The sequence below is a fragment of the Tenrec ecaudatus genome, chromosome 4 (genome assembly GCF_050624435.1).
Source record: "Tenrec ecaudatus isolate mTenEca1 chromosome 4, mTenEca1.hap1, whole genome shotgun sequence".
Lineage (NCBI taxonomy): Eukaryota > Metazoa > Chordata > Mammalia > Afrosoricida > Tenrecidae > Tenrec > Tenrec ecaudatus.
In genome coordinates, this window is record NC_134533.1 from 117,345,492 (window position 1) to 117,417,405 (window position 71,914).

General features: G+C 46.1%; 2 protein-coding genes across 2 annotated transcripts; both read right to left on the reverse strand.

Annotated features, from left to right (window-relative positions):
- Window positions 1-495: 495 nt before the first annotated feature.
- MPZL3 (myelin protein zero like 3) lies at window positions 496-28,796 on the reverse strand. The gene is made up of 6 exons (XM_075546657.1): window positions 28,669-28,796; window positions 17,758-17,924; window positions 11,603-11,813; window positions 10,029-10,194; window positions 8,173-8,236; window positions 496-3,676 (listed from the first exon to the last, which is right to left on the reverse strand). The coding sequence occupies exons 1-6, from the start codon at window positions 28,739-28,741 to the stop codon at window positions 3,650-3,652; spliced, it is 708 nt and encodes a 235-aa protein (XP_075402772.1). The 5' UTR covers window positions 28,742-28,796; the 3' UTR covers window positions 496-3,649.
- Window positions 28,797-33,850: 5,054 nt separating this feature from the next.
- On the reverse strand, window positions 33,851-46,147 carry MPZL2 (myelin protein zero like 2). Its single transcript, XM_075548780.1, has 6 exons — window positions 46,020-46,147; window positions 44,707-44,873; window positions 44,212-44,422; window positions 39,131-39,278; window positions 37,285-37,361; window positions 33,851-35,499 (listed from the first exon to the last, which is right to left on the reverse strand). Exons 1-5 carry the CDS (start codon window positions 46,078-46,080, stop codon window positions 37,301-37,303), a joined length of 648 nt encoding a protein of 215 aa, XP_075404895.1. The 5' UTR covers window positions 46,081-46,147; the 3' UTR covers window positions 33,851-35,499; window positions 37,285-37,300.
- Window positions 46,148-71,914: the final 25,767 nt, after the last annotated feature.

Consider the following 71,914-nt stretch of genomic DNA (forward strand, 5'->3'; position numbering starts at 1 on the left):
AGTTCCCCTTCTGCCACAGACCGTGTCACACTTGCAGCGTGCACGCTGAGGTGCCTGCGGAAGCACAAACAGGAACCTCCCCGTCTAGTTGTCATTTCAGTCAGCGCCCCCATTACCTCACGTACATTCACACGACCATCCTTAAGCCAACAATTTAACAGCAGATTCATAAAGATTGATAAAATGGGAGCAAACTCATCTGTCTCCCACTGAGCAGCCAGTAGGTGTGAGCCACTAATCTTGAAGTTAGCAGTCCAGTGCTTGCCCAACAGTATCACCAGGGCTTGTACAATAATAAAAAGAAAATTGGTAGCAGCAAGGTCTTGTGGGTATTGTGAACTGGCCCCAGCACATGATTCCATCTATGCAGCTGTTTGCTTGCAAGCAGCTCAGCAGTGACTGGTTGCTCAGTGCTGAAAGCCACAAGGCCCCTTCGTTGACACGACAGCTTTCATTTCTGTATTCCTATGCAGATACACACCAAAACACAACGGGAAAGTGCAAAGAAGTTTATTAACCAAGATGTGGTAAGACACCAGAGTTTCAATATCATTCCGCCTGTCCAACAGTGCATAGTCTCCTACAAAAGGCGACAAAAACCCGGCCGAGATGCAGCCGTGATCACAGTCCAACACGGGAGCCACACGACAGAGGAGGCTCTTCTGAAGCAACGCTGTGGATTGCACAATTAACCGACAGGTCACTCCTTTAGGGTCTTCTTGCAGCTCACCTTTGGAAGCATAACCGGGTGACGCAGTAGAACAGTCCGGTTTCAGATTTGGCCTCCAGACTGAACAGCAACAACAAAATGCAAGGCATTCAACCTCCCCTCTTGCAGCACCAGTGCCTACTCTGGGAGCCTCAGAGAACGAAGGTGTCCCCCAAGAAGTCTGAGGTAACAGGTCGCATGGGAAGCGCAGAGCACTTCATCAGTTCACATTTGGTAACATACTTCGGGGCCTAAGTGAACTTATAACAGAACTCATATGGTAACCGCAAGTAAAGACTTCCACAGCGAAGAAAAACTCTAGCAGCATGTAACCCTTTATGAGCCTTCCAGAACTGAATTCCCTTGCTAGATAAGACTGATCTCATTATGGTGCGACAAGAATTCATGAAGTCGAGAGAGAGAGAGAGAACAGCACCTTAGAAGAGAGTTAACCAGTCGGTTATATGTTTTAAAATAACTGAAAGAGAGAGAGACAGAGAGAGAGAGAGAGAGAGAGAGAGCAGCACCTTAGAAGAGATTTAACCAGTAGGTTATATGCTTTAAAATAACTAAAACTAAACTTTTCACCTTTCTCCCCTCTGTAAAGAAAGTCGGTGTCCAAACACTGCTTTGTGCTTCCTTGAAGAATACGTTGGAGCCCAGACCTCAATGAAAGGGACGGAGAGGGAGCTGACAGCAGCCTTATGACTGGGATGTGACCACAGCCCGTGAAGCCGACTCAGTTATCAACTGACCCCCGCGCCATGAAGGCCTCTATTGTTCGGTCACTTTGAAAGGAAGGGACTGGCCCAAACTGTGATTATGGGTGTCAAATAACACACAGCACCATTTACCTAAGATTACAAACATATCACATTGGATTAACCCCTACAACACACTCATTAGAGCATGATGAGATGACCCAGCCCAAAGCTGGCATGACCCACCGAAAGGCTCCTTCACAACTAGGTCTATGTCCTCACACCCTGTGGAGTTCAAATGATTTGTTCTCATTGCTCAAAAATATTTTCTCCTCTCTGCTGAGGTGTCAGGAACGGCCAAATCCAGATACTGAAGAGAGAAACTCCATTGTCTCTTGTGAGTTTCTTCCTTGACCATAGGTGAATACCTAGGTCTAATGACTAAGCAGATTCTCAAATCTACGAGACAGGTCTAACAATCCATATATATATTTATGTGTGTATATATATTTAAAAAAATAAATCTTGGAGTAAAAGAGAGAGAGAGAGGCATGAGTTTCAACAACATACAAAGTCTAGAATGCTACATATACATTGGAAGCCTCTAGAGCTACTTAGAGGCGCCCTGGTGGTAAAGTGGATTATGGGTTGGGCTACTAACGTCAAGGTCAAGAGTTTGAAAACACCAGCTGAGGCGTTCTTCTCCCACAAAGAGTTACAGCCATGGAAACTCAAAAGGGGTAGTCCTATGGCCCATAGGTTAACTCTGAGTCATGACTGACTCAATGGCGGTGAATTTGGGTTTGGGAGCTCCTTAGTGGAAAACAATGGAAGAAGGACCGTATGACTGAAAAGCAAAAATGGGGATGGGGATCATTGTGTCTCCCACAACTGAAGAACACTCTGCCACCAACAACTACTGAAATAGTCACTGTGAGTCCCCATTGACATGTCATACATATTTCTCAATGACTTATTTTTTAAATCCCATGCAAATTAGAACTTAAAATAAGATGCTGAGAGTGGAAAACGATGTTCTCCAGTACTAAGAGAACAGAGGGAGAAATGTAAGTTATTCACAACCTCAGCTCCTCACCAAACACTGGTGGCATGGCGGTTACATGTTGGTTGTGCTGCTAACTGCAAGGTAGCAGTTTGAAACCACCAACTGCTCCATGGAAGAAAACTGAGACTCTCTTACTCCCAAAAGAGCAAGGTTCTCAGAAACCCACGGGGAGGTTCCACCCTGCACTGGAGGGCTGCTCTGTGTCATAATCCACTTGACGGCAGGGAATATTATGCAAAAACAGCTTGTAAACACCGCTCTACACTCATATTTGCTGCATTTTACAAATCAAAGTTGTTTTGAAAAAACAGTGCAATAAAAGAGGTTTAATTGCAAATAGCAGCTAAGCTAGCTTGTTAAAAGTCCCAACTCAAAGAAACCTTTTGAAGAGCTCTTCTTGGCTCTGACCTAAAAAGTCAAGAAGAAAACCTTAACGCAGCCAGCAGTTGAGACAGTAAAGTCACAATGCCCCCTTGGTCCAAATGGTACCGAGCAAGACAAAAGGAATTCTTCTACGTCAGCACTCCTTTCCTTGATTCAAAACTGGTAACACTTCATGTAGAGCTTTAATACCCAGTCAAAGTAACCCACCGATGGATATTCGGGTATCTGTTCGAAATCACACAATGGTAGTGAGTTCATTAAGGCAGTGAGCATACACCACAGGCTAACTCGTGGCGGAAAATGTCCACAAAGCAAAAAAACAAGGAATACTTCACCTCCACAAACGTTTCTGTCAGGTAGTGTATCAGGAAGCTATCATCTTCATTTCATTAAAAATCATTAGTTTGGCATTAATAGTAGCAGACATTATGAGTCTCCCTCAGATAACTGGAAGGCAGTTATTTGATACATACAACTGGTGATACACTCAAGAGCAAAGGCGAAACAAATTACGTATCTATTTAGGAAAAGGATTCCTTCATTCGATTATAGTATAACTTATTAATAGGGGCTGCTAGGAGTCTCTTCTGAAAGGTTTTTAACAGCTTATAAATACACAAAGAACATCTCTTCAATAAATAAATGGTTGCTAAAGTCTGTAGTGACGGCGTCCAGGATCCTCCATCACTGCTGGTCCAGCCCTACGCCACACAGTCGAAAAGCTGTAGCTACCAGTGGAGCCGGCTGCTTTCTGTTACTGGATGGGTGACTCAGTCATGCAGACCTTCATTAATACGTGTCTTCATAGTCTGAATCCTGGAGGGGAAACCACAGTAGCTGTGATAACTATATGCAGTCTATACAATGTCAAGGTCAGAATGTAGGCAAAGATCACACACTCAGGTTCCCTCTCAGCCCCTCCCCTCAGACAGAACTCATAACCCATCATCAATTCCTTCTGGCTTGGCCTTCAGAATAGAATCAGAATACAATCACTTCTCACCATCTCTGCCACTGCCACCCACACCCAAACCACCTTCACTTTCGCTCCTGTGGATTTTTGCTAACGATACCCCCCCCACCCTCCGCAATTGGTTTCCCCAATTCTGTATCATCTTTTACTGTCCGTTCTCAACTCAGAAGCCAGAGGCCAGAGTGATCCTTTGAAAACACAAATCAGTTCATTGGATTTAGTTTCATTAAGAGTGCAAGATCATCACTTCAGAAATATTCACAATAGCCAAAAGGTGGAAACCATCTAAATGCTCGATAACAAATGAATGGATACACAAAATGTGGTATGTCTAGTGGAACATTATTCACAGAGAAATGAAGCTCCGGGACATGTTACAACATGGATGAACCTTGAACACATTCTCACTGCCATCAAGTTAACCCTGATCCATAGCAGCCTTAAAGGACGGAGCAGAACGGCCCCTGTGGGTTCTGAGGCTGTAAATCTTTATGGGAGCAGAAAGCCTCATCTTTCTCCCAAGGACCAGCTGGTAGATTTGAACTGCCAATCTTGTGGTTGCAGACCAGTGTGTAGCCGACCATCCTACCAGGGCTACTGCTGAAAACATAATGATTAATGAAATAAGTCAGTCGCAAAAGGATAAATATTATATAGTCTCATTTAGATAAAATACCTCGAATAAGCAATTGTCTAGAGACCCAAGTTACCAGGGGTTACTGGGGTCCAGAGGAAAAAGAGGGAGTCACTTTGTAAGCATTAAGTATCTGTTAAGGGGGATGGAAGGAGCCCTGTTGCATAGTGGTTATATGTTGAGATGCTCACCGCAAGGTCAGCAGTTCAAAACCACCAGCTGCTCCTCAGTAGAAAGACAAGGCTTTCTACTCCCATAAAAGGTTAGTCTCAGAAACTTACCGGGGCAGTTCTACCCTGTCCTACAGGTTCCGCCATGAGTCAAACTTGATTCCACGGCAGTAAGTTTGGTTTTGAGTTTTGAAGGATGATGGAAAAATTTCAAATGGATGCGAGTGACCACTGCACAACACGATTACTATAGTGGGTGTACAAATCAGTATACTAAATTGTACACATAAAATGCTGAATTGGCAAATGTTATGTTCACGATATTTTAATCACACACATTACTTTTCAAAGATACAAAAAACATAATACTATGGATTGAATTGTGTGCCCAGAAATACGTGTCCTAAATCCTAGCCCTCCACCTGTGGATGTGGTCCAGGTGGGGATTGGGTTCTCCTTGTTACATAAATGAGGTCATGTCAATGTAGGGGGTGCCTGAGGCTAATTACCTTCAAGATATATATTAAAAAAAAGTGGATTAGGCAAGGAAGCCCAGCGAGGGGAAAATAAAATGCCAAACCACAGGAAGATCACCAAGGAGCCAGGAACAGAAGCTGAAAAGAGACCAGCATCTCCCCGTCATGTCAACAGAGAGAACACCTTCTCTTCAGAGCCAGGGCCCTGACTTCCTTCAGATGCCTCGCCTCCAAAACTGTGGCCCAGATGCATTTCTGTGCGTTAAAGCAAGGCGCTTTAATCTATTTATGTTCTATTATAGCAGTGCTAAGACACTAACCACACGATGGCAAAGCGAAAATAAAGGAATGAAATTTGGGCTCATTACCATCACCTATGAAGCTCTCTAGGCTCTGGCTGCCCCACGAGCTCTCTGGCTTCATTCTGCCCTTGCTTGCTGCCGTCCAGGCCCCCGGTCTCCTTGCGACTCCTAGAAAATGCCACGCCTGCCGCTTCTCATCCTCAGAACCTTTGCACATCGGAATCGTCGCTGTGCCTGGAACGCGGTTTCGCAGCAACAGAAGAATGTGCGGTCTGCTTTTCTTAGGTGTTTTCCCAAATAGGAGCTCAGTGAGAGGGTGTATCACACCGCCACCCAGCAGTCCACAGCTCCCTCTGCTGCTTTATTCTTCCTCTACAGCAGCAAGCACCATCTGATACCCAAGCTAGGGAGCCTGGGTGGCACAGTATCGGGCTGCTAACCACATGGTTGGTGTTCAAACCCACCAGCCACTCCTTGGGGGAAAGAGGAGGCTGTGTGCGCCACAGGGACAGGCCGTCTCGGTAGCCTGTGGAGCCTTTCCACTCTGTCTTAAAGGGCCATGATGAATCAGAATGGATTCCACAGCAGTGAATTCTGTTTGTCTGTTTGTAGTATTTTTACTTGTTTCTTTAAATTTAGTTAGTGCCTGCGCTCCAGTTTAGGGATCGTGACATTCCCTCTGGATCTTGAAGAACCTAAGAGAGTTTGCTCGGCAGAGAATATACAGTCTTTGACGGCAGGAATGGTATCAGGTGCTCATTCCATAAATGTTGAGTTAATTCACTTCAGAACTGTGGATGACACTCCTACGGGCATTAGCCTACTTTTGTGCTACTGACATATTCAAGCTTCCAAACCTTGCCTTCATTTTACCTCGTGCATACATGTACACAAGAACACAGGGAACCCTGGTGGCACAGCAATTAAGCACCCGACTGCCAACCAAAAGGCAGGTTGGTTGAACCCGCAGGAGAAAGATGGGGCTGTTGGCTTCTGCAGAGACTGACAGCCTTAGAGACCCCCGGGGCGGTTCTGTTCTAACAGGGTTGCTGTGGGTCAGAACCAGCTTGAAGGCAGCAGGTTTGGCAGAAGAGAAGACAATGCGCCAGTCATCAGGCTGTGGTCACCGGGCCAAGAGCTGAGCTTGGCAGTAAGTACTAAGAGGGCTCAAGTTTAAACCCTGCAAGGAGAGTTACGACTCCTCTTAGACCACGCTACGGACTTCTTTCTGTCACCGTCACTACATCCAACTCTCTCCTGCTCCTGGGAGCCTGAGCCGGCAGCCACACAAGCTGGCAGTCATGGCAAGTACTCCGAACTCGAAAGGGCTACCCTCTGGGTGGGTATTTCTTATGGATAAAAGGTGTCAAGTCATTTTAAAGGGCCTGTCATTCCAACCACTAGAAAACATTGGGGTTCAAAAGAAAGGTGAAAGCCAGGTTCTAGACCGGCCAGCTGCAGTCCCTTAGTTTGGGCTCAGTAACAGAGGGCACGCCCCTTGCAGAATTTTCTCTTAGTCAGCAGATGTTGCTCTACCCGATCCCCTTCCCTAACCTACGGCTTTGCCCGTGAGACAGAAAACAAAGTAATGGTTAGAAATGGCAGGGGGCCAATAATGAGAGTAGCGACACCAGGAAGGGAAGGGGAAGGTGGCGAGAGAAAGGGGGAACCAATCACAATGATCTACATATAATCCCCTCCCAAGGGGAAGGACAACAGAAAAGTGGGTGAAGGGAGACATCAGTCAGTGTAAGACATGAAAAATAATAATTTTTTTATAAATCATTTTATTGGGGCTCAAACAACTCTTATCACAATCCACACATATATCAATTGAGTAAAGCACTCATACATTCGTTGCCCTCACCATTCTCAAAATTCACCTTCCAATTGGGTTCCTGGAATCAGCTCATTTTCCTTTCCCCCCCTCCCTTCCCATTCCCCCCTCCCTCATGAACCCTTAATAATTTATAAATTATTATTTTATCTTATCTTACACTGCCCGGCATCTCCCTTCATCCACTTTCCTGTTGCCCATCCCCCAGAGAGGAGGTTATATGTAGATCCCCGAGATTGGTTCCCCCTTTCTACACCCCTTTCCCTCCCGGTATCGCCACTCTCACCGTTGGTCCTGAGGGGTTCATCTGTCCTAGATTCTCTGTGTTTCCAGATCCCAACTATACCGCTGTGCATCCTCTGGTCTAACCAGGTTTGCAAGGCAGAATTGGGATCAAGATAACTGGGGGGAGGAAGCGTTTAAGAACTAGAAGAAGGTTGTGAGTTTCATTGTTGCTACACTGAACCCTGAGTGACTCATCTCCCCACTACCCCTCTGCAAGGAATGTCCAGTTGTCTACAGATGGGCAGTGGGTCCCCATCACGTACTCCCATTATTCACGATATGATTGGAAAAAACAATAATTTATAAATTAGCAAGGGTTCATGAGGGAGGCAGGGAAAAACATGAGGAGCTGATCCCAAGGGCTCAAGTAGAAAGAAAATGTTTTGAAAACGATGGCAACAAATATACAAGTGTGTTTGACACAATTGATGTATGTACAGATTGCGATAAGAACTGCACAAGCACCCAATTAAATGATTTTTTTTTTTTTAAGGAAGGAAGCAAAGGTCGGGGTCTCCTGTGACAAAGTGCTTTGTGAAAGACGGGAACAGACCTTACTTAGGAGCTCCGTGTTGCCCGGCAGTCATCAGTGTGTGAAACGCAGCGGTTAAGCAGAAGAAAGGGCATGGACTTACCAGGCACTCAGCACAGCGGACGCAGAGCCGCCCCACACAGTCAGCTCCTTCCTCCTGGTCAGTGCTGTCAAGAGAGGGCAGGTGGAGAATGAATAATCACTAATTAAGAGCCAGGTGTTGAAATCAGACAGGTCTGGTTTCAAATTCCAGGTCTGCCACTTCTTAACTGGGTGACTCTAGACAAGATCCTTATGCTCCCAACGCCTGTTTCTTCATCTATAAAACGCAGGTGTTCCCCACCCACTCTGAAAGGATCGTCGTTAGGAGTAAATTAAAAAATAATAATAATACAGGTGAAGCATGCAGCAGATAGCCTGGAACACAGTAACCGTTCTATAAACAGGAGGTAGTCACAATCATTCATTCAGAAATGAACTGCGCACCCAGCAGGCTCCAGACACTAGGGAGAAACATAAATAAGACACGGCCTTTCAGAGAACTCACAATCTCGTGGGGCGAGAGGCCTATCCAAACTGAACGGTACACTATAATGCAACGGGATAGGTGTTCTTAAGGGAGTCAAGGCCATGCTGCTGGGGCAGCCAAAGGAGGGAGGGGCCGATTCTGCTGGGAGGACTCGGGGAGCACAAAGAGCAGGGACACTTCAGCTGGGTCTGGAAGACGCAAAGGCGTTTGCCAGGCAAACGGGAGGAAGGGCATTCCAGGGTTAGACAGAATGTGGGGCGAAAGGGAGCTTATAAAAGGGGGCTGGGGGTAGGAAGGTGGGGGGATGGAGAAAGAGAGGAAGCTCTCGCTGTATTCGGGAGTGTGGAGGGATTGAGAGGCAGCAGCAAAACAAGAGTGTGCAGGAAGGCGCAGCCTCACGCTGCCCTCTCTGACTTCACGCTGCCCCCGCTGCCTGTGGGACACGCTGCTTGCACACAGACATTAACTTTCACCAACAACTCTTCCCCCTGGGGGACCTTTGATAAGGACACCTTCTCACCCAGTCTAGTACAACAGTTCTCAGCCTGTGGGCTGTGACCCCATTGGGGACTGAACAACCCTTTCACAGGGGTTGCCCGATTCATGACAGTAACAAGATTACAGTGATGAAGTAGTAACAAACAATTGTATGGTGGGGGGTCACCACCACATGAGGAACTGTATGAAAGGGCCTCGGCATGAGGAAGGTTGAGAACCACTGCTCTAGTGGATTGGTTTTTTTTTTTAATGGGGGCAGAGACATGGCCATGCCTCCTTCCTGGCAGAGTGATGTTTGATAGACGCTTTTGATCACCACAGTCCAGTACGCCCGTCAGAGCATCAGCTGAATGAGGCCAGATGTGTCTTGACCAGGAGCCTCTCTCCTGGCTCTGGCAGCATTTCAGGAACAGGGCGAAGGGGGGAATTACGAACTTGTTGGATCATTTGGAGGGCTAGGATGTCGACTTGTGGATTTACACTGAGAACATTATATTCTATATATTCTATGTATGCTATAAAACTCACTACCAGCTTCGAACTACCCTTGTGAGTTTCCGAAAGTGTAACTCTTTTTATGGGAGTAGAAATCCCCGTCTTTCTCCAGAGGAATGGCTGGTGGTTTTGAACTGTGGACCTTGGGGATCGCAGCCCAACATGTAACCACTGTGCCACCAGGGCTCCTTCAAAGTAGGATACTAGGACCTTGATAACAGCTCTTCCATCTCCTTGCAAAGTAACAACCACTAGCTTCATGTTCAACGCCCCTCTGGTGCTCCTCAGCAGCACCCTTCTCTTCCAAAGAAATTTCCCCAGCAGAACTAACTATGCTGGGGACGGAAGGAAGGCCTGGGTGCAATGCTACGGGAACCACCTGCAAAGCAGGGCTCAGGAGGGTGAGGGCTTAACGGGCAAGGCCCGACTGCACTTACTCATCAGAAACCTCAATAGATGACTTCTTATAGCCGGACTTGTTCCTCTTCTTCAGCCCTGAGGACTTCCTCCCCATTCGGACCAGCAGCAGAACCATCACAACTGCGGAGGGAATGAAGACCAGAATGGAGAGAAGGGCCACGGAGGACAGCATCGTGCCGAAACCTGGGGAGGGAAGGAGGGTATGAGAGACGGCACTGCTGCGCTTGTACCCGTGGCTACAAAAGGAACCAACTCATGGCGGAAAAGCGAGAAAGCATACAAAAGCATAAAGAAGATTTTTAAGTCACCCATAAAAGGTACCACTTGGGGATCGACCTCTCAATCTTCCCTCGAGGGATCTGTGGACACTGGTGTGTTTGTGGTGGGGAGGTGCATATGTTTAGAAATATGGGTCCTCTTGCACATACTATTTTTAACCTACTTTTTTACTTGACATACAATAAATCTTTTCCATGTCGTTCCAAATCCTTCCTGGTGTGATTTTTAATCGCTGAACAAGTCGCCTACCATATTGAATCATATGTTTAATCAACCCTCTACTGCAGTGGTTCTCCACCTTCCTAATGCCTCTACCCCTTACTACAGTTCCTCATGTTGTGGTGAGGAGCGGTCTCTCGGTTCCCAAGACCGTCGGCAATATGGTCGTAGGTGACCCGATGTTTGACCCCCATGGGGGTCGTGACCCACAGGTTGAGAACCGCTGCTGTAATGCCAGCTATTCAAGTTGTTTCCATCTTGTTGAATCCACAAATCATTTCACGCTGATGTAACTCTTTATGCTTATCTCCATTTCTGCAAAGTAAAGTGTTTAAATGGAATGACCAGATCACAGGTGTGTTCTTTTCAGGTTTCTGATGCGCACTGCCAAACTGTCCTCCAGAAATACTCTGTTTCTATTTCCGCGACCAGTGTAAGCGTGTGCCTAGGTCTTTGGAGCCTATGAGTATTGTCATCAGGAAAGAAAGAATGCTGGGAGACAGCAGGGAGGAGGAAGGAAGGAAGGAGACCTAAGGGGAAAAGCACTTGAGAAACTGAAAGGCATTAACTGTGACCCATGACATCGTCCTGTTTCTCTAAGTCTTTGTTCAAGTCCAACTAAGAACCAGGATGACCATTCCTTCATTGGTCCCCCAGGAATGATGTGTGCATGGGGGGCGGGGGCCTTCAATCTACTCTCTTCCCGTCTCACATGAAAGGAAAGTCTGTAGCATAAAGAACTGTCTGGTGCACAGGCACAAACATCCGCTCATGACTGGGGTTATGCACCCTTTGGAGGAAGACGGTGACTTTTAGTTTACACAGAGAAAAGCCCTCCACCTAATCGGGAGTTTTCCCTAAATCCCACAAGATCTATTGTTACAACTCTAACAACATCTGAAGAGAAAATCTGGTTTTCAAAAGAAAAGCCCAATTTAAAGGCCTACTAAAAGTCACGTGAGGATGGTAGACAATCTGCTTGGACACGATGCCCCAGGACTCCCCCGGCCTGCACATAGCTCTGCTTCCGTGTGATCTGGCCGCAGCAGTCAGAGACCAACTGCAGAGGAAAGCGTGGTGGCAGCGGACTTACTCCTTTCTGTGACTGTTAGCTCTGTCGTGGGTATGTTGTGGTGCACATCTGGGGGGTTCTTCACAGCACAGCTGAATGTCCCGTTGTCCCTCATGGTGGGGTTGCTTATGCTGATGGACGCGTCCCCTTTGTACACATTTCCAACCCAGGAAATCCGATCCCGAAATCGGCCAGAGGTGGTTGGGTACGTGAAAGACTGATAATGAAAAATCTAAGAAAACAGCACAATAAGGGAAGAAAATGAATAGAAATGTAAAGCCAAGTAAATCTAAGATAATATACAAAATAACACGTTCAACATTGGGCAAAATTTTTATGACATGTTCAGCTCCATCCTATGCATAAACAGCTAGATCAATAAAACTGATCAGAAAAAGGCCTGCTGAGAGAAGGCTGGATCCACGATCGTCAGTCTCTTTTAACTTCTCCCTGACGTTCTTAAATTGTGGTTGCTAGGTGCCCTTGAGTAGCTTCGGACGTACAGGGATCATGTGTCTAACAGAACGCAATACTGCCTGGTCCTTGCCGTCCTCACAGTACTTAGAGTCGACTGCTGCAGTCACGGAGTCAACCCATCTACCTCAACGATGCTCTTCCTCTTTCGCTCTGGCCTTCTATTTTCCCAAGCATGATGTCCTTCTCCTGGGACTGGTACCTCTTCATAACATGCGCAAACTGCATAAGAGGAAGTCACTTCATCGCAGCTCAAAAGGCGCATTCTGGCCACACTTCCTCCAACACAGAATGGTTCATTCAGCTAGCAGTACATCACACTCAAAACTCACTGCCATCAAGCCAAGTCCAGCTCACAGTAACCATATAGAACAAGGTTTCTGAGACTGCAAATACTGACAGGAACAGGAAGTCTCATCTCTCTCCCTTCAAGCAGCTGGAGGGTTTGAACCTCTGACCTTGGGGTTAGCAGCATAGTGTGCAACCAACTCTGCCATGAGGGCTCCTTAGCAGCCCATCGCAGAGTCAAGACTCTGACAGCGCCATAATTCACAAGCATCAGTTCTCTGATCTTCCTTATTCATTATCCGTCTTTCATATGCATAGGAGGCGGCTGAACATATTGTGGGTTGGGTCAGGCACACCTTACTCTTCAAAGTGGCACCTTTGCTTCTTAACACTTGAAAGCCATCTTTGGAAGCATATTTTCCCAATGCAAAATGTCCTTTGATTTCCTGACTACTGCTGCATGACAGTTGGCTGTGGATCCAAGTAGAATGAAATCCTAGATAACGTCAGTCTTTACTCCCTTTTTAGAGATGTTGCTTACTGGTCTAGTATGGAAGATTTTTGTTTTCTGAAGGCTATAATCTTGGATCTTCATCGTTAAGTGCATCAAGTCTTTACTTTCAGCAAGCAAGTGTGTTCCATTGGCAAATCACAGGCTGTTAATGAGCCTTCCTCCAATCCCGAGCTGCCTTCTGCTTCGTGTTGTCCAATCCCTCTGCTCGTGTGCTCAGCAGACAGACGGAATAAGTGTGACAAAAGGACACAGCCCTGACACACACATTTCCTGATTTTAGACCACGCCGTAACCGCTTGTTCTGCTCCAATGACTGCCTCTTGATCTGCGTACGGTTTGCACATGAGTACCTCTGGGTGTTTGAATATTCCCATTCTCTGTATTGCTGTCTACAATGTGCTATGATCTGCACAGTCACATGCCTTTGCATGGTCACTAAAGCCCAAGGGAACATCTCTCTGGTGGTCTTGGCTTTCAGGCAAGACCCATCTGACACCACCAGTGATAAACTTCCTTCCACGGCCTCTTCTGAACCAAGCTGGCGTTTCTGGTAGTTTGTGGTCAATGCACTGTTGCAGCCACTTCTTAAATTATCTTCAGCAAAATTTTACTTGTGTGTGATGGGAATGCGTTTGCCCAATAATTACCATAGTCTGTGCTATGTAAAGCAGTGCTTCTGTGAGAACAATTTTGCCCTGGGAGACTTTTGGCAATATCTGTAGACACTACGGATTATCAGAATTGGGGAGAAGAGGGTTTGCTACTAAGATCTAGTGATTAGATGCCAAAGATATTGCCAAGCCTCTACAATGGGCAGGGCAGCCCTGCACAACAAAGAATTATCCTGTCCAAACTGTCAACAGTGCCAAAGTTGAACACTCTGTTCCAAAGTAACACTGAATGTGTGCATAGCACTTTGTAGTTTGCAAATGACTTCCACATACATCTGTTTACTTGTTCCTAGAATGATGCTGAAACACACCATCCTGTGTGATCAGAAGGTGTTGAAGGGATCAGGTATCAGGCATCAAAGAACAAAAAATCATATCATTGTGAATGAGGGGGAGTGCAGAGTAGAGACCCAAAGCCATCTGTAGGCAACTAGACATCCCCTTACAGAAGGGTCGTAGGGAGGAGATGAGCCAGTCAGGGTACAGTGTAGCAAGGATGAAACATACAACTTTCCTCTGGTTCTTGAATGCATCCTCCTCCCCCACTATCATGATCCCAGTTCTCCTTATAAATCCGGCTAGAAAGGAAGATGTACACTGGTACAGATAGGAGTTGGAAACACAGGGATTTCAGTATACATGATCCCTTCAGGATCAATGGTGAGAGTGGCAATACCGGGAGGGTGAACAGAAGGTGGGGTTGAAAGGGGTAACCAAACACAAGGATCTTCATATAACCCCCTCCCTGAGGGACAGACAACAGAAAAGTGGGTGAAGGGAAACATCGGACAGTGTAAGACATGACAAAATTATAATAATTCATAAATTATCAAGGGTTCATAAAGAAGGGACAGTGGGGAGGGAGGGTAAAAATGAGCTCATACCAAGGGCTCCAGTGGAAAGCAAATGTTTTGAGAATGATAGGGCAACAAATGTGCTTGACACAATAAATGTATGTATAGACTGTGATAAAGGTTGCATGAGCCCCAAATAAAATGATTTTTAAATGATGCTGAAATATATGGGATAGGTATAATTATTCCAAATATATAAAAAGGCAAATAAGGAAAAAGGATGAATAAACCCTGAGTTACTCAAAGCAGACAACTAGCAAGTGACAAAGAGAAGAATTCGGTTCATTCTCAAAATCACCAACCAAAAAACCCCCAAAAAACTCTCTGCCACTGAGTGGATTCCAACTCATAGCAACCCTGTGTGGCAGAGTAGAGCAGCCCCTGTGGGGTCAGAGACTCTCTTTGTCTTTATCTAAGGAGGAGGCTCCCTCTTTCCCCCTCAGAGGAACTGGGGTTTGGGGAAGGCTGACCTTGAGGTTTGTAGCCCAACGAGGGGGTATTAAATAATCCAGCCTCTCTCAAGTTATCAACTCCAGCAAATAATAGAAACTACAGGTCAGATGCACGGTAAATTAACCAAACCAAACCCGCGATCATGCGGCCCCTCTAGGAGAGAGAATTGTGCATTCGGGTTTCCAGGACTTTACAGCCTTAGAAAACAGAAAACCCCATCTTTCTCTCACAGGGAGGATTTGAATTGCTAATCAGCTCATGGTTAGCAGCCCGGCAGCGTTCCACCCACTATGTCTCTGTAACCCATAGTAAGTACTCGATCAATATACATTGAATTAACATGCTGCCCTTCAGACTTGGTACTTAGATACTTCATCCCAAAACCTCCAGTGATATCTGCAACTAGACCAGGCAGGTACTAATCACAAAGCACGACGCCCCTGTCTTACACAAGCTCTGTGGCCTCCCTCTCTCTTTGTTTACTTAGCAACTTCCCACTCGGGATGCACATGTTGACTGACAGCCACCGACTAGTCCAATTTTGAAGAGCCAGTTTCGGGAAGAGATGCTGAATCATTTCGCTGATTGGTCAGCTCCAGCATTCATTCAACAGATATGGACTGCGCACCTTTGCATTTACGGGGGACTGGGGTCAGCACGGAGCCCCGGTGGTGCCAACAGTTCGGCTGTTTGTCAAACATGCAAGGCTGCTAAGCAAAATAGTGAAATTCACATCTTCAAGTTTTAGCTGAGTGCTTCATCTGACAGAATGCTGACTGGCTGCATAACCGTGAGGTCCTTGGAGTCTAACGAGTGTGGTGCGATGGGTTACTCCGTTTGCAGGGCCCTGCTGGCCTCGGGTGTATAGTGCTAACAAGGTGCTTTGCTAGGCCAAAATCTTGTAAAGGGATTGGACAGTTGACCAGGTAAATCAAGTACCTAAAACCGGTTTGGGAATTTGTTGATGACTATGTGCACTCAAGGACTTGGCCCACTTTGGGGACTGGCAGATTTTGCCATCCTGCTAAACTTCAAAGAGCTAATACCACGGGGACTGCAGGGTAAATCACTATTATCAACAGGAAGAGCCTGGAGCAGGGCCCAGCACGGAGAACCTCCTAGTCCCGGAAGTCAGTGTGGAGCTGGCACTGGATGCTGAGAAGCCATAGCTGCTGATGTAGCGGGGGTCCAAAAGGCAGCAACATGAGACCCCGGGAACCAGGAGACCGGCATGGGCAGCTGCAGTGGGCTTGGAAGGGAGAGAACTAAGCACCTCGGGCCAAAGGCATACTGGTAGAGCAGAGTGCCTCCAGGCTCGAGCGGAGCAAGGGCCGACAGAGCTGGGGCCAGCAGCAGAGACCCAAGCACAGTAGCCCCCTCACAGGCTCCCACAGCCAAGAAGGGACAGAGCTGCCTATTTGTCAGCCGTGCTGATTGGTGATCTGTGTCCTGTCTCCTGGGCTGTTCCAGTCACTTTCAAGCTGGCCCTGACCCCAATTCGCAGCTTCCTTAGCAAACCACATAATCAGCTGGTGTCAGAGGTGGCCAGGGAGTTTGGGAATGGAAGGGCCTCTGACCTCCTCCTCCTCCTCCTCCTCTCCTTCCCCTCCTGCTCCCCTTCCTCCTCCCCCTCCTCCTCCTCCTCCTCCTCCACCTAATGATCCACTCTGGGCTGCAGGTGCTGATTTGGATTCTCAGCTCTTCCCCTGAAGCGAGGTGACTGATGCCACCGTGTCCCAGGGCGTGCGTGTCACGCCTTTGAGGCCAGCTGGACAGAGAAACGGCGTTGTACGAGAACTGTTGTTTGCGTTAAGGCGTCTGATCCAGGCGCTCCCCCGTGGCTCGCTCTGCCCTACTTTTGACCAGAAAAGCAAAGCCAAATAAGGGCAGCCAGAGTTTCCGCTGGACACTCCGGGGAACTACTTAAAGTGCACAGAAAACCCAGCTGGGGATACAACCTGGCTTCCTCCCTTGGAGTCGCCGGCCGACCTCCAGAGCACAGCGGCAGTCCATGAAGACGCCCCAAGAAAACACAGAGCCCCGTGCACTAAACTCCCAGAGGCAGCTCTGTCCGCGCAGGCGGCCAGGTACATGGAGAAAGGGTACTTTCACCAAGGGACACGCAGCCAGCACGGTCACGTTCCCATCGCCCGTGTCCTCAGCTGGTGCTGCTGCAAACACAGGGCAGAGGCTGTTGTCCAGCCAGAGGGGTGTCACTGAGATCATCGACAATGGGTTTGAACTGTAAATATGCTTCCTGTGGGTGACTAAAGAGCATTGTGCTTCTTGTGGACCCTCTGTCACCAGCAGCAGTCCGAAGGTGCCACCATTTCCTTCCAAGGGAACTGTCAAATCAGTGCAGATGTTTACACTCTGGAGCCACGGCCGAGGTCAATCCACAGAGCAGACACACCAACAGATACACCCACATGAGGTAACTTGCCCAGGGCCAGAAAGGAGCCACTTTCAGAAAAAGGAAGTCGCCTGTGACTGGGACCAACTTTTCTACCCCACAGACCAGGAGGTGCTGGCCCTTCTCCGGGACCTTCTTAGGTGCCTGAATCTGAAACTGAAGCTACAGAAGCCCCTAAAGAGAAACGGTAAAGGGGAAACCAAGAGAAACCACACTTCCGCTGTGTTGCTGGGAGTTTAGGGTTGGGTTGGGTTGGGTTTTGCTTTGCTTTTTCTTTCCTGTAATTTATTTGTCAGGTTCTTACAGGGAAGGAAGAAAGGGAAGAAAGAAGCCTTTCATGGCCACACAGACACCATAAAGGGAAGGAATTCATCTCCTGCTGTGTAAATAGTGGTACAGCTTATGTTCACCCTGGGGTGAGAAGGTCCATGGAGCATGAGTGGCTGGTGGTTCCCAAGCTGTGGACCACAGAAGACTCAAAATTGGGCAAGTCAAAAGTAAATACTTACTGATTCCATGCGACTGCCGCTGGCCGGCCGATAGGTCCAGTCAATGGTGAGTTTGTCGGTGACATCTGAAGTTGACGTGAAGCTGCATTTCAACCTGATCTTTTCTCCCACATACCCTCGGACATGGGCATCTGCTTTAATCTCCAGCGAAAGGGCTACGTAAAGACCTAATTAAAGCAAGCCCAAACATTTAGAATGTATTCGTGTGGGTCGTACAGACATGAGTGAGCGACATAGGCATGGTCCTAGCTAGCATTTTGCAGAGAATCTCATCAGAAAGCCCAGCCACCAGAAGATTCTCGGGCATACCCACAAGGGACCTGGGGCAGACATCTGCACTAATCAATGATGGTACTTTTATCACTCTGCAGTCTTAAATCATAGGATGCTAATTTGGGTCAGACTCTGGAGCCCCAGGGTGTAGTGGTTAGGCATTGGGCTGCGATCCTCATGGTCGGCAGTTGGAAGCCACTAGCAGCTCCTCAGGAGAAAGACTGGGCTTTCTACTCCCGTAAACACTGACAGTCTCGGAAACCCGCAGGGTGTGCTCTGACTCAGCACTGACGCCATGGCCACACCAGCATCTTCCCAGAGTCTGGCCTCTAGTAAAATTAAGTACAAACATGTTTGTCTGCCTTCACGCATGTAAAAGCCCCCTCCCCTGGTCCCACCCACCCATTCCAGATATATAGCAGCCTTGATGGTCGAAAGGCTTCCCCCAAGAGCAGCGTAAGTGACACCGGAAGCTGCCGTGGCCCCAACTACCAGCAAAATGGGAAATAACCACAGGACCTGATTTTCAGAGAACTGTATATAATTGTTCCAAGAGCCTATCTCGCTCCGACACCCCACCCCCATCTTAAAGCTGGTTAGTGAGTCCCGCATCACTGAAAAGGACAATCTTGAGGAGGAAACAGAACAACTGAATGCATTCTACCATGTGGGAAAGGGCTTGTGCTCAAACCCGAGAGGGGTCCTCCTTCCACAACCATCTCCTGTGAGGGTAAGTGCAAAAGGATTGCTAGGTCACGTGTGCGTGCGTGTAGTCCAAGCAAAGCGTGTTGGAGTGTGTCCCTGCGATCCGTGCGTGGCTGCAGCCAAGTTCTCTCAGTGGTACACCTCACTCAGTCTTCCAACAAAGGTCCAAGCAAAACAGCAATCCCCGCCAGGGCCTGCTGGGCAGTGAAATTCACGGTAGGGGGCTCAACTCTGAAAGGGAGCTGAAGGGTAGTCTTGACATGTTTTCTAGAAAGACACAGGACAACCCTGGGGGTTATTAAGAAAAAACTGTGTTGGTGAGGGCCAAGGGGGAAATGCCCGAGAGCTTCGCTGAGGATCGCCTCCCCCCTCCTCCACCACCAGCACAGTGTACCTGTTCCCCTCTTACAGAGAGCAAGGGCTTTCCTGGGAGGATCCCCCTGGGAAATCTGACCCCGTCCATCCTCAGCACTGCTCTTGTCCCTTCGGACTTCTTTTTCACCCTAAATTCAGAGAGCCTTGGAAAGGAACTCAGCAGGGGTCCCTCCAGGATGCCCAAACTGCTGTTGTGAAGGGGGTCTCATAAAGAGTGTAGAATTCTTTGGGGAAGGGGCTAGAGGGAGGGAAACGTGGGCTTCAGAAGTGTACAGACCTAGATGGAGGATGCGTACAAAACCAATAGCTTCACATTTTGATTGAGAATCCAGACTACTAACCAGAAGGTCTGGGTTCAAATTCCAGCCTTCCCACACTAGCTGGCTCTGTGACTTCAGGAGTTCCTTATTTCTGTCTGGTCTGGTTTTTACACACACACTCACACACACACCCATGGAGACAACAGTAATAGCACTTCCTTCAGAAGGTGCTGTGAGGATTAAATGAATTAAAATATGCACAACCACGAGAGCCTCCCTGGCCCAGACGTAAGTGCTATTTATTAGTTTCTTCATCCCTGCTGCTTCCTCTTCGGTTCTGCCCACACGCACCACCTTCTCTATTGAGCAAGTGGTGAGTCATCAATTCCACTGCCTCGTTCTCTGCCTGCTTGTACTCTCCAGACAATCTGGCTGTTCACATACGTTTCAAAAGGACGACACCAGGACTGAGCTCGCCTCTCTAAAATGTCTGACCCATCCCAACGGTGAGGATGAGTTCTCGTTCTTCCATGGTATCCTCTTTGTCACTTCACGCTTCTGCGCCTTTGCAAATACTGTTGGAAGGGCCATGGTCCCCAAAAGCCCTCGATTAGTGCCATCAACCTGAAGCAATCTTGACTCATCATTCAAGATCCAGACTTGGAAGCTGAGAGGTGAAAATGAGTGAATGATCAACCCTCTCCCACATCCCCTTCCCTTATCAATATGCTGTTATTGTTGCTTGCTGTTATGTCCACTCAGAGTGGACTCATGTATAAGATAAAGTGTTGCCCGTTGCTATACAGTCTTCATGGTCATGATTCAGCCACAGCGTCAGTCCAGCTAACCAGGGCCTTCACTTGTGCCGACCTTCCACTTTACCAACCATGAGGCAACTAACTGGTCTTTCCTGATGGTCTGTCCCAAGCAAGTGAGTCAAAGTCTCACTACCCTCAAAAATAATAATAGCCTTTCCTTGACCCTACAACTCTATTCCAGCTACCAACTACTGCCCTTTTTCCTAAGTCAAACTTTTGTGAAAGAGGCATCTGCAACTGCCCTTCATTTCTAAATCCAATGCGATCTTGATGTCACCATTCCCAGGAAGGGCCACCGTATGTCTTTACCCTGTAGACTCCAATAGATGAAAATCCTAAGAGGCCTGCTCTGTCTTGCCTGTGACTAGTTATTTGCCTCGAGCTTCTCTAGCCAAGGGCTTTCATGACAGTACTCTCAGTCATTCACCCATTCTTCAAACACATGGTGTTTAAGCATCTGTTTGTGTCATCCCCTAGAGTTTGGATTATATGAAAAAGTAATGCAAGCTTGCCTTAGAGCTTAAAACACAGTGGACGCTTCACACAGTAAATAATCATGAAGTGCCCGTGTTGCTACGAGTCCTGATTAGTGCTGTGAAGGGAAGTCAAAGTGCTCACAAGACTTTTACCTGGTGGTGGTGGAGAAGGGGCAGTGTTTAGTAAAAGTTTCCCAGGAAAAAAGAGGGACCTTTGAGCTGGGTTATGAAGAAAAATAACAAGGTGAGATGAGGGAATGCAGTGCAGGTAAAGGAAAGACATCTGCAAAGGCCCTGTGCCCGGAGGAAGCGCAGTCAGTCAAGGAACTGAAAGGAAGGTGATATATGACTGTAACCCAGAGCATGGGAGGGAGAGTAGGTAAGATGTGGCTGGGAGGTAAATAGGAGACGACCATGACGGGCCTTAGCGATGCGGGTACATGCCCCTAAGTAAAGAGATGTCATGGGAGATACTTTACATGTGGCACTGAGTGATAAGAGATGTGATGGAATTTGCGATTTTAAAAGCCCACTGGAGGACACTTAAGTGTAGTCAATAGTTCCTGCAGGAGGATTACCTAGTCAGCTACCATCACAGTCAGTGAGTCGGGGGAGAGACCTAGGCAGACAACAACAGTTGCCAGGCAAAATCAACAAGAATTGGTGATCGTTTGGCTGTGGAAGGTTAGGGGAAAGGAAGTAGCAGGTCACTCCCAGGTTTCTGATTTGGCAATAACACCCACCAAGACAGGGAAGACTAGAGAAGTATCAGGTTTGGCAAGGAAGAACATAAGTTGGATTCTGGATGAGTTTTAAAGTTGCTTTGAAGAAGTCCTGGTGACACAGTGGTTAAAGTGCTCACTGCCAGCCCAAAGGTCAGCGGTTCAAACTTGCCTGTCACTCTGCTGGAGAAAGATAAGTCAGTCTGCCTCCACAAAGATTGACACCCTTGGGAACCTTATCAGAAAGTGCTGCTCTGTCCTTTAGGATTGCCAGCAGTCGGAATTGACCCCACGGTGGTGGGTTTTAGCTCTGGAAGATGCCTTTGCGAAGCCCTTGGAGTAATGTCATATGGGCAATTAGTTGGGGGCAGGGATTGGAAAAATACTGGCCAAACTCCACCCTCAGCATCTTTGTGTAAATAAAGTTTTATTTGACCACACCCACTTACTCACTGCCATTGAGTTGATTCCAACTCATAGTGACGTGGTAGGACAGAGCAGAACTGCCCTCATGGGTTTCCAAGACTGTAACTCTTTACAGGAGTAGAATGTCTCATCTTTCTCCCACTGAGCGGCTGGTGGACTCTAACTGCTGACCTTACAGTTAGCAGTCCAACATGTAACTCACTATGCCACCACGGCTGCTTTATTAGAACACAGTCACATATATTCCTTTATATATTGTCAACAGCTGCTTTTGCTCTGCTTCCACAGAGTTGCGTGGTTGTGGCCGACTGTGTAGCCCACAAAGCCAGACACACTTGCACTCTAGCCTCTTGCGAGAAATGTTGCTGGCCGCTGGCTGAGAGCGAAGAAGAGATTTGGGCTAGAGGTAGAAACCAGTCCCAATAGTCTCCCACCAACCAATCACCTCGCCACAGCATTGGCGAGCACACACATAAACCCCGCATCTGACAGTTCCAAACACCTTAAACCTTGATGTTCCTTAGAGTTCTGCTCTCAGTGGTTCTTATTCAGTATGTCTCCCTTGGACAATCCTATCCATTTTTATAAATTGAATAACCACTAACATGCCATAATCATATCCCTGGTGGCACAGTGGTTAAAATGCTCAGCTGCTAACCAAATGGTCAGTGGTTCGAACTCACCAACCACCCCGTGGGAGAAAGATGTAGCAGTCTGATTCTGCAGGGATTATAACCTTCAAAACCCTATGGGCAGTTCTGCTCTGTCCAACAGGGTTGCTCTACAATGGAACCAACTCAACAGCAACAGGTTTCCCTTACTAATGGCATTGATAACATGCTCCCTGAGCATTCAAAGAAGGTAGAACTGCCCACTGTGGATTTCCAAGGCTGTAACTCTTTGCTAGAAAAGAATTTCATCTTTCTCCCAGGGAGCAGAGGGTGGTTCTCAACTGCTAACCTTTTCATTAGCAGCCCAACACATAACCTACGATGCCACTCCAATCCAAACCAACCCCACTGCCATCAAGTCGATTCTCACTCACAGTGACCCGATAGGACAGGGTAGAACTGGCCCTGTGGGTTTCCAAGGCTATGATTCTTTACAGGAGTAGAAAGCCTCATCTTTCTCCCATGGAGCGGCTGGTGGTTTCAAAGTGCTGACCTTGCAGTTAACAGCCCAATGTGGAGCCACGATGCCATCAGGCCAGTAGGGCTCCCATACCACCATGCTAAGGAAGAGAGTCCTGGATAATAGTCTTTAGGTGAGCAATCCAGGAAGTAGAGAGCAGATAAGGGAAATGACTGGATATGGTAGAAAGATCAAAGGAGAGTCATTAGCAACCGATCCTACTTCTAGCTCTAGGGGTGACCCAATGGGCTTAAACCAATCACTATATCCAGTGGTGTGCTAATAAAGAGCTACTAATAAAATTAACAATAATGAAAGGCTTGACATGTCTGAGGTGTAACTACTCCCCCTGTTGCTAATTTCAAGTCACGAAGATGAAGATGAATGTCCAGTTTGGAAGAGAGGTGCATAATCGGCTCTTAAGAGAGCTGACATAAGCACACACCATCTGGCCCCAACATGTGATCTAAGCTAATCAGTGAATTTCTGATAACTTGCTGGGGAATCTTGTTTAATGCCTCCATTCCTGCTTATGCTAGTCTCCATGTGAATTTTCCTTACCCCCTACTTCTAATTAATGTTTTTCATTCAACATTTTACTGAGTCGGATGAAGGCTTACAGAGCTGATTGGTTTTCCATTCAACAACCCATACACATTTTCTTCCATGTCATTCATTGCAATCCCTACAATGTCATAACACTTACCCGACTTCCTCCCTGTGCTTTCCATTTCCAATCCTCCTTCTTTCCTAACCCTTCTAAACTTTGGCTTTGGATAAAGGCTGCTCCTTTGATCTCAAGTGGGTGACTATTCTAAGGTTTGCATACCTCCCGACTTTGGTCCCCTTATAGACCTGTCTATGGCTAAGCTGAGATTTGAGCGTGGGGAGGAGTTTATTTGCACACCTGAAGGGTGACTAAGGCTCGGGGGTTCCACAGTCTTTTAGCCAGTAAACTTAGTCTGGTTTATGATCTTGAGTTTTGTTCCACAATTTTCTCCCACTCTATCAGGACTTCCTGATGTGATTCCTTTCAGAGCAGTTGGTGGTGGTAATTCTTATTCCACTTTCAAGATTTAACTTTGGCATTCCCTGTGTCTCAATGGCAGATTAAGGGCACTTCCTCTATGTACTCATAATGTCTAGTGCATCTCTTTCTCAATATCAAATTATAAAACCATTTATTGACTTATCTGTCTTCATCAATGGGCCCTGAGTTGATCTAAACCTGCAGTTCTCAACCTGTGGGTCCCGACCTCTTTGGGGGGGCTGTCAAACAACCCTTTCACAGGAGGTCACCCAATTCATAACAATAGCAAAATTACAGTCATGAAATAGCAATGAAAATAATTTTATGGTTGGGGGGTCACCACCACGCGAGGAACTGTATTAAAGGGTCGCAGCATTAGGATGATTGAGAACCACTGATCAACCTAGTATATACCATGAATACTTTGTACTATGTATTGAACTGAATCAAACCAACATCTTTTTCTATTGATAAAATAAGCATTAAAAAGACAAGTTCTGAGTGGTTTTGGTGACTGGATCATAGTTAAGTACATCATTAATGACGCTAACACTCCTTCCTTGTTAATACTGTTGGACTCCAAATTCACAGGTATAATTTTATCAGGAACTATTAATAGCTGGTGTCACTGACTTCATTGATACATAAACACTGGTGGAGTGGATCGTAACTGTGTAAGTATAGGAAAATAAATCCTAGTTCTCATCATGCTGTCCTTCATAAAGAGATCGCTGAAGGGTGATACAGCAGGGTGGCGAAGAAAGCAGATGGTGCTCGACTATCAACTGGGGACTCGAGCGGCTTTACTATCAGACAGTGATCATTGTAAACTTGATTGGGGTGGATCAAACCATGGTATAATAAGATATTTGGTCAGTTTACCTCCCTCTAGACCCAACCTGAATTTGCTCTAGGCTCAAATATTTCTTGCTTCTTCCATGAGAGAAAGTTCTTCTCTGGCTTTTAAAATATTGTTGGTGGTCTTTTCTTTCTTACTCTTTATTTTTATCTTTATATTTTCCTCTCTCTGTTCCATTTTGGTTTGGTTTTGTATTGTTTCTGTGAGGGTTCCCAGTTTATGAAGCACAGAAGGAGTGGACACACAGAGGCTATAACTGATGCTTTAGCAGGGACAGGGAGGGGGAAGGGGGAGGGGGAGTGAGGAGCAAGCAATGAATTAGGAGGGAGCACTAGAATTGATTGTGATGATGTATATGCAACGCTTTTTAAAAGTGATTTAACTATGGAAGTGTATGAAATGTGAATAATACATCAATAAAACTGCTTTTAAAAAAGAAGAAGAAACCAAAGGTTGACCAGTGGTTACCAGGGGGGAAGAAGTAAGAGTTTTTGCTTAGAGGGCATTGGGTTTATGTTAATGGTGATTGGAAAAGTTCTACAACACGGAGAGTATAGTCAATGATCCTAAATTATACTTGTAAAAGTACTTGAACTGAAGAATGTTTTGTGTATATTTTTGTCACAATTTAAAAAATAATAATTACATGAAGGAGGACAAGGAAGAAGAAAATGTCCTAAAATTGATTGTGGGAATGACTGAACTACTGAAGCGCCAATAAAGCTGTTGGAAAAGGAGAAGGCCCTTGCTGAGCTAATCTATACGGCTAGAAGTCGGGATGCAGGTTCCTCTCAGAGTGGAGAGGCCAGGACTGGGAAGTAGCGTCAGAAAAGCTCCAGGGACACCGGTGACAGTCTGTTCTGATTTGGGTACTGGCTGCTTACCCAGGTGTGTTCTTGTTTCTGCAGCTCACTGAGCTGTCTACTTCTGATATACATGCGTGCCTCTTGCTGTATATGCATTACACTGCAATTAAAAGTAGAAACCTCAGTAGTGCCAGTTTGTCTCCTCCACTCACAAAAGAAAGAAAATGGCAACAATAGACTCATTTAGAATTTTTCTTGTTGTCTAGGATCGAGTGTCCATACAGGGATTTGCCGTTTCGTCTAAGTGAAAAAGTGTTCTTCCCAGGAAAAAAAAGGCAAAAACAATACAGCCCATCATAGAAATATTCCTAAAAATTAGCAAAATGATTATTTCATTTAAGAGGAAAATGAAAAAAATCATTTCAGCAAAAGTCATGTATGTATCAAAGGAATCCGAAGGTCAGGTGGAACGTTTGACCCCAGCAGCTGCTGTGTGGAAGAAAGATGTGGCAGTCGCTTCTGTACAGATCAGCACAGTCTTGGACACCCAGTACACTGTCTTGAACACCGGGGGGGGGGACAGTTCTACACTGGGTTGGATACCCTGTGGGCAAGTTCTACATTGTCCTGGGCACCCTGGGGGCAGCTCTACACTGTCTTGGGCACCCGGGGGGGCAGTTCTACACTGGGTTGGCACTGACTCCATGGCACGGAGCTTCCACTGTGTGATTGTGTGATGTGATTTTTCCCATGGAGAAAAGGAAATAAACAGGGTGACCTTCATTTACATGCCCCGCTAGCTGGAAGGTGGAAACGTGTGATCAGCCTAGGGTGCCCTGTCTGTTTACTGCTGGCACGCACTAACACCTGCCAGGGGAGCAGCAGATGTAAGATGGAGAAGTCACACCAGCGAATGACTTAGCATGTCAACCTGTGAAGAGAACGAGCAAACACGCTGTCACGAACCCCAAGTCTGCCCCTCAGTAGACCCCCAGCAAAAGGAAGGCCCAGGAATGGAGGAGCCTTGAGAGCACACTCAGGGAGGGAAGCCAGTCACAAAGGAGCCACTGATGTGTGAGCCAGAATCGGCGTGTCCACGCACACCAAACGTAGATTAGTGGTTGGCAGAGGCTGTCGGAGGATGAGATGAGGCTTGAGTGTTCATGGGTTCTACGTTAGGGTTATGAAAATGTTCTAAAATTCAATGGTAATATTTGAAATACTTGGTGAATATAATTAAAACCAATACATAGTGCAGTATGTGACGTAAATCTCAAAACTATTATTGAAAGTAAAAGACACCTCACTTTAATAAGTGATATCAGAAAATTAACTTCTAATACGAATGATCTGTTTTGCTATATTTGAAATTTGCCCCTCAATATAAAATGGCACCATTTCTAGATTCCCTCTCACCCACCCATCCACCCAGTAGGGCAATATAGGAGCATTTCGTGTGTGTGTATGTGTGTGTGTGTGTGTGTGTGTGTAAGGAGCACTGATGGGATAGTGGATTACATATTAGGCTGCTAACTGAAAGGTCGGCCGTTCTAAACCACCAGCTGCTCCACAGGAGAAAGATGAGGCTTTCTGATCCAGAAAATGATAACCTCAGAAACCCATAGGGGTCGTTTTAATTGTCCTCTAAGGTCACTATGAGTTAGAGTCAGTGTGTGTGTGTGTGTGTGTGTGTGTGTGTGTGCGCGCGCAATGTGTGAGATGCAGAACAAGATTATGCATGTGGACTGATAGGCTAGCCTAAATACCATCGAAATACTCTTGTAAAGCAGTAGATGGAAAACTGCCCATTTGTGATGATGCAGGCTGCTGGGATGGGCCAGGGAGTGTGCTGGCAGCATGTCTATTAGCCGGATAAATAAATAAAAGTTTCCCAGTCCTAGCTGTAAAGACTCAGGGCACCTGAAATTGTTAAAGGTCTCTTTCGGAAATCCCTGTCACCCACAAGAAGCACCAGGAGTTGCTGACTCTAACACTAGCTAGCAGTGTGCTATGTAGTTCTGACCACTATCGCATTGCCCTGGGAGACAACACACAACACCCACAAAACAATCGCTCCCCAAAATGAAGGGAGCACGATTGGGTTTCAATGTCTGAAGTTTGAAAATCCAATGAAAGTAAAAAGTCCAGACATTGAATTTCTGTGCTCAGATTAAAATTTTCACAGGACTGATTTTCACTTATCAAATTTACTTCATTGTTCAAGTTCCCTGGGCAAATCAGCCCCCCGTTTGAAAGTCTGTACATCCAAGCCTTTGCTTAAAGTCACCAGAAACACTAAAGGAGTTGCTTGTTCACCCACAAACTCTGGTCTATTAAAATGAAATCCCACCACGCCTCTCCTCTAGCCCATGATTTCTTTCACTGTTCCATCATCAAAATACCAACAGTCAAGATTCTCTCGTTCAAGATTTCTGAGACCACTTCTTGGGCACTGGCGCGGATCTTTGGAAATTAGGGCCTAAAGCCAAAACCAATCTACAGCCATGGGGTGAACTGGAAGCCACGGCGACCCTGCTACAAAAACCAGACTGGCCGCCCCGCGGGGCCCCTCTGGCTCGCGGGAATCCCAGGGCAGCCCTGCCCCTGTGGCATTGGGGACTGCACCCCGAGAGTGGAGAGCCTCCTCAGCCTCCTGCAGGGCGACCGGCGGCTTCAAACTGTTGGCCTCGGGGTTCGCAGCCCACCGCGTAACCACCAGGCCACCGCGTCTGCTGCGCGCCGTGGGCAAGGCCCGTCGTGGCCGCCTCCCGCACCTGGCCGCCTCCCGCACCTGGCCGCCTCCCGCACCTGGCCGCCCCTCCGCGAGGGCCCGCCGCGAGCCCGGGTCCAGCTCGCCTCCCCGCCCGCCGCTCCCCTCGGCGGGCCCGCGCCCCCGCCTCCCGCCTCCCGCCTTCCCGGACGCGGACCGGGGGCTCGCAGGGACGCCCCCGCCCCCGCCCCCGCGGAACCGGAAAAGCGACCATGTTCCCCGGAGCGCGGCCGGAAGTGGGCCGCCGGCGCCGCACTCACCCTGCAGGAGCAGGGCGCCCAGCAGCGGGCACAGCCCGCAGCCCCGGCGCGCGGCCGCTCGCCTCCCCGGCATCCCGGCGGCTGCCCAGGTGCTCGCACACCTGCCGCACGGCTCCCGGCGACGACACAGGTGACAGCGGAAGTGACGCGGGCCGGGGGCCGGCGATCCGCAGGTGCCGTAGGAACATGGCTCCGTTCCAGAGCCACACCTGGGCCGGTTCGCACACCTGCCATTCTGTCATTTTCGAGGGAGAGGCGGTGGCTGGCTTTGGCCGGACAACGGAGGCGGCTCCAGGCTTCTCGGGAATTTATGCAACAGTCGATAAGGGAGTGCTGAATTTATTATGTTTTAATCGTTTTATTAGGGGCTCATACAACTCTTATCTCACTGCATACATACATCAATCGTGTAAAGCACATTTGTATATTCGTTGCACTCACCATTCTCAAAATATTTGTTCTCAACTTAAGCCCCTGGCATCAGCCCCTCATTTTCACCTCCTCCCCACTCCCGTCCCTCACAAACCCTTGACAATTTATAAATTATTTTGTCACATCTTGCACTGGCCCCCTTCTGTTGTCTATCCCCCAGGGAGGAGGTCACATGTAGATCCTTGTAATCGGTTCCCCCTTTCCAAACCACCCTCCCTCCACCCTCCCGGCATCGCCATTCTCACCTGAAGGGATGTCCTGAAGGGATCATCCGCCCTGGATTCCCTGTGTCTCCCGTTCCTATCTGTACCAGTGTACATCCTCTGGTCTAGCCAGATTTCTAAGGTAGAATGGGATCATGATAGTGGAGGGGGGTGGGGAAGCATTAGGAACGTGCTGAATTTATTTTTATGGATGTATACTGTTCTTGGTCATCTGACTGTATTCCAGAAATTCCTTCACCCTGATAGATATTGGAGTTGGATGCCCTGCAGCTAGTGTTCAGAGAGACATGGGAGATTTTGCAGGATCAATCAAGCCATTCTGTGCCTCCGTCTTTGGGGTTGTAGCTATTTTAGGAGCAACCAGCTCAGGACCTCCCTGCTTGGGTATAAAATTCCTATTACCATGAACATGATGATCAAATTAGTGCAACTAGGATTTGTGTCTCCTTCTGGTTGGGGAAGGATGGGAGTTATCAGAGTGCTTGAAGTGAAGTGCCAGGATGTGCCCCTTCCTTCCAGAAAAGAGCTGGAAAGGCACTCCACACTTAGCATAGTCTCCAGGAATCACCCAATGTTCGAGGAAAGCCAGGAAGAGACAGAGTGTACTTCAAATGCAATGAACGTTCAGTTTCTCGACTCCCATTTCTTTTCTGGAGACCTCAAATCTGGCAGTTGTGTCTTTTACAATGGGGATGCCAGACTACCGACTGGAAGGGTGGCTGACACCCTTCAGAAGGAGTCTTCAAACTAAGTATGCCATTGACCCTGGATCAGCCACCCCTCAGTCCCAACCACAAAGCTGAAAATTCTGTCTAGTTTTTTACTCAAAAAACACTACTAATAGCCATACCAAACTCACTGGCATCAAGTAGATGCTGACTCCTGGTGACCCCCCACCCCCTTGTGGGTTTCCAAGACTGTACAGCAGTAGAAAGGCCCGTCTTTCTCCAGCAGAGAGGCTGGTGGTTTCAAACTCCCGACCATGAGGATCACAGCCCAATGCGTAACCACCCTACCACCAGGGCTCCTATCAAAAGCCTTACTGATAGATAAACAGTTAACATGTTTTTGTATGTCACGTATTACATACTGCACCCACATAAAAGCTGCATTTTCATTGAGATAAAAAGGTATTTCACCAAACGCACAGTTTTCATGTCACCTCAGTGATAACTTTGCAGATGTCCTCTTTTTACCCTGGATTCATTCATCTGGAAATGGTGGGCACCGGCACCTGTGGCCCTCAACCTGTGCAGCCTTTCAAGCAATTCAACTTTTTCTCGCAGCGTCGTGCCTTTTCTTTGCCCCTTGGGCACACTTCCAGCATGGCTCATGAGTCTTGATATGGGTTCTATGGTGTTCTTCAAGGTCTACAGCACTAAGCAAGGTGGAAAACATGCCGGGACACTGACAGATGACTTTTACTGCTCAACACAATTCACTGGAAAGACAAGGAGGGAGATGCATTATTGTCACACTTGCGAGTGGACCCGCATTCAAACTCGCGTTGCTCTTAGGGCAGCTACCGTGTTAATGAGTCCAATTCCCAGCTATCCGGAGCAATATGAAAGTTCGGTGGAAATCCATGTAGATTTATTTTATTTATCCAGTAGACATTGATTCTATCCATTATCGACTTCTAGACAGTCTCGATTAGAAATCTTGTGTAAAAAATTTTTTTAAAGAAATCTTGTGTGAAGATAAAATATAGACCCAGGGGAAAAGCTACAGTATACAAATATTTGTGGGGTGAAGACTGTGTAGTATGGCAGAGACCAGACCAAAACCAGGGATGCACATGGTAGACAATGGTGGAGGAGGGGGGGGAAGGAAAACAAAAGGATGAATATAAAGAAGAAAAGGGGAGTGGGGGCATGGGGCACTAATCCACCCAAGGGGAGGGTATTGTTTATATCTCCACAGGGAAAGTGGGACCAGACTTTAACCCAGTGCCGCAAGGTGTGAATGCAATATCCCGGCGTGGAGTCAGGAACCAGTGGAGAGGTCTGGGAGGCTGGCCCCAGCACCATAAATTAAGTGGATTCCTGCCCCTCCCCCGAAAAGAATTTGTTCCAAAGGACGACATTGACTCTGCAGCTCCAGGAGATGGACATATCTGATCAGAGCACACGGGAGCAGATGAAGGGGCAGGAGGACAGAGGAACACAGACTGGCCCACCAGGCCGTGAGGATGATGCTCCTGAGTAGAGCAGCCAGTCCAGAGAGAACAACATGGCTGGCCCCACTATGAGAAATGATGCCAATCAGTGACTAAGGGCAATAAAGGAGACTGCACCAGAGACACAGTGTGGGAATTGCACCTGACCTGATCCCACCACACCGAGGCAAATCACTGGGGGAGTGCAGCGGAACAGCAAGGGAATGGAGTGGCAAGGTCCCCAGGGAATGCTGAAAGTGGACTTTGGGGCCAGGGCGTGGTGCCCCAACAGACTGGACTGGAAAACGCTCCTAAGGGCCAGCAAACAATCCCTGAACTAACTACAAGCTTTTCTCTTATGAACTGTTTTGTCCTGTTCTTTGTCAGTGGTTTGTTTTTGTTGTTTTTTTGTCTGGTTGTATACTGTTGCTTTGTTTTCCTCTGTCTTGTTTTCGTGCATGTTAGTGTCTCCACAGGTCTGTCTGAATAGGACAGGCTGGATGAACTATCTGGAGGAAAAACAACGGGACCGACAGTTCCGGGGGGACGTGGGGTGGGGGGGTGGGGGGATAAGGAAGTGGTGTTAACAAACACAGGGATAAGGGAACAACATGGGACCCCAAATGGTAGAGAGGGGGGAGTGGCAGGCCTGGTGGGGAATGATCAAGGGTAAGGTTGCTTAGAGAAGAGGTATACTCTAGCCCAGGTTGTGACGGAGCATGGTAGTGGGGCAGGAGGAAAGTCAAGGGAGATGGAGGAAAGAGCTAGGAGTCAAAGGGCATTTATGGAGGTCTAGACAAAGACATGTACATGCAAATATATATATGAGGATGGGGAAATAGATCTATGTGTATATATTTATAGGTCAAGTATTAAGGTGGCGGAAGGACCTTGGGCCTCTACTCAAACACTCCCTCAATGCATGAATACTTTATTTTATTAAATTGGAACTCTATGATGCTCACTCTCCCGACACAACTGCTGAAGCCAAAGTGGGTGAACAAGTAAATGTGGTGAAGAAAGCTGATGGTGCCCGGCCATCAAAAGAGATAGTGACTGGGGTCTTAAAGGCTTGAAGATAAACAAGCGGCCATCTAGCTCAGAAGCAACAAAGTTCACATGGAAGAACACACCAGCCTGTGTGATCGAGTGGTCCCGAAGAGATCAGTTATCAGGCATCAAAGAACAAAAAATCATATCATTGGCTGCACACCTCCATGATAGGATCGCTGAAGACAAATGGGTACATAAGCAAATGTGGTGAAGAAAGCTGATGGTGCCCGGCTATCAAAAAAGATAGTGTCTGGCGTCTTAAAGGCTTGAAGGTGAACAAGCGGCCATCTAGCTCAGAAGCAAAAAAGCCCACATGGAAGAAGCACACCGGCCAGTGTGATCACGAGGTGCCAAAGGGACCAGGTATAAGGCATCATGCGGAAAAAAAAAGATATATGTGTGTATATGTATATATATGTGTGTGTATATATATGTATATATATACCATATTGAAGGGGAAGTGGAGACCCAAGGCCCAAGTGTCGGCCAATGGAGATCCCCTCATAGAGGGGTTTAGGAGAGGAGATGGGTCAATCAGGGTGTGAGGTAGTATCGATGAAGAACACAGCTTTCCCCCAGATCCTGGATGCTTCCTCCCCCCAACTACCATGATCTGAATTCTACCTTGCAGGGCTGGATAGGGCAGAGGTTGTACACTGGTACATATGAGGGCTGGAGGCACAGGGAATCCAGGGTGGATGATACCTTCAGGACCAAGGGTGTGAGGGGCGATGCTGGGAGAGTGTAGGGTGGGTGGGTTGGAAAGGGGAAACTGATTACAAGGATCCACATGTGACCTCCTCCCTGGGAGAGGGACGGCAGGGAAGGGGCGGGGGAGACTCCAGATAGGGCAAGATATGACAAAATAAGGATGTATAAATTACCAAGGGCACATGAGGGAGGGGAGAGCGGGGAGGGAGGGGAAAAAAAAAGAGGACCTGATGCAAAGGGCTTAAGTGGAGAGCAAATGCTTTGAGAATGGGCCGGGAATGTATGGATGTGCTTTATACAATTGATGTATGTATATGTATGGATTGTGATAAGAGTTGTATGAGTCCCTAATAAAATGTAAAAAAATGAAGAGAAAAAAAATGATTAGGGCAAAGAATGTACAGATGTGCTTTATACAACTGATATATGTATATATATGGACTGTGATAAGAGTTGTATGAGCCCCTAATAAATTGTTAAAGAAAAAAATATATAGACCCATCCATTTTCTACTACCTGCTATGCCAAAATTTAAAAGTTGTTACAAGTGAGTTAATAATTCTTTTATTACTAAAAGTTTACTTACATAAGTTTTTAAGGCATAATAAAAAATAAATTACAATACAAAAGTATTCTTTAGGAGCAAGACACTCAGCAATGGGGCCATGTTTGTTACATCTTGAATATTTAGCCGAGGCAGGAGCTACAAGGTGTGCTAGCAAGACTCCGTCGTGAGTTTTTGCGGACTGTGTTCCACCGACAGAGTACCCTCTCGATTGTGTGAGTAAGTATCCGGTTATACTAGATCCCGAGAATGAACCAGGAATGAAAACGTAAAATGTAGGTAGAAGGATGACAGATTTCAAATCTAAATTTTCACATTTTTAGATAGTATAAAAGATCAAATGAGAAATGTTGAATGAACTTCAGAATCAAGGTTCATATGAGTTTTACCTCAAGGGGGGCAAGAAAGACTGGAGGACTAGCAAGATTAAACATCATGGAAGTTCCTTTTCTGCAGCCCAATCCATGACAATGGAAATCATCAGCCTCTGAAGATGTTCTTTTGAGCCTAGGTTTGCAGGTGTTTTCTAAACTGCACAAACGCTGCTGTAGCTTAAGTTCGGGGAAACACTGGGCAGTGGCAGTGTTTAAAAGGCTCACATCTTTCCACAGCCCATTTATACAGTTGCTCTATGTGTCATTACTAGGGAAGAAGGAATAATACATGTGATTCACTCAGGTAGCGTACTTTAGGCATTATTTGTCTCACACCAAATCCTCACGTCCGTAAAATGTAAGGGAAGTAGAAGGAAGAACATAGATCCTTTTTTCCAGTTCTCAGCGTGTTGGCTCTTTCTCTACAGAGTTATCACTTAGCATTGTGCTGGTTGTTGCTGTGGTTGTTTCTACAGCCGTAAGTCTTCAAAGCCGCAGTGGGGGGGCTAGAGAATCATCCTGTTTAATCGCTCCATGATTCCAGTCCACAAATGAATCTACACTGTGCTCAGTTGGCACAGATATTCACAAGACAGAAAAAATGCCAACAAGTGATTCATGAGAAGGCGGTTTGGGTCCATCTGTAAACTCTTACATAGCCTTTTCTAGTGGATTCCGTGATTTCAACGTGTGTTATTGTAAGCCTTGGATCAATTGGCCAAAAAACCTGTCATCTGGGATATTGGAGGGGAAAAAAGGTCCATGCAACAAGAAGGGCCCTGTACTTAGGAGAGCCTTAATCATCGAAATGCTGTCAAATGGTGTTAAGATTGACTGTTAATCCACCGGCACAACAGGGGGATTTAGCTCACCTTTTAATTACAGAATGACACCGAGTAAGCAAATTCACTTTCGTGTAAGTGCAGTTTCTAAAGAAGGCACTGCGGCGTGTGACTGGAAATGTGGCAGGCAAGGTCATGTCTGTCTCATTTGGAGCGGATCTGTGTGTATCCAAGTCATAATCCACCAGGACTGCTCATAGGCAAAAATCTGGATTGTTCGTTTACAAAAACCTGATGAGTAGTCAAAACGTATTTGCACTCGGGAATAAAGCCTTCGTTCTGAGGCTGTGTGGGAGAGCATGGTGGGATCTGCTTGAGAGGGACCCTCCACTGGCCTCAGAAAACTCCTCTTTATCTAGCACCAAATGTCCCACAGAGCTGGTTGGAAGACAATCACAACTGGAAAAGCTGAGCAAAGCATCCGTTCGCTTCAACTTAACCTGGAGTTCTTGTTCTGGAAGAGCTTCAGCTCCTAAAATAGAAAACAAACATTTAAATGGATCGTGCGTTTGATAAGCGTGCCATAAGAGGACTTGGCATTATGAATGACAAGCGCGTCAGGGCTACTCTCTGATTGGAAGGGAAGGAAAACATTCTTAAGCTCATTTTTTTCTCCCCTTAATTGAATTTTGTAAAGAAGGTTTCTGTTCATTATTACATAGGTCCCAGAGTCAGTGTCCTTAATGCCCAGCCTCTAGGTGCTGGGTGAAACCCCTGGGGGTGCAAACAGCCAAGGAGCATGACTGCTACTGAAAGACTGGTCGTTCCAGTTCACTCAGAAATGCCTCAGAAGTAAGTCCTGGTGATCTGCTTCAGAGAGAGCATCCATTAAAAACCCTGTAGAGATATAATCTACAAGACCCTGTAGTGAATTATCCTCAGGGCCTGAACTTTCTCAACCTTAAACAAAACAAAATAGAGCCCAGTTCTATGATAGTAAACAGCCTCCTTGAATCAGCAGCAACATGGTGGTGAGTGGTTATGTACTTTGAATGGCCACATAGCTATGTGCTAACTGGGCCCTATTCTCACTCTCCCTCTGTCTCTGTGTCATTACAAACATTATCAAATACACAGAAAAGTGGCAGAGGCAGTGCATGGGGCCTTCTGTGCTCTATTTGTGTTTTCGTTATGTTCTGTTGAAACTTCCGAAGAAAATCACGAATCGTCTGACATTTTACCTCTTAAGTACTCCATGGGCATTTTCCTTTGAAACCACAATATCATTACGACACCCAATAAAACATACAGTAATTTCCTAATGTTACCCCACCCATAATTTCTCCCAGTGGCCACCCCCACCCCCGATTTTTTTCTGTGCTGGTTTGTTCAAACTAAGACCCTTCCATGCAGAGACGGCATATTAAAGCTGATGGTGTTCATCTCTAAAGCTTTCATCTAAACCAGCCCGCCTTTCTTTCCCATGACGCCGACTTGGTGGGGAATCAATCCACTTAAGTTTAAAAAGCCCATCGCTCTGGGTAGGACTCCCTGGTGCCAAATGTGAATCTCTGGTTTCACAATAGAAGCCGTTTTCTCCCATGCGCTTTGATTTTAGCCTTTACAATGTGACTGTTTGTAAATTCAACATTTTTAATAAGACTCTTTGCAGATAATTATAGTCTAAAATAATTCCTTTCCATCTAGGAAAGCCAGAGTTGTTAAAGGTTAAAATAAAATTTAAGATGCATATTCTTGATTTAAAATGCCTAGAAATCAAAAGCATGGGCCAGCTTCAAGGAATGGGAGGAATTCTGTGTATATGAAAAATAGTCCTAACCCCCAATAAAATGATTTTTTTAAAAGAAAAATAGTCCTTTTTATGCTGGAAATCTTGACCATCAGAATCACACACTACTAAACATAATCTCATAGTTCCAACAATGAAATGAGAGGAAGCATTCAAGTCAATGCAAACAGAAGGTTGGTTGTGTCTTTTGAGTTGCTCTCGGTGTTGTGATTTGCAATAAAACAAATAAGCAAATATCCACATTGTCATTAACATTTGAAAAGATTTGGCTACGTGTTTAGGCTTCATTGATCTTCATTGGCAGTAGGGTCTGGCTTTCTAATCCTTGGCTCACAATATACTCAAAGGGGAATAGATGAGATGTACAGAAGGCCGTCCTCTCTGCCCGACCCGCTGTAGCTTCCTATGGGAAGTACCTAACCATCAGGCAAAGAAACCATCTCATTTGAGATAAACTAGACAGATCTGAAAATTGAAGAAAGAAATCAATTCATTAGTGAGCCTTACCATCTCTACGTGGTCATCAGTTTTCTTCAAAAAAAACAGAAGCCTTTTTCTCTTGGTTAAGCCGTTCATCTTCTTGTCTGTAACAAAGAAGCAGAAACCAAAGGTCAGGTGAGCAAGAAGGAAGTACTAGGCAAATCCTCCAGAAACGCCTGCTGAGGTGTTCTCCCCCACACTGGGGAAGGATTGCGTGTACCTGGGAGTAGATCCAAGCTTACTGAGAATCGTACCACTAATGCCATCTAACGAGTAATGCTCGCTCGTGCCTCGACATGATTCTTGCTACCTGAACTGTGCTAGTTCTCGGTGTAAGCAAATAGAAGTTGGCATCTGATTTGGGAACTTTAAGTATACCATTTATTGGTAGCCTACCTCTAATTCCTACTCCTTGTTTGGAAAGTTTGTATTGACCTAGAAATTCATCATTTATTGGTTGCATTCCCTTCTTCTGTTCAAAACAGAACCTCATAATTAAGTTTGTTCAATTCCTTAAAAGCATTTTTGTTCCCCCTTCAGGAAATATTTCTGAGGGAAAGAAACAACTCGTGCTGGGACCACTGGCTAGCTACCTGAAAGCGCGCGGTCGGACTTCTGCCTCACATGATAGACCAAGACAAGAGTGGGCTCCCAGTCTTTCTCAGGCTGGATGCAAGAGCTCCTGCTACGAAACTCTTAGCTGCACCTAGGTGCTCGTCTTTGCGACCTTGGATCAGGCGATGGCTTCTTAGCTGGGAGGACCAGAGCAGGGCGCAAGCACCACAAAGAAAAACAGATAGACGTGGACGTCAGCTCATTAAAAAGCGCGTGCTTCCAAAGACACCTTCAAGACAGTGAAAATGTAACATTCTGAGATGGGGAAAAATTCATGGTAGATCATACAAGTATTTCTCATCAGGGACTAGTGTCCAAAGTATATTTTTAAAATTCTTGCAATCAACAACTAAAAACTAGGCAAACTATTTGAGTAGATTTATCTCTAAATAAGATATGCAGATGGCCAATAAGCACATAGAAAGCTGCTAAGCCTCATTAGTTGTTGTGAAAATGCGAATCAGAACACATCAATGAAGTATCATTTCACACCCACTGGTGGGCTCTGGAGGTTTATGGAAAAGTTGGGCAATAATTAGTGTTGACAAGGATGTGAAGAAATTGGGATGCTCCTAAATTGTTGATGGGAATGTAAAAGAATGCTGCTGTTTGGGAAGAGCAAGCTTGGAAGTTCTACCAAAGGTTAAAGATTCTGTTACCAAATGAGCCAGCAAGTCCACTCCTAGGTATAAATGCACTCAAGAGAATTGAGCACACACAGCCACACGAAGCTCCAGAGAGCATTATTTATAGTAGCCCAGAGTGAGGGGAATAGAACCCCAGTAATGGATGGCCGGATAAACCCAAGGTTTCTCCAGCCAGAAAACAGAACTGAGCGCTGATGAATCTTACTACATGAGTGAACCTTGAAAACACTGTGCTGAATGAAGAAGCCAATTATCAAAGGCCAATAGAGACAGAAAGTAGACTAGTAGTTGTCAGGTGTGGGACCTCAGGGGGACAGGGAGTGACAGCTAATGAATATGGTGTCACCAATATGAATATGGGGTGGTAGGGGAGGGGGGCGGTGTCATAAAATGTTCTTGAAATTAGTGGTGATGGCTGCATTATTTTATTAAAAGGATAAATGTTCTGACACTTCCTGTTATCTGCCCTTGCCTGTGAATTTGAATTCTTTTTAAGTTTGTTGTTGTTTCTGTACTCCCAGAGAACATCTGTTCAGCCATGACTCTGCCCCAGTGTGCAATGCCCACCGTGAGAGGTGTTAGGAGACTGTCCCAGAACTACCCAGCCTTACGGTTTTATCTCCACCACTTTGTGAGCTCTGTCAGCGGATCGCTTTTTCCGGAAATGCTGGACGAGGACCACCGCAATGACAATTAGGATCATCAGCGCACAGGCGGAGCCGATGGCCATGGTCAGGAAGTGGATCTCAGAGAACTGTACTACAAGGGAAACAGGAGCAAGTTAGGCCTCTGACACGGAGGCAAGGAGCCCTGATGGCAGCCTGGGTGAATGATCAGCCACAAGGTCAGAGACCTGAGCCCACCCGCTCCCCCGAAGGAGCATCTGCGCATCTAAAGGGTGCAGCCTAGGAGACAACAAGATGGATCACGGGCACAGCCCCAGTGTGCCCGAGGCCACCATGAGCTGGGCGCCAACTTGAGAGCAGCCGGCAAGCATGTGATCAGGTCAAAAGATACAATAGAGAGATATTTTCATTGTGAAATGGAACCGCCCTTTCCCCTACTCTGAAAGATAAAATGTCAAGGTCTTGTGTGCATGGAGTCGATCAATTTCCACCCATAACAATCCTAGGAAACAGAATATTGGTCTCAGAACCTCACAGGGGCAGTTCCGCCCTGTGCAGTAGGGTCGCTATGAGTCGGCACCACCTCCTGGCAGTGAGTTTGGTGGGTGGGTGCTTGTTTTGGGTGGCGTTTCTTAGGCTGTGATCTTTAGAGTGACAGACCACCAGGTCTTTTCTCTCATAGCCAATAGGGGGTTCAAACAGCTGACCTTTCAGTTATCAGCCAAGAGCTTAACCACTGAGCCACTAGGGCTCCGTACAAACTCGTGGTCTGAGAACCACGACAGCAGTTTGTAGGCAGCCCTAGCACAGCATCATGTGACAGCTCTCAGCTGAGAGTCCTGCTCCTCCCCAGACCCACGGAATCAGAAACACTGGGGCAGGGCGCAGCCACCTTCCGTTTACTGAGTCCTCCGGGAGATCCGGATTCACAGGGAAGCTTGACAACCACCTAGCACAGGGAGCCCACTCTCTGTCTCACCCCTCCTCATCCTTGTCACCTAATCAGTCACTCATTTATTCAAGCAGAGGCTCCAGGCATTGTGCTGGAAATACAAAGCCAAAATAGACATTGCCCCCAGGGAGCTCACCGCCCACTGGGAGGACAGGCAGGTAAGTCTGTAACTGGTCTAGCGTGTAAGTGGTGGAAGAGGGGACCCAGAGGAAGGGCTGCTACATCTGTGACCTGGGCCTCCTATGCTGTAGCGTGATTTCTGTTCACACTTCACTAACCACCACCACCCCACCCCCCTTTCCAGGAGGAGCGTCAGAGCATGTCTAGCCCTGGAATTTCCACCTCGAGTCCATGACGGGCTGGCAAGGGGAACAGCAAACAGAGTGCACGTCAAACTGCACATGGGCATTTTGTATGGGAATCAAAGCTATCGCCTTCATTTGATTTCATTACATTCGTTACATTTAACAGCCACTGGTTTCTTATCAAGCCTGTTGCACAGCTGAAGGAACTGGCCCAGAGACATTACTGTATGACTGCATATGGTTTGCCCACTTCCCTCATGTGCTCACATAGAGACCACACAGAGGAAACAATGCAGGAGGGGCTGTGCAGCCTGCAAAAAAAGCCGTTTAGTGTGTTATTTTTGTAAAATATAGTGCTTCTTTTCAGACAGCCCTATAACACCTGAACTTTTAATTCCAGGGGAAAAGTTTTGTTTTTATTATTTACTTTCATAGTTATCAGTATATATTAATATAAACATTTTAATTAAATGTTATGAAAACGTCGCACTTGGCGTTATAGGGTTAAATGACTCCTCCATGGGAAAGGAGGAAATTGTGCACAGGAGGTAACAATGTTGTAAGTTAGTGTATATCACACTCCAGAGAGTGCAGGTTCGAATCCTCATTCTACCATACACACTACAGCGCCTATGGGGATGGCACAGGATCAGGCAGAGTTTCATTCCACTGTACGTGGGTCACTGTGCGTCAGACACAAACTGAAACCTAACAACCACCATTTATCAGCTGTGAATGAGGGATGTACCCCTTGTAGCAGAATGGAGTCATGTTGGGGTGCTGGCCCCAAGGTTGGCAGTTCAAACCCACCAGCCACTCTATAGAAGATGAGGCTTTCTGCTCCCACAACAGTTTATCTCACAGGGGCCGCATGAGTCAGAATTAACTAGATTGAAGTGAGAGTGATTTGAGGTCGTTAACTCTTTTGAGCCTCATCTAGAAGTCATATACAGTTCTTCCTTTAGAAGATAAAGGAACAATATTCCTTTTAAGCAACATTTATTCTAAGAATAAATGTTTAAATCCATGGAACTAGTTCCATCCTGTGCCTGCACAGAACAGATACTTAATGTGTAGCATCTATAGTCTCCACTCCTGACCAGTGTATCTCAAAGGCAGCCACTGCTCACCAGGGGCCTGGGTGTTAACTGTGATGCTGCACAGGTTTCAGGGGTGCTACTAGACTGAGAGGGAGCAGGAAGAAAGGCCTGGACATCTCCTGAAAAACCATCTAGTGAAACATCCCACAGCTCACAGTGGCCCAACCTGTTGGTACAGGGGTCACCAAGAGTTAGGGACTGACTTGATAGCAGCAAGTTCTCCCAACACCATCCACAGTGACGCTCAGAGCTTGTGGAGCGTGGCTGTACCTTTCACCTCATTCTGCCCTCATAATCATGTTTTCACTCGACAGGAGGACCAAGAGCTTGATTCCCAGCTGATGCAATGACAGCAGTGACAACCCGAGGTCCACTGGGGTGGTGTGTGCTCCTCACTCTTTGTTCTCTGGAAGTTTTCCAGACTGCCAAGTAGTACACAGAAAAGGATCTGGGAGTCAAAGGGACCTTGTCTAAGTCCTAAGTGAATCCAGTTATCAGCTACAGACATGGGTCAAGTGACCTAACCACATGAGCCTCAGGTCTTCATTGGTAAAATGAGGTGCCAAGGGCACAAGAGACTGATGAGACATATGAAGAGTAAATAAGATGTCTGGTGTAAAACCTCTGATAATAAACTTTGGCTACCCTACAGGGGACAACACTGGAGACGCTGTGGGAATTGTACCCGATCTGATCCCACCACACCGAGGCAAAACGCTAAGGGCGTGCAACAGAACAGCAAGAGGAACAGAGCAACAGAGTCCCCAAGGAAGATCACAAATAGACTTTGGGCCCAGGGCTTGGCACCCCATCAGACTCAACCGGGAAACACTCCTAAAGGCCAAAAACAGTCCTTGAACTAACTACAAACTTTTCTCTTTTGTTATTGTGATTTTTTGTTTTGTGTTTGTCATTGGCTTTTTGTTGTTATTGTGTTCTTTTGTTACTTGGTTTTGCTCTGTCTTGTTTTTGTGCACGTTATTATCTCTGCAGGTCTGTCTAAATAAGATGAACAATCTAGAGGAGAAAACAACAGGACTGACAGTTCTGGGGGAACATGGGAGAAGGGGAGGTGCGGGGAAAGGAAGTGGTGTTAACAAACCCAGGGATAAGGAAACAACAAGTGATCCAAATCGGTGGTGAGGAGGGTGAAAGAGGCCTGATAGGTGATCAAGGGCAATGTAAGAGAGGAATTACTGAAACCCAAATGAAGGCTGATCATGATAGTGGGACAAGAGGAAAGTCAAAGGAAATAGAGGAAAGAATGAGGAGACAAAGGGTATTTATAGAGGTCTGAATACAGGCATGCACATATGTAATATATATGAGGATGGGGAAATAGCTCTATGTGCATATATTTATAGGTTTAGTACTAAGGAAGCAGATGGACATTGGGCCTCCACTCAAGTATGCCTCAAAGCAAGAACACTTTGTTCTGTTAAACTGGCATTCCATGATGCTCACCTTCCTGACACAAAGACAAAGTGGGTGCATAAGCAAATGTGGTGAAGAAAGCTGATGGGAGCCGGCTATCAAAAGGCATAGCACCTAGGGTCTTAAACACTTGAAGGTAAACAAGTGGCTGAGAAGCAACAAATCCCACATGGAAGAAGCACACCAGCCTGAGTGATCACGAGGTGTCAAAGGGATCAGGTATCAGGCATCATCAGAACAAGAAATCATATCATTGTGAATAAGGGGGAGTTCAGAGTGGGGACTCAAAGCCCATCTGTAGGCAATTGGACATCCCTTACAGAAGGGTCGTGGGGAGGAGACGAGCTAGTCAGGGTGCCGTGTAGCAACGATGAAACATACAACTTTCCTCTAGTTCTTTAATGCTTCCCACCCCACCCCACTATCATGATCCTAATTTTACCTTACAAATTTGGCTAGATAGGAGGATGTACACTGGTACAGATAGGAACTGGAAACAGGGAATCCAGGGCGGAGGATCCCTTCACGACCAGTGGTGAGAGTGGCAATACCAGGAGGGTGGGATAGAAAGGGGGAACCAATTAACAGGGATCTATGTATAACCTCCTCCCTGGGGGACGGACAACAGAAAAGTGGGTGAAGGGAGTCGTCGGACAGTATAAGATATGACAATAATTTATAAATTATCAAGGGTTCATGAGGAAGGGGGGACGGGAAGGGAGGGGGAAAACAAGGAGCTGATGCCAGAGGTTTAAGTGGAGAGCAAATGTTTTGAGAATGATGAGGGTAATGAATGTACAAATGTGCTTTACACAATTGATATATGTATGAATTGTGATAAAAGTTGTATAAGCCCCCAATAAAATGATTAAAAAATAAGCTTTTGCTAGCAAGACTGGTCTTCACCTCTTTGGGTGGTTGTGAAGATTTAATGAGATGGCACTTTGGACGGTGCCTGGCACAGGGTAGACGCTCAATAAGTTTCGTTAGAAGGAAGGAAGGAATCAATGGGCCTATTGTCAGCCTGTCATCTGAGCGTTGCTTCCTGTCCCCTTCCCACTCCCATTCCCTGGATCCCTTTCCGTCGTTTTCTATTTCACTCTACAACCAAACAAAGCCTGTCTTTTTTTAACTTCAGGACTCTGCGGTCTCTCTGTAAAGTCCCGGCTCCAAAGGGCCAGTCCCTTGCTCTATGCTTTTAGGTATCACAAAAGCTCACCCCTCCCGTTCCTGCAAACTCCCCCACTCCCCAAACCACTTTCCCTGCCCACGCACCGGTCTGGACAACACTGAGCCGGATCTCTCCTATCAGCCCGTCAACATCTGGTGGGTTCTTCACGTGGCAGGTGTATGTCCCATTGTCATCGAACTGCAGCTTCCAGAGGATAATGGAAACATCGTACCGATCAAGGTTCCCGTCCCAGACCACCCGGTCCTTGAAGCGCCCTATCCGGGCACCGTAGGGCCCCTGGTGGAAGTAAAAGACCTGGAGAGGAGAAATGGCAGGAAGTCTTTTCTAGCCAGTCTCTGGGCGAGGCACCAGGTGATGGAAGCAGAAGAGATGCATCCGTGCTCCACTGCTCCCCCTGCAGCCCTCTCACCAGAACCTCTTTCCCTTCATTTGCCTCTCCATCCTTCAGCCTCAAGAATGGTTTCCCCGCTGGGCCCTGACCCCCGGGGCTCAGGAAAGCAAAGGAAGGGTCAGGGGAAGCGTACCGGCTTATTTTCCTAAGCAAGGGTGTCCCTGGAAGATGATGATGCCCTACTTACAAATTGCTCAGACCCCCCATCTCGAGGACGGAAATTCCAGGTCACTGTGAGAGCTTCGCCCACGGGGGCGAAGCTGGAGAACGTGCATTTTAACCGAGCGTCCGTCCCGTTCACAGCCTCCAGCACGCGGGGGGTGTAAATTTCCATGGCTGCTGTCGGCCCAAAAGCTGTAATGGAGAAAAGCAGGTGACTAGAGGATGTCTTGCTGACACGCCAAATCAATGCCTAGGTAGAGCATCAGGTGGAATCGCGGTGCCCCCACCCCCATCTCTCAAAAGGACCGCTAAGGCGGCACTTTCTCCTTAAGCAACCATTACACACTTGTTCTATAAGGAGACAGTGAAATCTCTGCGCACGTGCTCCATGGCATGAGGCCCTGGCCTCTTGGTACCCGTGTCCAAACTACTGTACCAAACTACAGATTGGCAATGAAATTCAAAGCAGAAACATATATATACACACATATATACATATTCATATATATGCATATATATGTTGGTTATGCATTGCAGTCTGTGTTAAGATTAAACATGAAGTACTGTGTGCAGAAGGGCGCTGGTGGTGTTCAGGGTTACACATTGGTCTGCAAACTACAGGGTCAGCAGTTCAAACCCACCAGTTCTTCTGCTGGAGAAAGATGAGTCTCTCGACTCCTGTAAAGATTTGCAGCCTTAGGAACCCATAGGTTCTACTCTGCCCTATCGGGTCACCGTGAACCAGAATCGATGGCTGTTGGTTTTACTTGGTGTATACAGACCCCTAGCAGAAACGGTCTTCACTGGGTGGGTTTCATACTGTTTCTGATCTTCTGCAGAAATGGCGTGAGTTTCCCCGCAGACAGTGTGTGCTCAGCTGTGCCACGGGACCCTTTCTGCCACGAGGTACGTTCCACACCGATCTTTACATTTACATTTGGCAAGTTTCAAAACCACAGTGGATCAGGCTCCTGAAAGAATCTCAGCTTCCCCCGACCTGCCCAGCGCTCAATGCGGTTTGTGTTGGAAGTTGAGAGCAGAGAGAGAGAGAGAGAGAGAGAGAGAGAGAGAGAGAGAGAGAGAGAGAGAGAGAGACACAACTTCGTGTGTAACCGGAGATTAGAGAGCCCTCTGGGTGCGTCAAGCACTGACCGACCAAACACACCTAAACCTGTTTGTCCGACAGCAGTTACCCAAAATCAGCAGCTTGCCGAAGTTTCAGCAAAGCCAAAGCTAAAACGAAGCAGGGCAGCGGCGGCCAGGGCTCCCAAACAAACCCCCACCGGAGCGCCTGCGCCCCAGCGAACTTTGCAGGGAAAGCCCAGCGAAGCTCCTTACCTGAGAGCTGTAGGCCAAGCAGCAGCAGCAGCAGCCCCGGAGGAAGGCTCTGGCCATACATGGGGGAAGCCCCGCGCTGGCCCGGGACAGAGACCAGACCGGGCGACCGAGGCCTCCAACCCCGGTCTAGGCTGCTGCGGGAGAGGAGAGAGCGCGGGTTCCAAGCTTGGCTGGAGCGAGGCGTCTGTCCCCTCACCTGCGGAAATCTGAGCACCAGCACCTGTGACTCATCCCTTCTCTGCCCAGCACTTGCTGGAATGAAGAAGGGTGGGGCCTCCGTCCCAGCACCCTCCTCCCCTCCTGCCTCCCGCCCTCTCCCCTACCAGCACCGCTGAGCCCAAGTTCCAAACTCCGGACTTTTCCGTTCAGCCCTGGGCTCTGCCAGAAGAGGTGGTGCCAGCCTGAAGCGGCCCAGCCTGCTGTGGGTTGGGCTCATACACACCCTGTTTTAAACGGCTTTAGGTTCGCCTGGGAAGTGAATGTAGAAACCACCTTGCTGTGATTGATTCCACCTCCAAAAGCAACTCCCTGGGGTCACTTGGGACAAAGGGCTGAATCCATTACAACTCTGAGACAAGAAGGGGGATTCCTACAGCCGGCGCCTTCTATTTTAGCCAGATGTTACTACGAGAATTTCCCACACCTTTGCTAGCTTGTAGTTCTCCATAAGGCAACACCAAAGACAAAGACGCTGACCCAAATGCCTCTGTGGTGCAGGGCTTGAAGGGTTAAAAGAAACCGCAGGGCACCTGGCAGAGCGCTTTCCTGCTTATTCATTCTCCTGCGCAAAGTCTTCCCAGGTGCCCCATTGCCAGTTGGGGCCTTCAAGGCTTGGGGAAGGTCAAGGGCTTGGCCTAAGGTTGCACAGCCAGGAAGTAGAACTTTCCTGACCTGTTCCTGACATCTTGTGCCCTTTCCACAAAATGACGACCATCTATCTGGGGACTACCAGGGGAAAGATTGTCACAGTATGGTGTCAGCTGCCATTTTCCAGCCAGCTGTGGGAACCGTAGCAAGGCTAGGGAACGGAACTGGGGAAAGTGCCTCCTTCTCCGAGGAGGGGGTGGCCATGGGAGCTGAGGGGCAGCGTGGAAAGAGCAATGGAACAGACGAAATGGGGTTGGCCAGGGCGCCACCTCGGCACAGAGCAAGTTGTCCTGGTCCCTGGAGTTGTAATCCAGAGATTCTGTAGTGATTCGTAAAATGGACTGACACCCTGGGACAGGGAGGGTTGCCATGAAGAGGAAGGAAAAACATCACAGCAAGTTGGAAGAAGGAAGGTGGGGAGAGAGGGTGCTCGGAGCAGCATGACCAAGAGGGAAGAAGCGAGTGCACCAGGACGGAGGCACCTTACTCAAGCGAAGGAAAAGCAAGGCAGTTGGATGGCCTAGTCATGCACAGGGACGCATGCAGGCCAGGAGCCAGCCCCGGTGCAGTCCGGCAGGCTCCCAGGCGTGTTTCTGAAAAAGCAGTGGTTTCGTTCAGAAATCAAGCTGAAGTCAGAAGACCGGGAGAAACTTTCAAATGATGAGGACAAGACAGAGCCTTGCTGGTATGTAGGTCAGAAGAGCTCGGCTGCAGGGACCTGAAAGAAAATGAGCGAAGGAAAGAAATCAGAGCCGCGCTGGCTTTCCGCTCTGTAAGAGGAATGCCGCTCCGGCCGGCAGAGGAGAGGCAAGGCCTAAAGGCTCCAGCAAACTGCAAACTCGCAGAGAGGTAGGGTTACCAAAGCACTCAGGGATGCAGCACCCACAGCGGGAGAGGAATCCGGGCAGAAAGGACTGAACAGACTGCCCGTTGTCAGGAACAGAAGACTCACTCCCCCAGGTGGCCAGGCACCCTGCGAGCTGGCTGTCGGCCCTGCTGGAGGGTCAGCAGCTGCCCAGATCCCATTCCTTAGCAGAGTTCAAGTTCTTGGCTTGGTTCCCGACAACGCCCAATTCCAGTTATTGGGAGCGGCTCTTGAGTCTCCTGGTTCTCCCAGAGTGAGCAAAGAGGAAGAAGCCAAGGGCTGAGCTTGGTAAGAGAAAGCACTGAATAAGAAGGCAGGCAGCCCCTGGAAGTCCCCAGGAAGTTAGTCAGCAAGACTTGAAGAGAGGCTGGAGTCATCTAGGGAAGGCTCAAGTTTTTGTCTAGGGAAATGAGATCAAAGGAAGAAGGGTTGGGGAGAGGAGAGGGGGAGGGCCACGTTTTCAGAGGCACCACACGTTCTCCTAAACTTTTACTGGGAAACATTTGTGACATGTCAGCACCTTACGAGTCCCAATTCTCCACCCAGTCCTCACCCCCCCCCCCCGCTAAAATATTTCCAATGGCTCTCTAGACCATGGCCAGTAGGACACGCACTGGGAGCTCAGAAGAGAAAGGCTAACTGGCCCATAGATAAATATTTGCAAAATTTGTTCTTGCCCAACACCACGGAGTGAGGGTTGGGGGAGACTTTGCACCACATGAAACCAGTATTCATTGAAGCAAAAAAAAAAAAATAGGGTGGTTCAAATAAGGCAGTTTTTACTCAAAAGTTTCTTTTTGTCCATATGCTTCCTTACTCTCAGAACCGTTTAATGCCAGGCTAGACATGCAAAGCAGCCTTGAAGCCTGGCAGGAAATCTTAACTCCAAGAGGATGGGAAGCTGAGGAGTGTAAACAAACACAGACTTCCCATATTTGTGATATTTGAATCAAGTGCTTAAAGGAGAAGTAGGCATTCTGGGAAATGAAAACCAGTCCAGTTAAGGCACTGGGTGGGCATGTGGTATGCCAGGGAGCAGCAGCAACCCAGCCCCATGAGAATGAGGAGTGGCAGTGCAGGAGGCAGAGCGAGGCTGAGCCCAGATGGAGTGTGGCATCTTGTCAGGATCCAGTCCCCACTCCTTAGGGTGGCGAATGCAGACCCTCACGTCTGCAGTTCAAGACCACCAGCCAGCCACTCCCCGGGAGAAACATCAGACTTTCTACTCCCGTAGAGAGCCAGTCTTAAAAACCCACAAGGGCAGTTCCACCCAGTCCTATAAGGTCACTATGGGCTGGCACCAACTTGGTGGTAGAGTGGGTGAGTGTGTGACCTGAATGGAGCAGAGCCTCTCTTTAGTGGAAGGACATTGGCCTCTGCGGGACTGTGGTTCTTAAAGGGGTGGGGAGGGTCTTGAGATGACAAATCAGCACTCCCTGCTTTCTCAGAGAGAGGAAGAGCATACATGGGCCAGGGTGAAAATACAGATTTCATGGCAGCTTTCAGAAGGCACAAGAATTCAAAGACTCCCAGCTTTGCCCAACCAACAACGCTGATTTCTACCTCTTTTAAAATATAACTCCCTCTGGTTTAGAGAGCTTTCCCCAGATAAGAGACCGAGATTAAGTGGTCAAAGCCCTAGGAAGAGAGGTGGGCTCTCTGCTCACAAGAAGAGCTGGTCCCTGTGCCTTGGGTCTGGAGCTCAGTGGACTTTGGAAACTCCCTGGGCGGGAAGACTCTCCTCCCTCCGCTTCCTCCTTCCTCCCTCAGTGCTCTTTCCACTCCTCCCCAGGAAAGCCTGGGGCTCCTTTCTTAATTGCAGAAGTGAGGCATCTTGCCCTCCTTAAGCAGCCCTTGAAAAGAAGTGTAACTCTTCCTTTATTCGAAACTGGAGGTGGAGCGACTGCGCAGGACTGGAGAGATGGCGTATCTTTGATCTCCCAGAAGTTAGGAACCTTGATAGAGCACACCTATCTCCCTGCCACCCTACACACCACACCTAAATCATGGGTGAAGATTTACATTCTTAATGTGATCACTGACGAACACAACAACTCCCAGTGTGCAAGACTAATATCATTTTTGAGGAAACAGATTCATTCCCTGAGGGGGTGGGAGGATGTCACGTCTTTCCTTCTTCCATTCCATACTAGACGGCATTAGGAGCCAACTGGACTGGCCATGTGGCACAGTGGGTTACACATTGGGCTGCTAACTTCACGGTCAGAAGTTCCAAGCCACCAGCCACCCTGTGGGAGAAAGCAGAGGCTTTGTACTAGTAAAGCGTTCTCAGATCTGGAAAACCACAGGGGAAGTTACACCCTGCCGGATAGGGTCGCCATGAGTCAGTATCAATGGCAACGAGTGAGGTTAGATCAGGAGCTGGAGTCAGACTACTTAGATCCAAATCCAAGGGCAGCCTCTTACAAGACATGTGACGTTGGGCAGTTAGCTAATTACAACATGGGTAAACTGGGAATAAACCTGCCCCATACGCTTATCATAAGAACCCGGTGAAATACTGGATAGAAGTAGCCCGCTGACGGAACTCAGTGCCCCTCATAAACTAGAAGAACATAGCAGAGTCTATGTGTTTGAATTGTGGTGTGAGTAAAGAATATTGAATGGACTGCAGACCCCTGATGGGGTGCTGGGTTACCCATTGGGCCGCCAACCTCAAACCCACCGGTTGCTTCAAGGGGAAAAGATGAGGCTTTCTGCTCCCAGAAAGAGTTACAGCCTCAGAAACACACAAAGCCAGTCCTACTGTGTCCTACAGAGTCACTTATGAATTGGAATCAACTGGATGGCGGCAAGTTTAAGTAAACGGGCTGCTAAAACCTCGTTGCGAAACATGTAACCACTACACCACCAGGGCTCCTACACATAGATTACGCCTCCGGTGACTTCCCTTTGACCATAATTAAGAGATTGTATAGGCTCGTGATCAGAGAAAAAGCCTTGTAAAGTCAATTATGGCAGACAGAGTTCGGTTGAAATGTACTATCTTATCATGTGATCTCCCCTTTGACCTGCTTTAAAGTTGGTTCAGTGTTTTTTAAGGTGAAGAGGGAAAATACACGGGTTGAACCTCCGGTGAATCCCTTCTGCACAGATTTAGGATGGGTCAGAAGGGCCAGGGATGGGGCTTGCCTAGCTGTCATGCAGAGTGCGTTGGAAAGTGGATTCCTGCAGCTGCAGTTCGACACCTTATCATTTGATCTCCCTTTTGACCCATTTTAATTTTGCTCTAGTTTTTGATATTTCCTGCCTTTTCTCTTGAGGTTTTTCTGATTTACTTTGTTGTTGTTATTGGGTTTGTTGTTGCTGTTTTCCTGTATAAGAAAGCCCAGATTGGTAAATCTATAGAGACAATAATGATTGGGTTAATGTTTTCTCAGGGGTATAACAGGGACAACTAGGGGGAAATGACACGCTAATAACAAGTAATAACTAATAATTATAATAATAATAACAATGAGGACAAAGAAAGGAGAAATGCTCTAAAATTTTCTTTAAATCATTTTATTAGGGGCTCATACAACTCTTATCACAATCCATACATACATCAATTGTGTAAAGCACATTTGTAAATTCATTACCTTCATCATTCTCAAACAATTGTTCTCCACTTAAGCCTCTGGCATCAACTCCTCATTTTTCCCCTCCTTCCCCACTCCCCCTCCCTCATTAACCCTTAATAATTTATAAATTATTATTATTTTATCATATCTTGCCCTGTCTGATGTCTCCCTTCACCCACTTTTCTGTTGTCTGTCCCCCAGGGAGGAGGTTATATGTAGATCCTTATAATTGGTTCCCCCTTTCTACCCCTCCTTCCCTCCTTGTATTGCCACTCTCAACACTGGTCCTGAAGGGATCATCTGTCCTGGATTCCCTGTGTTTCTGGTTCCTATATGTACCAGTGTACATCCTCTGGTCTAGCCAGATTTGTAAGGTAGATTTAGGGTCATGATAGTGGGGAAAAGAGGGAAGCATTTAAGAACTAGAGGAAAGTTGTATGTTTCATTGTTGCTACACTGTACTCTGACTGGCTAATCTCCTCCCCACAACCTTCTGTAAAAGTATGTCCAGTTGCCTCCAGATAGGCTTTGGGTCCCCACTCTGCAACCCCCTTCATTCACAATGATATGATTTTTTTGTTCTTTGATTCCTGGTACCTGATGCCTTTGAAACCTCGTGACCACACGGGCTGGTGTGCTTCTTCAATGTGGGCTTTGTTGCTTCTGAGCTAGATGGCTGCTTGTTTACCTTCAAGCCTTTAAGACACCAGAGGCTATATCTTTTGACAGCTAGGCTGCCATCAAGTCAAAACTAACTCATAGTGACCTGATCACACAGGGTGGAACTTCCCTTGTGGGTTTCCAAGACTGTAACTCTTTAAGAGGATAGAAAGACCCATTTTTCTGCTGTTAGACCGCAATAGAGAAATACACCATCAAACAGAGCTTTCCAAACTTACCTGGCCTTCCAAACTTTTCCAGAAAAAAATTACATCCCTCTAGCAATTAAAAATGTTTGTACTATAACCCACAACCCAGGATCAAGTATAACTATCTGCTTTTATAGCCCTCTGGAACATTATAATCACACACACACACACACACACACACACACACACACACACCCTGCAGGGGAAGGTATGGACCATTTGGGAAGACACTGCTGTATATTATTCATATGATGTAATAAGAACTCTTGATACACACAAAATCTTAGATAAACCAAAAACAAACTGACTGCCATTGAGTTGATGCCAACACACAGCAGCACTATCAGACAGCATCTGGTGGTTTTGAACTGCTGACCTTGTGGTAGCATCCCAATGTGTAACCACTATGCCTTCAGGGTTTCACTAACCGCATGGATGACTCTCAGAAATACTATGGTGAGCAAAATTAGTCAGGCACAGAAGAGCGTGTGCATTTTGATTCCACTCAGATGAAGTTCTAGAATAGGCAAAACCCATCTCTGGTGAGAAAAAAAACCCGAGTAATGTTTGCCTTGAGGAAGCAGAGAAAGAAGTTAGTTGGAAGTCCACGAGTACTGTCAATGGTAGGGAGCTGGGCTGCACCTTGGTCAAAATTGTTTGAATGAATATCCTTCAGGTTTATGCATTTCATCCTATGTAAACCTCAGTTCAATATTTTAAAACAAGAATGACAAACAAATGTTGAACTCTAATTAGTGATGGAGCATTGAGGAGGTGATGTCTGCAGTTTAGTGTTTAAATCCAGAGAAAACATAAGATGCATGGATAGACAAAAGGATGGATGAAGGGTGGATGAATGGCATGTAATGGATAGAGATGATAAAGCACATATAATAAAACGTTAATTGTAGAATCTATATTCTATAGGGTATGTCAATATACACTGTAAACTTATTTCAATTTCTCTGCATGTTTGAAAATTTCTATAATAGAATGATGAAAAAATCAGCTCTCTCTTTCATCAAGTTTTCTTATCATTAACTAAAGGACAGCACTAGATTTAATAATAAAGTGTTTATTAATACTCGTCTCGACATTATTCCCTAGAGACCTGGTGGCTTTTAACAAGTCAAAACTCAAATCACCATGTAACAAATGCCTACTATGTACTCAGAGCTCCAAACTGTACACTAAGCAATTAGCCCCATTATATAGAGGAAGACTGAGGCTCAGGGAGACGTGTGCATTCCGATACCTACCGAGTCCTATTGCCAGACTGTATACAAGGTGATCACAAGACATGGGAGTCTGCCCACAAGTTGGTAGTCCTCTGTTGGGAAGGACGGTTAGAGGACCGACTGACATGCATATGTGAGAGAGGAAGCAAAGGGACTGTGAAAGCCCAGAAGAGAGGTCCTTCCGGCTGCTTCCAAGGTCTTACAGCCAACCTCCCCGATCAGAAAATGTCTAAGATAGCGGGTTAGGATTCATGAACTCTGGGGTCTGGCAAATTTGGTTGTGAGTCATAATTCTGTATCCACTCATTCAGTCAGTCATTCTTTCAACGAACATGCTTTGAGTACCTTTGATACTCCAGGTATTTTCCAGAAGAAAGGCAAGGCTTTCTACACCCATAAAGAGGGTGCGGGAGGGGGGCCAGGAATGAGGAGCTGATACCAAAGGCTCAACTAGAAAGCAATTGTTTTGAAAATGATGATGGCAATAGATGTACAAATGTGCTTGACCCAATATATGTAAGTATGGATTGTGATAAGAGCCATATGAGCCCCCAATAAAATGATTTGAAGGAAAAGAGTTATAGGCTTGGAAACTCCCAGGGGCAGACCTGCATGGCCCGATGGGCCTGTGACTCAGAATCGATCAAAGGCAGTGAGTTTGGTTTTGCGGGAAATACAGCGGTGAAGAGAAGGCCTCTCTGAGAAGCTGATACGTGAGAAAACCCTTAACGAAGTGAAGCAGTGAGAGCATTCCAGGCAGAGGTGCAGTAACTAGGAAGACCCAGAGGCAGGAGCATGTTCGGAAAGGAGGCCAGATTCCTGGATCAGACAGGAAGCCTGGGGCCAGGGTGTGAGAGCAGAGAGTAGAGGGAAGGCCACACTACAGAGGGCCTTGTGGGACTCTGAAGGGACTTTAGCTTTGACTTGGGACGGTCATTGGAAGGGTCCAAGATAAGGAGTGAAATAACATAAAATATAACCTAAAGAGTTCAAGTGGTACCATTTTGTAAATTCTCTAACCATAATATTGATGGTTTGAACCTAACCAGCAGCTCCATGGGAGAAAGTCCTGCTCCTGTGCGGCTCAGAGCCATGGAGATGCTCAGAGGCAGCGCCACTCAGTCGACTGGGGTCCGCATGAGACATATTTAACATAATCACTATGATTTCTGCCTGGGTCTCTGAGCTTGCCTCTTTTCCCAGGCAATAGGATTTTAAAAAGTCTTCCTTGTGGAGATTGTGAGGACTATATAAGCAAGAAAATTACTTATCACTAGATAATAGTACCTCAGTTAATATGACCTATTATTGCCATTTTTATATACAAGATAGGCAATGAGACACAGCATTCGAGAGCAGTCAAGGCAGGTAATTAAGAGAGAAGGTGTAACCTTCCCGACACAATTGCTGAAGAAAAATGTGTGCATAAGCAAGTGTGGTGAAGAAAGTTGATGGTGCTCGGCTATCAAAAGATACAGCATCTGCGTTCTTAAAGGCTTGAAGATAAAGAAGTGGCCATCTAGCTGAGAAGCATCAAAGCCCACATGGAAGAAGCACACCAGCCTGTTTGGCCACGAGGTGTAGAAGGGATCGATTATCAGACATAAAATAACTAAAAATCATATCAGTGGGTGCCCACCTTCCTGATACGATCACTGAAGACAAGCGTGTGCATAAGCAAATGTGGTGAAGAAAGCTGATGGTGTCTGGCTATCAAAAGATGTAGCATCTGGGGTCTTAAAGGCTTGATGATAAACAAGTGGCCATCTAGTTCAGAAGAAACAAAGCCCACAGGGAAGAAGCACACCAGCCTGTGTGACCATGAGCTGTTGAAAGGATCAGGTATCAAGCATTAAAGAACAAAATATTATATGATTGTAAATGTGGGGGAGTGCAGAGTGGAGACTCAAAGCCCATCAGTAGGCAACTGGACAACCCCTTACTGAAGGGCTGTGGGGAGGAGATGAGCCATTCAGGGTGCAGGGTAGCAACGATGAAACATTTAACTTTCCTCTAGTTCTTAAATGCCTCCCCACCCCCCACTATCATTATCTCAATTCTACCTTGCAAATATGGCTGGACCAGAGGATGTACACTGGTACAGATAGGAGCTGGAAACACAGGGAATCCAGGACAGATGACTCCTTCAGGACCAGTGGTGAGAGTGGCAATGCCTGGAGGGCGGAGGGAAGGTGGGGTAGAAAGGAGGAACCAACTACAAGAATCTATGTATAGCCTCCTCCCTGGGGAATGGACAGCAGAGAAGATGGTGGGGGGGGGAGATATCAGACAATGTAACATATGACAAAATAATAATAATTTATGAATGATGAAGGGTTCATGAGGGAGGAGGATTGGGGAGGGAGGGGGAAATGAGCAGCCGATATTAAGGGCTCAAGTAGAAGGCAAATGTTTTGAGAATGATGATGGCAACAAATGTACATATGTGCTTGACACAGTGGATGTCGGGATTGTGATAAGAATTGTATGAGCCCCCAATAAAATGATTTTTTAAAAAGAGGGAGAGAGAAGGTGCAAAGCCTGGTAATGAATAGAAAGGGTAGTCTTTATGGTGACTGGGAAAAAAATGTTTAATTGAGTGTGATCAGAGAGAAAAGGGGCAAAAAGAATGGTGAATGATCAGAAATGAGACTGAAAACCTAATCAGGGGTCACACCCTAAGTACCCTTGATACGATGTTAGGAGTTTGGACTTTATCGTGAAGGGAACAAGGAAACATTGAAAAATTTTAAGAGAATGCTCTGAGCAGATTTCTGTTTAAATAAATAAATAAAATTCGCAGTAGCACGGAGGGAGAAATGGGAGCCACAGCTGGAGGCGAGAGGCGGCTTCCAGAAGCAGGAGTCAAGGCGGGAGGTAATTTTGACCTGAACTAGAACAGAGGCGGAGGAAACAGAGCCCAGTTAAGGATCTGAGAGAGAGTGAAGAGAGAGTGGTACATGACTGGATGTGGGCATGAGGGAGAGTAAGCACTGGAGAATCATTCTCAGGTGTCCCTGTTTGATGGCACAACTGTTCTCTGAAAGAAGTGACACCAGAAAAGGAGTAGGTGTGTGAGGAAGAGGAAGCGTTCTCCTGATTGTGATGTGCCTGCGGAGTCATTAAGCAAAGGTACACAGCTACAAACTGCCAAAAAAATAAAAGTTCTCAGGCCCCCCAAAATTCATAATGCAGAGTGATATGCAATAACAAAATATATGCTAGGAATAAGTGATAACACAGAGAAGGACAAGTTCCACCCGGAAGCACTAGGAACGCTTTTTCTGAAAAGACTGAACCCACAAGGGATCTTGGAAAATGAAGATTGCAATAGAATGGGTGACCCCAGGTCAAGGCTTGGAGTTGGAGGTGAATGAGCATGGCCTGTGTAGGAATCCCAAGTAGCTTACTAGTCATTGCAATAGCTACTCTTGATGTAATATTTACCCTTAATATCTTTAAAAACTTATAACAACCTTAGGGAGTCCTTCCACACTTTTGAGATGAAGAGGTGTTGTTGATGCTAACACCAGAAGCACGCCAACAGAAACCAGGTCAGTTGCAGGCACACTGGATGCTGAGTCATTGTGTTTCAAAGGCATCTCTCTCTCTCTCTCTCTCTCTCTCTCTCTCTCTCTCTCTCTCTCTCTCTCTCTCTCTCTCTCTCTCTCGGGTTTTCCGATTTCCATATCTATAAAGTAAGGGACTTGAGATGAGAGGTCACCCTATGAAAGGGTCCTTTACATTCAAAGACTCTGTTGTTTGGGGTTCAAATGAAAACACAGTCTTATTCACTTCCTCCTGGGGCTGCAGGTCTCATGACTGCTTCCATCCCAGCTCCACTTTATGATCAAGAAGCAGCAAAGAGTGCTGAGTTAGCTCAGGCAGGCTCACCCTCCCTGCTTTCTCCATTTCCCACAGAGGCTGGATGCCTTTAAGGGAGCAAGCAGGTTGGACTTGCTGGCTCAGAGCTTTGCTGGGCAGAAAGGGCAATGTGAACACTTGTCCAGGTAAACAAGATGAGAATCTTCTCAGGTGAGTCAGAGCAAAGGTGTGGGGGCCACCCAGACCTTACAAAAGTGGAAATCTCAGCAACTGTGTTCTTTTATTCCACCCGGTCCCTTGTGATGTGTGCCCTCTGAGTTCAGGCCAAACCCACTGCCGTCGAGCCAATCCTGACTCATAGTGAGTGGCTTCATAGAACGGAGCAGAATTGCTATGCAGGTTTCCAAAGCTGCACACCCTTATGGAAGCAGGCACGTGGTTCTCTCACAGAAGGACTGGGGGTTCTGACCACTGACATTGCAGTAAGAAGCTGAGTGTTTTAACCACTGTGCCACCAGGGATCCCTAAGTCAGCAAGAGGAAGTGAGACTTTTTTTTTCACCCTCTGTTAGTTTTTAATTCCCTTAAGCCTTATGATCTCATCGTTTACAAATGTGTGCCAATAATACATCTCCTCTACCTTATTCTTTCCCATGAGTTGTTAAAAGTCACCATAACCAGCCACACGTACACAGGAGTTCAACAGTTCCGTGTGGTTTTGAACGGTTATTTAAAGACCATCCTAAAGTCCAGCTTAGTCTTAGGTAGTGAAGAATTTAAGAAGCAAAATTCAACAGACTGCTATATCTCATCATGCTGACTTTCAAACGCATATGGTCTCATAGACCAACTATGAAATGTGATGCCTTTTGCCAATCAAAAGGCAACATTTTGGATACCGAAAAATGAACCGAGCTCACTGCCCATGGAGCCAATTCTCACCCAAAGCAATCATATAGGACGGGGCAGAACTGTCCCTCTGGTTTCTGAGACTGTTACACTTTTGGGGAGTAGAAAGCTCCATTTTTCTCCTTTAGAGGTTTTGAACTGATGCCTTTGTGGGTAGCATCCCAGCTCCTAACTACTACGCCACCTAGGTTCCTATTTGATACAAGAAAGCTAAATTAGGTTGGCATAGCTGTGGCAGTTACATAATCTGTCGATTTGTGACGGGGTAGAGTCTAGCCAGTCAATCAGATCACAATCAATGAGACCTTAGTGTGGGCATGGCCTTCTCCGAGGATTCCGGGAACTCCTGTGTTGCTTCCTGGAGGTGGGACACACACCCTCTCTGCTTTGTCTCCCTGCGAGACATTCCTGTTGACAAGCCACATGGAGCTACGCTGATAGAGCCAGAACCTTGGAGCTGGATGAGTCACGTGGAGACCCACACCAGCGCTGAGATGCTTCTACCACCACTGGATCCACAAGACTTTCCACCCACTGTCCTGTGATCTTCCTGTACTCAGCGTCATTAAATGTGTTGCGTGAGTCTGAAGAGGAATTTACAGACTGGTGTCAGACATATGGGCCAATATCGGACTTAGGTACTTGATCTGGACTGGGCTGGGATGTTTTCTCAATATATAATTTCTCTTTGATATAAGGCTCTTTCTTATACCCATGAGAGTCTCTGGGTTTGTTTCTCTAGTCAACCAAACTAACACAATAGCTAAAGGGAAAAAAGATGATGTGGTACCTAATCTCCAAAGCATCTGAACAGACTGATGAATGCTAATTGAAACAGCTGAACCTTGCTCTGTTCCAGAAGGCGGCAAACAGATTGCCTCGGTATTAAAATATATTTGCAAAATTGGTTATATAACCCTAAATATAAAACCAACCTCTTCTAGGTTATGAGATGGCATTCACCATCTTTGAAAAATTATTGAACATTATGAATTCAACCTACCTCTAGTCCAATCATATCAAGTACTATCAAAGCAGTGATAGCCCTTGCAGAACCAAAATTTCTATCAAAAATGTGAAGTTTGATTAGAGTCAGGAAATGAGAATTTTAAAGAGCACATTTTGTCATTTAAATGCATGCTATTCTTTTTGAAGTTGCTACCTTATTCTAATAGTGGGAATATTATTCCGAACATTTCTAGAATAACTTTTAGAATTGCCTTAGAAGCATAAACACTTTTTGTTTGTTTGTTTTGTTTTAGAGCCTCAATAATAGCAAATCTTGGTGCTTCTGAGAAAAGATTTTATTTGGGGCACATTTGAAAGTCAAATGGTTCAATTCCAAAGGATGTTGGGTGACTAAACCGGGCACTGGCTACCAAACCAGGAGCATGATCACCTTCTGAAGCTTACACGTGGTCTCTGCAGATCCTTAAGGAAAGGGGACGGGGGGTCAGCAGTAGACAGACAAATACCCTAAAATCATCTTTTATGCGCACTTATGATAAAGATAGACTCTTCTGTTGCGTTGACTTTAAGGACACTGATTCATAGAGTTATTATTAAATTCAATGTGTTTTAAATGACTCTTCCCAAGACTGAGCACAAACTCCTTTCCGTAGAGTCGGGCACTTCACGACTTGGTTCTTAGCAAGCATGCAGCCTTTTACTCGTCTTCCAGCCTCCTGAAAGCCTGCTCATAGTCATGCCACGCTGATCGTGCGCTTGTTCTTACCTCCACGTGTGTATGGGTACATATTGTTCTGGCTGCTGTGTCCATCCTTCAAACTTGAGCTCACATCTGGAAAGGACTCCCTGCCCACTGGAGGCAGACTTAACAGTTCCCTCAGCATTTTGTAGCATCTTTCTCAGAACCTTGCCGCATGTTACTGCCATTACTTGCTTACATGTCTGTCTCTACTACCCTCGAACCCCTTAAGGGCAGGGCCTACATAATACCCATCTTTGTATTCCTAGCACCTAAAGTGCATTGTTGTTATAGACACAGTTGAATACCTTTGCATAGTCAATAGAGCACAAGTAAACATCTTTCAGGTATTGTCTGCTTTCAGCCACGATCCATCTGACATCAGCAATGCGATCCCTTGCTCCATGCCCCATTCTGAATCCGACCTGAACCTCTGGCAGCGCCCTCTCAATGGACTGCTATAAGCATTGCCGGAGGATCCTCAGCAAAATTTTACTTGCATGTGACATCAATGATATTGTTCTATCATTTGAGCATTCTGTTGGATCACCTTTCTTTGGAATGGGTACAAATATGTGTTGGGTCAGGGACAGGCTGTCAGGGCCTCAACCCTTCTCCCTGTATGTCCCAGGAAATGCAGCTAGCAGACAATTCTCAGAACAAGCTACAGAAATAACCGTCTTTCCTCCCCACCTGCAACGGCTGGACAGTTAGACTAAGGAAAAACATGGCAGCAGTGGAAAATCCCCAGCAGCTACAGCCCCCAAACTCTTTCCAAAGGGCCCCTCCTCGACCCCTGCTTTAAAAACCCACCACTCTCCTCACTGGACGCCACTTCCCTGGGCTACTTACTTACTAGACCACGGACTCTCATCCAGGAACTTCTTTTCTAACAAAGAACTTTTACAGCCTCTTAACTTTGTCTCTTTGTTTGTCCTCGTGCCTCAGTTTACCTCTCAATAGGGATGTCTTCCAGGCAATTGGCCAAGTAGTTACCTTCCAAATTCCCTGGCAAGTGAGTTCTTTCAGTGCTGATTGAGCTTGTTGACACATTTCCATTGCTATTCTGTCAATTCCTGGAGCCTTGGTTTTGGCTTTATGCATTCCGCTCAGCTGGGACTTCTTCCTTCAGTATCATTGGATTTCACTCCTGAAATGTTGAATGCCGACTAGTTTTGCTCTGCAGCGACTCTGTGTGTTCTTTCCATCTTCTTTGGATGCGTTCTTTCAATATTGCAGCTCCAGCATTCAGCTGTGTGGATTATAACAAGCGGTGGACAGCCTTGAGAAGAATGGGAATTCCAGTGCCCTTTATTGAACTCATGCAGAATGTGTGTGAAAAGAATCAGGGAATACTGCATGATTTAAAACCAGGACAGATGTGTGCCTGGGTTGTATCCTGTCACCATACTTAATTTGCATGCTGAGCGTACAATCAGAGAAGCTGGATTACAGGAAGATGAAAGCAGCATTAGGATTAGAGGAAGGCTTATTGACAACCTGCAATTTGAAGATGATACACGTTGCTTCCTGAAAGTGAGGAGACCTTGAAACACTTTCTGATGAGCATCAAGCATGGCAGCCTTCAGTATGAATTACAACTCAATGTAAAGAAAACCAAAATCATCACGCCTAGTGACATCATGATCAATGGAGAAAAGATTGAAGTTGTCAAGGATTTCATTTTGCTTGGATCCATAATCAGCAGTGAAGGTATCAAGTGATACATCGTAATGGGAAAACCTGTTGACAAGACCGCTATTAAGTATTGAAAGGCAAGGATGTCACTTTGGGGATTAAAGTACACCTGGCCCATGCCATATTTCCAGTGGTCTCATAAGCACATGAAAGTTGGACATTGAATAAGGAAAACCAAAGGAGAATCATGCATTTGAATTATGGTGCTGGCAAAGAGTCTTGAAAGTACCATGAACTACCAAAAGAACCAACAACTCTGTTTTAGAAGAAGTACAGCCAGGATGCCTCTCCCAGGCAGGGAGAGTGTGTTGGTCCGGGTTGACTAGAGAAACAAATCCATAGACGCTCATGTGTGTGTAAGAGAGAGCTTTATATCAAAGAGCAATTGTATATTGAGAAAACATTGCAGCCCAGCCCAGATCAAGTCCATAAGTCCGATATTAACCCATATGTCTGATACGAGTCCATAAATTCCTCTTTAGACTCACACTGCACATGCAATGATGCTGAATGCCGATCACAGGCCTGTGGGTGGAAAGTCTTGTGGATCCAGTGGCAGTGGAAGCATCTCCAGGGCTCTGGCTGCCATCAGCATGGCCACTTATGGCTTGTCATCAGGAATGTGAAGCAAAGAGAGAGAATGTCCCACCTCCAGAGAGGAAAACTCCTAGAACCTCATGAGAGGCCACACCCACAAGGAGGCATCAATCAGGCTGATTGACAGGCTAGACTCCATCTCTAAAATTTATTTCTCAAGTTGACATGAAATTAGGTAACTACCACAGAAAGTGAGACCTCATCTCAGCTACTTTGGACATGCTATCAAGAGATCCCAATCCAAGACAGATGGACACAGTGACTGCAACCTGGGCTCATACATAAGAGCATTTGTGGGGATTGCACAGAACGGAGCAGGGTTCATTCTGCTAAGAGTGGGGCCGACTTGACAGCACCTCGCAGCAACAACAACAATCACAAAAAATGCACAGTCAATGCTTAATGAAGGAGTGGATATTTACTGAATCTACCTCCTTCCCTGAACACCATGGGATATGAAGCTAAGTACGGATTTCCCCCTAGTGGCCTCTAACAAAGCCTCAAGAATGAAGACTGAAGTCCACATGGAAGAAGCACACCAGCCTGTGTGATCATGAGACATCGATGAGATCAGGTATCAGGCATCAAAGACCCAGAACAAAATATCATATCAATGTGAATGAGAGTGGAGTGGAGACCCAAAGCCCGTCTGTAGACAATTGGACATCCCCTTACAGAAGGGTCACAAGGAAGAGATGAGCCAGTCAGGGTGAAGTATAGCACCAATGAAACATACAGCTTTCCTCTAGTTCTTTAATGCTTCCTCCCCACCACTCTCATGATCCCAATTCTGCCTTACAAATATGACTAGACCAGAGGGTGTACACTGGTACATATTAGAGCTAGAAACACAGGAAATCCAGGACAGATAAACCCCTCAGGACCAATAATGAGAGTAGAGATACCAGGAAGGGGAAGGTGGTTGGGAAGAAGGGGGAACCGATCACAATGATCTACCTATAACTCTCTCCCAGGAGGACAGACAACAGAAAAGTGGGTGAAGGGAGACATCAGTCAGTGTAAGACATGAAAAAATAATAATAATTTATAAATTATCAAGGGTTCATGAGGGAGGGAGGGTGGGGGAAGGAGGGGGAAAAAAACGAGGAGATGATACCATGGGCTCAAGTAGAAAGAAAATGCTTTGTAAATGATGATGGCAACAAGTGTACAAATGTGTCGACACAATGGATGTATGTATGGATTGTGATAAGAGCTGTACGAGCCCCCAATAAAACAAGTTAAAAATAAATAAATAAACAGAAATCTATTTAATCCCTGTATGGTAATGAGAAGAGCTCTGAAAAGGACATCAGGAAAACAATATAATTCACAATAGTAACACAAAAATGAAATTCTTAGAAATAAAACTCACCAGAGAAAGAAAATACCTATCCAAAGAAAAGTACAGGGCATTGTTTCAAGAAAACAAAAGAGACCTACACAAATGAAAGAGTATCCCATGTTCATGGATAGAAAGGTTAAAGAGACCTACACAAATGAAAGAGTATCCCATGTTCATGGATAGAGAGGTTAAAGAGACCTACACAAATGAAAGACTATCCCATGTTCATAGATAGAAAGTTTTAATATTGTGAAAATGTCAACACTACCTAAAGCAATCTATAAATACAATGAAATTCTGATCCAAATGCCAACTTCATTCTTCAAAGATATGAGAAAAATAATTACTAACTTCATATAGAGAGGGAAAAGTCCTCATGCATTATAGTTAATTAATATGGCCTTCTAACTATAATTCCTTATGTGATACATTATCATTCTGGTTTCTAAACAATTGTAGCTCTAGTTCCATTTTGGAGGACATCCTCTATTATAAAAATGGACAGGATTAGGGTACGATTAAGACCTGACCTTAGTAAAAAGTGTAAACCAACCTACATTCTTTGTTTCCCTGGGAACGTCTTTAAGACTCCACCTCAGTAGGAGAGGCTGTAAACCCACCCACATCCTTTGCTTCCGTGGGGACATCTTTGATTCCACCTTAGTAAAGAGGGTTACTTAAGACACTATGCTTTGCTTTCCATGAGTAGGGTACATATGTGGTGGACCATCATATAGTTCTAACACACATTGCCTCACCTGGAAAGCCATTCTTCTATTTCCTGATTGAGCTCTGGCAGAAACAAGATGTGTTGTGACTTTTGGACATCTTCGGCCTTGTGGTTTGAGACTGTATTTGGCTCACTTCTGCCTGACCTTTAGATTTGGAACTAAACAGCACCCACCACCATGTGAGACATTTCCTCAACATTTCCTAGGTTTCTGTGGCACATTTCAGTGAACCACAGAACCCAGTGACATGAGGGAATATAGGAAAAGGATGAGTGGGGTGGTGGGTAAAGGGGCAGAATAGCATCTTGGAAGAGTTGGACATGTGGGGCATCTTTAATCTCCAACTCCTTGGGACTAATCTGGAATTACTTCTTCTAAAAGAAATTGCCACATGCTGTACTTTTTGAGCCCCTGTTAATTAAGATACCGTTATCAATTAAAAAGCTCTGGTAGTGTCATTGTTACACATTGAGCTGCTAACTGCACTGCAAGACCAGCAGTTCAAAACCACCAACTCCTCCATTGGAGAAGAAGGAGCTTTCTACTCCCTGTAAACAGCTCTAGCCTCAGAAACCCACAGGGGCAGCTCTTCTCTGTCCTATAGGGTCATCGTGAGTCAGCATTGACTTGATGGAAGTGTGTCTGGAGTTATTTTGGTTATCAATGAGGTTTTCATTGCTTATTTTCAGAAAGAGATGACCAGGCCTTTCTTCTGATAGATTCATGAGACTCAAACATAGTTCTAAACATGAAGAGGGTGGAGAACCTGCCAATATTGTACTCTGACACATAGAAGATTGTCATGAGTTGGAGGCGACTCAACGGCAACTAGCAACAATAACTAACAAACATACTTTCATCAAAGTGTGCCCCTCCCTTAAGTCATTCGCATTCCTGAATAGGAAGCAGCAGCTTCCTTACCATGGAAGCCACTGTGCGACATATCTGGCTCTAAATCCTTTATGATAAGACATGCTGACATTCTAAATTTCAAATGAAGCCTCTGTGCAAGTACAAGGGCACTGCATTGGGCAGATCTTCATCGTGATCCCCATTACCTGGCAAAGCATTTATTGAAGATGAAGAACTCCCACTGTGCCGAAAGAATGTCAGGTGACTGGACATTCTAAATAAAACATACTGTTTTGTGGTTGCTTCTAATAAAGATCTGGGTGTTCAAGCATAAGGAAGGAGGCACACACAGAGGAAGGCAAGATAGGTGTGCCTGGGACATGCTGAGATTACCTCACTTGTGCATATCAAAAGACTTTAACGGGAGAGTAAAATGAGAGCCCACAGGTTGGGGGGAAATATTTTACCAATGACACATCAGATAATGGTCTAATTATCAAAATATACAGAAGTCTACAACAGCTCAATAAGAAAACAACAAACAACCCAATTAAGAAATGGGGAAAAGACATGAAAAAATAGTTCACCAAAAATGAAATACAAATGGCTCACAAACACATGAAAAAATTCTCATGCTCACTGACCATCAAGGAGATACAAATGAAAACCATGAGATACCACTTTATACCTACAATGCTAGCCCAGTTTTAAAAAAAACAAAAACAGAAAACAAATGCTAGAGAGGATACGGAGAACAAATGCTAGAGAGGGTGTGGAGAGATTGGAACTTGCATACACTGTCGGTGGACTTGTAAATACATACAGCCACTGTGGAAAACTGCATAGTGATGCTTAAAGCAACTGAGATTTGAAATCCCACACAATCCAGCAATAGCACTATTAGGCATCTACTTCAAGGAAATAAGAGACACAACACAAGTGGATGCACACGCTCCCATGTTCATAGCAGCACACCTCACAGTAGCAAGAACCTGGAAGCATCCCAAATGCCTAGCAGTGGAAGGATAGATAGAAGCACACAATGGAATAGTATGCGTTGTGTTTGTCTGGGTAGACAGAGAAACAAATCCAGGGAGACTCATGTGTATAGGAAAGAGCTTTCTGTATAAGAGCAATTGAATACTGAAAAAACATCCCAACCCAGTCCAGATCAAGTCCATAAGTCCGATATTAGGCCATATGTCTGATACCAATCTATAAAGTCCTCTTCAGACTCACACAACATATGCAATGATGCCAAATGCAGGAAGATCACAAGCCAGTGGGTGGAAACCCTTGTGGATCCTGTGGTGGTGGAAGCATCTCAGCACTGGCAGGGGTCTCCACGTGGCTCCTTCAGCTCCAGGGCTCTAGCGTAGCTCCCTGTGTCTTGTCTGCAAGAATGTCTCACAGGGAGTGTGTGTGACCCATGTCCAGCGAGCTATTTATCTCATTGGTGCCCCCAAAGGAGATCACCAAACTGTGACCTAATTGACAGACTAGACTCCACTCCTCCACAAGTTGACACCAGATTATGTAACTACCACATGCATCCCTGAAAAAAAAAAAAGTGATGAAACACCTCATGACATGGAAGGACCTGGAAACCATCATGCTGACTGAAGTTAGTCAATCACAGAAGGACTAATACTGCATGAGTCCACTACTATAAGGAGGAATACCAATTAAACAAATATTTGAGATCAATTCCCAACTAAAGGGATAGAAAGTCTGCCTACCGGCCATGAATCATACTTCAACCCCTTACATGCACTTCACAAGAACCCCCTCAAAAGGGGAGCCCTCACATTGGCTAGGCTCACTCCTTCAAGAACGGGGGGAAAAGGAGAAGCCCATTCACTATACTGAGACAAAGCTACAACAAATCAACAGGCCCTCCACCAGAATGAGAGGAGAACCCTACTGGAAAGTCAAGTGCAGACCAGGGGAGGGGGCATCTGCACTTCAGAGGAGCCACTGAGACTTCTGTTGCTGGGTCTGGTGGGTAAGGGGGAGGAACGACCCCACATCCGGAAGGGATGCTAAACAGTAATTGTAGGGAGCCTCAGGGGAGAATAAGCCCAATTCTATGTCCCTGAGTAGGCACTACAATATGTTTTTACCCAACCCTTAGTGAACCACTCCATGGACTAAGCACTCTCATGACCCCCAAGGGCCACACCAGGACGCAACATGGAAGCCAAACTGAATAAACAGAGCCCAGCCCCAAAACTACGTGTACCTTGGACTTAGGACTGAAATACTCTGATGGGAGAGGAAGCACAGGATGGCCACCCAGACTGTGGACATGGCAGTCACTGGGCCTTGGATGGGACCCCTGGTTTAGTGGGTGTACAACGAAAGGGGACCCAGAACCACCATATATTTACTACCTCAATGCTCCCCTTGAATTAATATGACAGGTTTTTATCTGATGGGCAAGGATCTTCACTTATAAGTGAGAATACAGGAAATTTTCCCCTAGCACCAACCCCAGTGCTCATGATAGACAGCTCAGTCAACTAAGAAATCACTCTGTCCGAAGCAACCACTCATGAGTGCAGCTTGCAGTTGGAAGACTCGCATAAACCCCTCATGTCAACAGCATCTTAAATTCTATGTCCATTGGAAAAACTATTTTATTTATCAATGCAATTGCCTTATAATAGCCCACAGGGCCGATTGACAACGTCTTTCTTCTTTTATTTTGTTTTGTTTTCCACCTTTTGTTTGTTTTTATTTTGGTGGTGGTGGTAGTGGTGGTGGTTTTGGTTTAGTTGCAATATGACCTCCAAAGGAAACCAGAGCAATTCATGACCATGGACAAGCAGATGGAGTCTGGGCTCCCACTTAATTTTAGCCCTAATCCAAGAACAGTTCATTCTTATAACAGGGACCTGCTCGACTCACCCTCGTGACAAGATCACTGATGATAAGGGTGCTACAGCAAAGTCTGGTGAAGAAAGCAGATGGTGTTTGACCATCAATTGGAATAGTGTCTGGGGTCTTAAAGGCCTGTACTCAAACAAGCAGTCATCTAAATGAGGCTTCAACTAAATCCACATTGAAGAAGCACATCAACCTGTGTAATCCAAAGATGACAAAAACAAAATCTAAATATGATAACAGGGAAAGCATTAGAGTTTAAATTGTGAAAACCCAGTTTGTAAAAGGCTCTGGAGGACAATGGGAGACCAAAATAATCCACCTGCAGAGTATCTAGGCAGATTAATCCTCTGACAGATTCCCTCTAGCAAGAGGCAAGGGACTCACCCAGTTTTACTATCAGACAGAGATTATTGTAAATTTAATTATGGTGGCTTGAACCATGGTACAATATGATACTTAGTCAGTTGACCTCCCTCTGAACCTAACTTGAATTTGCTCTAGGTTCAAAAATTTCTCGCTTGTTCCACCTCTCCCCAGCTCCATGCCTGCCAATGTGGGTACTGATAGATCATTAGACAATAATTTGCAGCAATTTAAGAGCCTCTGGGATATTTACCTATGACAGAATGCAGTTCCCCAGAACACAACCAGATAGAGCCAGGAGTGACACAGGAGTGCAGCCAGGGGCAAATTCAGATCCAGTCACCCCAAACACATTCTGCTAAGCTGGTCCACCTTCCCTGGGGGAATAACGGCACAGCCCTGATACCAGGGCACCCCACAACCCCATTATAAGGGGGGGGGATTTTTTTAAAAACCACTTTCAATCCCAGGGTGCGGTCCTTTGTATAGCTTTGTGTAACTCTTCCATTAGCATAGCAGTAACAAAACAAAGTAGCCAAAACACAGATGGTGATAATAACTCTGAATGTCAATGGTTTCAGCTCTCCCACTAAAGACAAAGATTAGCAGACAGGCTCAGAAAACATAACCCAGTACTATATTGCCTGTAAAAAACACAACTTAAGCTCGCAGACAAAAATAGACTAAGAATAAAAGGCTAGTGGAAAATAAACCTTTTTAAAAGGCAAATTGTAACTTAAAAAAAAAAAGCAGGGTGCAATCCTAATCTCTGACAAAGTTGACTTCAAGGTGCAAACCATAACAAGAGTCAAGGTGGGGGATACTATAAAATTCTCAAAGGATCAATTGACCAGAAGCTAGTGAGCATAATAAATGCACACCTAATGAGAGACCAAAGAAATTCGTCAAAATAACTATTCAAAAGATGAAAACAGAAATCACAGATTCAACAATCATCGTAGATGACTGGAAGCAATGGATATCCACCTGTAGAAAAGTGAAATAAGATCCTTACCTCACCCTATGCACAAGAACAAACTCAAAATGGATCATAGACATAGAAGTAGACCCCAAACAAGCAGGGCCATCAACAAAGGACTCAGGACAAACCTAAGAACCTTGTCATAAAGGAGAGGGAACACGTAGCCTAACTGTAATAGGGAAGGGTACGCATACAGGTGAACCTGAAATCAACAAGTGAGATATACTAAGGATAACACGCCTGTGTGTATCAAAAGACTTCACCAAGATTGTAACCCACAGACTTGGAGAAAATTTCTAGCAATGACACAACAGACTAAGAGCATATTACTAAAAGATGCAATACCCTCCTATCCTGCAAAAAGAAGAAACAGTTAACACCCCGAAGAAGTGTGCAAAAGACCTGAACAGAAGTTCCACTACGGAGGAGACCCAAGGGCCAATAAACATATGAGAAAATGCTTCCCATCATTAGCCATTAGAGAAATGCACATTAAAACAACCATGAGCTATCACCTAACATCCTTGAAGACAGCCCAAATCAGAGAGTAACAAATGTTGGAGGGGATGTGGTGATATAGGCGCGCTCCTCGAATGCTGGTGGTTATGTAGATATGTACAGACTCTGCAGAAAGCGATCTGGCAATATTTAAAGCAAATGGAAATTGAGCTATTCTGTGACCCAGCTATCTCGCTAATGGGCAGATAACCAGAAGAGGTAAGAAACAGACCAAGACCAGTCATCTGCACGCCAATGTTTATTGTGGTTCAAATCACAATTGCAAAGAATTGGAAACAATCTAAATTTCCATCAATAGATGAGTGGATTAGAAAACTCTGGCACATACACACAATGGAGTAGTACGCATCACTAAAAAAGCACCAATGATCACATGAAGCATGTTGTCTCATGGAAAATGTTGAATGAAATTATGCTAAGTGAAGTTAGCCCATCACAAAAGGACAAGCACAACATGAGTCAAGTGAGGTAAGTATAATTGGCACAATAGGTATAGAAGAAAGGTCACTTATCTCACACTATACAAGTTAAGGTACAGGCAGACCAAACCCAAGGATGCACATGTTATTCCAACACAAAGAAGGGGAAAGGGAGTAAGGTGGAGAGAGAAAAGGAGGGAAAGGGGGGGGAGGAGATGATGGCACTGGGGAGCAGGGCACTAACCCACCCAGCAGGGAAAGTATTGGCTATGTCTCCACAGAATTGGGAGTGTGAGTGCAGACCCCACCACAGCACACCTGTAACCACATGGAGCAACTCATGAAAAGAGTGAGCTGCAGGGTTAACCCAAATAGGGGCCAAGCCTACCCCTCCCTAGAAGTCTGTGCAACAGAGGACAACACTAAATCTACAGGTTGGGGAGAGGAGCTGGCATGCCACGCCCACAGGGAAGCAAACCAAGAAGGAAACAGAGAGAGTGACGGTCTTGACCCCATATCAGCACACCAAACCCAGAGGATGACGTCCTTGCATGGAGCTGCTAAAGCACAGAGAGGACTGTAGGCCCAACAACTGCTCAAGAACTCAAGTCCTCTCAAGAGTACACCTCAACAGAGGACAATACTTGGAACACATACATCAGGGTGAACCAAGAAGGGAACATAACAGATCAGCAACAGGAGCAAAGCCACAAAGTCCCAGAAGAGACTCAGAAATAGACTTCAGGCTAGGAGGGGCAGTTCCCAGAATTCCCCAGGGCCAGTGAGGAGATAGTCATAAAGGACAGACCTGGAATTATGTATACTTTTTTGTTTTGTTTTCCTAGTTTTTATCTTTTTTTCTCTTTTTATTCAATCTTTTGTTTTCTTTTTGTTTGGTCTATGTTATTGTTGGTTTACCTACTTATATAAGATAGACATGGGAAGCAAGCTCGAGGAGAAAGCAATGGGACCAATGGTTCCAGAGGGACTTGGGGAGAGGAGGAGATGGGGAAAGAAGCATTGAGCAAATAATGCCAAAGACAGGGGAACAACTAGGGAATTAAAATCAACAGTGGGGAGGACATAGAGACCTGGGGATGTTGGAGCAACATCTATCTGAGAGGAATTACTAAGAGGCAGAAGAAAGGCGAGTGTGATGGTGGGGTAGGCGGAGGGTAAAAGAAAACAGAAAGATCTGGGAAGCAAAGTTATGGTTACAGGTATAAACACATATAAACATAGGTATGTGTGTATGTGTAAATACATTAAGTCATAAACATAGAGGTATATGGCAATACACTGAAGTAGTGGATGGACCTTTGGCCTCTGTTCAAGCTCTGTCTCAATGCAAGAACACTTTGTTCTAACAACCTGTCATTTTGTTATGCTCCTCTTCCGTGACATGATCACTGAAGACAGATGGGTGCATAAGCAAATGTGGTGAAGAAAGCTGATGGTGCCCAGCTATCAAAGGACATAGCATCTGGGGGTTTATAGGCTTGAAGTTAAACAAACAGCCATCTAGCTGAGAAGCAACAAGCCCTTATGGGAGAAGTACACCAGCATGTGCAATCATGATGTGTCTACAGGATCAGGTAACAGGCATCAAAAGACCCAAAACAAACAAACAAATAAA

Coding starts and splice junctions, on each gene's coding strand:
- MPZL2 (XM_075548780.1), bottom strand. CDS start 46,080: ATGTATGGCCAGAGCCTTCCTCCGGGGCTGCTGCTGCTGCTGCTTGGC. Junction 39,279..44,211: donor GCTCAGTGTTGTCCAGACCG/GTGCGTGGGCAG, acceptor TTTCCCTTGTAG/TACAGTTCTCTGAGATCCAC. Junction 37,362..39,130: donor AAAGTGGTGGAGATAAAACC/GTAAGGCTGGGT, acceptor TCTTTGTTACAG/ACAAGAAGATGAACGGCTTA.
- MPZL3 (XM_075546657.1), bottom strand. CDS start 28,741: ATGCCGGGGAGGCGAGCGGCCGCGCGCCGGGGCTGCGGGCTGTGCCCG. Junction 11,814..17,757: donor GCGGCAGTCGCATGGAATCA/GTAAGTATTTAC, acceptor CTGTTTTCTTAG/ATTTTTCATTATCAGTCTTT. Junction 10,195..11,602: donor GCTAACAGTCACAGAAAGGA/GTAAGTCCGCTG, acceptor TTCCCTCCCCAG/GTTTCGGCACGATGCTGTCC.